At 35.3% G+C, this 65,246-nt stretch overlaps 3 protein-coding genes across 4 annotated transcripts; all 3 read left to right on the top strand.

Annotated features, from left to right (window-relative positions):
• The first annotated feature begins 7,822 nt into the window (after positions 1-7,822).
• On the top strand, positions 7,823-8,491 carry LOC146904561 (uncharacterized). Its single transcript, XM_085728315.1, has one exon. It carries the CDS (start codon positions 7,823-7,825, stop codon positions 8,489-8,491), a length of 669 nt encoding a protein of 222 aa, XP_085584441.1.
• A 24,944-nt stretch (positions 8,492-33,435) lies between these two features.
• On the top strand, positions 33,436-35,252 carry LOC146904560 (chalcone synthase 2-like). The gene is made up of 2 exons (XM_085723634.1): positions 33,436-33,712; positions 34,129-35,252. Exons 1-2 carry the CDS (start codon positions 33,535-33,537, stop codon positions 35,118-35,120), a joined length of 1,170 nt encoding a protein of 389 aa, XP_085579760.1. The 5' UTR covers positions 33,436-33,534; the 3' UTR covers positions 35,121-35,252.
• Positions 35,253-46,385: 11,133 nt separating this feature from the next.
• Positions 46,386-53,162, top strand: LOC146904559 (chalcone synthase 2). Of its 2 annotated transcripts, XM_085723633.1 has the most exons (4): positions 46,386-46,561; positions 46,665-50,661; positions 51,438-51,646; positions 51,983-53,162. In XM_085723633.1, exons 3-4 carry the CDS (start codon positions 51,469-51,471, stop codon positions 52,972-52,974), a joined length of 1,170 nt encoding a protein of 389 aa, XP_085579759.1. In that variant the 5' UTR covers positions 46,386-46,561; positions 46,665-50,661; positions 51,438-51,468; the 3' UTR covers positions 52,975-53,162. The 2 variants fall into 2 exon arrangements, with proteins under 2 accessions (XP_085579759.1, XP_085579758.1); XM_085723632.1 differs by lacking the exons at positions 46,386-46,561; positions 46,665-50,661 and having other exon boundaries at positions 50,701-51,646.
• The last annotated feature ends 12,084 nt before the right edge of the window (positions 53,163-65,246 follow it).

The raw sequence follows: 65,246 nt of genomic DNA, 5'->3' as shown, positions 1-65,246 counted from the left end.
AGATCCAAAATTTTTATAGAGTCGGGGCAAAATTTTAATTGCAAATTCACATGTGACATAATATATAAATAGTCATGTTGAAACATATGTGGAAATTGAGTAATTGACTAAACACAAATTCCCACAATGGGTAGAACTAGTGTAGTGTGAATTGAAAAAAGTGGAAGTAGTAATGTTTATATAGTGGGGGTGTACCATTAATAGGGGTACATAATTATGTGAACGAAGTAAGCACTAGAGAAAAATATATATTGATATATATTTTATTATTTGGAAATGATAAATTAAATAATTAATTTAATCATTATTAGAAAGTGTTTTCTTAGTCCCCATGTTTTGCTAAAAATATTTTGGAACACAATCTAGAATATTTCGGAACACAATCTGAAATATTTTGGTAGGCAATCTAATATATTTTAGTGCATGATTTGTACTCAATATGATATATTTTGAGACTCAATTTGAGATATTTTTGTACTAGATCTAATATGTGAATTACTTGCTCCCAAAGTTTATCACTTATTAGTTGTGAACTTTCTCTATAAATAGAGAGCTCAAACAGTGCATTTCACACACCGAAATTCACAGTTGATGCTTCCTGTGCTTTTCCTCTCTTTTCCCTCATTCGACTTGTGTTGACAAGTCCTTCTCCTTTTTCTACTCCTTTCTGTCCCTTCGAAATTAAGAGTGTTCTTAAGACCATAATCCATCTTTGGTTTATTATCCTTTCGGAAATAAGAATAGTCTTATGAGCATAGTCCCTTCAATTGTTTATGTCTCTTTAGAATAAATAATATTTTAAGATCATAGTCCTTTTTGGTACAATAAGAATGATCTTAAATATATATATTCTTCTTCTATTCATGGAGAAGTTTGATGTTAGAATGGTCGTAGCACCATATTTGAGTGGTTGAAGTACCATATTGATACTTGGAGAAGTTAAAATTAGAATGATGGTAACATCATATTTGAGTGGTCTCAACACCATAATAGAGTGGTAACAATACCATATTGGTTTTAGTATTAAAGAGTGGTCTTAGTACCATATTAGAGGGTGTTTTTTCTCGAACGATTATTTACGGTGCAATATTTAATCGAACAGGTGAACTGGGCTGTTTTATCCTGGACGCACACGGTTGTTAGCCTACCTTGCACAATTTCGAGTAGTGCCGTGATTTGTCTTAAAGAAAGCGACCTGGTCGTGACTCAACCCGGTAGGACTTCAAGAAGACTCAACATGGTAATATCTTCGGTGGTGATTTCAATTTTATTAAAAAGGTACGTTTCTGAACCCGAAATACAACAAGTCATAAATTGAAATAAAAGAGGCTCGCCATTTTGTCAATAAAAGTACAATTTGAAATAAGAGAGATGAAACATAACTTGTCAATAGTGTGCTAAATAAAATTAGGAGGTAAATGCACTTTCTGAGACCTCTTTGCAGTGAATGTTTGAATAATATCAACATCACCAAGTGATTTGAATATACCCCGCTCGGTTGAACATATCGTCAAGTCATTGAACCACACATCGTTAATCTTGTTGGTAACAATTCTTTCTCACGAGATTATAAGATTATTTTACTAGCATATTGACAGAACTTGACAACCGGTGGACTTTCAACTTTTGTTGATGTTGGTAATATTGGTGCACCCGCTATTATTGAAAATCCACAAATTAAAAGTTAAAATTTGATTTATTATGCGTTGTTGTAGATGTGATTGTAAGTTTTTTTAGGTATGAAGTGATTGTAAGTTGTAACTTGATATATAGTATGTCTTTTTGTCTAATAAGCTATTATGAATAGTGATTCAAATTTTTTTATCATAAATTAAATGAGCAATGAAGTATATATAGATTTTGATTTCTGTGAGTATTGAGTATTGGTTTGAGTGAATGATATAATAGTTCATAGTTAGGGAGAATTATTCTAGTTAAATCACATCAAGAATTATTTATTCTAAAAATTGATTATAGTAATCAATTTCAAATTCCAATGATATTGATTATAATATTTATTTTATTATATTGTTTAAACTAATTTTAGTGATAATTTTATGAATTATCAATTTTTAGAATTTATAATAGAATAGAAAATATAAGAAATAAAATAAATATAAGTTTTAGTGACAGCCGCAACCGTAGGTAGAGGTCCTTAATGTTTTTAAAATGGAATCCTTAGAATCTAGGGTTTTGTCCGTATGTAAAAGTGGAAAACATGCGGTGACTGTCATTTGGCAATGAACGGATTTAGCTACGGAAATTTTCCCTATAATGATGGATTTCGCCTGTCACTAAAAGTCAAATTTTTTGTAATGATACAAAGAAAGTATGGGTTGAGCCCGGACATGTGTCCACCTTCACTATCAAACAAACATATTTTGTTAGAGCAAATCAAACAATTGCTTTTTTATAGTGCACTTCAGCTATCATCACAAAATAATGGAATTTTACATGAATTTTGGCTGGAGTACTCCAGCATGTATTCACCGTCACTTGGTGAAGTAATGGTCACTTGATTAAAAAATGCTTAAACATGTTACCATTTTGTACGTTAAAAATATTATGTATAAAATCACATCTTCTTTTATTTCTTTACCATCGTTTTCTTTACTTATAAGTTGTGTTCATTCAAAAAATATCTCGCTCAATTTTTTTCTCACAATTTTATCTCTTATAATTTTATTATATAATGATTATTTTTAAATTAGGTTTGATTCAACTTCTAAATTTTGTCTTTTACCAATGTAGAAATTACGTTTTATTATAAATTTTAATGATTATTTAGTGTTGATATTGTAGATGAATATGTTCAAATTGGAGAAAGCACGTAAGCTTAGTGCTTAGACAGATTTGTAAAAGGCATTAATAATATATTTGGGGTTGAGTACCTACGAAGGCCAAACAACAATGATGTTGATCACTTATTACAAATAGGTTACTTACGCGGCTTTTTTGGTATGTTAGGTTCCATTGATTGTATGCATTGGGAATAAAAAAATTGTTTGGTTGCTTGGAAAGGCCAGTTTTGTCGAGGTGATCATGGTAAATCCACGATCATGCTTGAAGCAGTGGCATCACAGGACTTATGGATTTCACATGCATTTTTTGGCATTGCATGTTCAAATAATGACATTAATGTGTTAAACCAATCTAACATATTTAACGATATTTTGGAAGGACATGTACCCACAATACAATATACGGTCAATAGAACTCCAGGGGTACTATATATCTAGCAGATGGTATATATCCCGAGTGAGCTACATTTGTCAAGACCATTCCAATGCCACAGAGAGAAAAAAGAAAACTATTTGCTCAACATCAAGAATCGGCAAGAAAAGATGTACAACAGGCATTTGGTTTGCTCCAATCTCGAGTTGAAATTATTCATGGCCCAACATGTGCTTGGCATATGGAAACTCTCAGGCATATTATTTATGCATGTGATGACGGAGCATCATATGATATTTTAGGCTACGTTTTTAGTTATTTTCTTTACATTTGAAGGCAAATAATTTAGAGGAGTTGTCAATGGTTTGAGAATTAACTATTTGTATTATTTTCATTCAAGTCGTTGTAATTCACTTTTATCCAAAATCATACAACTTCATACGTGTTTTGAGTCTTTTTAGTGAGAAATCATGTAAATAGACAACAATAGACATCAAATGAAGGATCAATGATATGAAAATTGAAAATCAATGGTTATTATAAGGGTTTTGAAGATAATACAAGATCAAGAAAATTCATTTCAAATTCCAAGGCATTGCAAGACGAAAGAACGATCGAAAAAGGAACGAAAACTACAAAGTTCCCATTGGAGACACCGTCTCATGTGCCCATACGCATGGGCCATGCGCCCCTACACATGAGACAACATTCCTTGCTGTCCTATGTCCCCCCGCGCCTCACTTCATTCACCCCGCACGTGGGTGACGGCCAAGAGGTGCCTTTTGATTGTTTTCCAAGTTGATTTGAGTGGAAAACCCTCATTTTCATCTCTTAACCCTTAAGTAATGATGTACTATAACTTGCACAAACTTTTATTCATTCAGAAAAGCATTGAGCAAGCTAGTGGTACAAGGAAAGGGTCAAGCATGAGGAGTTTGACGACAACGGATCTCCATCCTCCTCTTATTCTCTCTAGGGTATGTTTTTCAATTGTTTTCTAATAATTCTGGTTGCCATGTGCAACTAAACTTCTTTAATTAGGATTCCACAACGAACTCCTTCTTATTTGTTGGATTCAATTAATAAAATTTTTCATTCAATTTATGTTTTGATTGTCAGATTTAATTTGTATATGTGTGGTCTCTAATGTTTTTTTAACTGAGAATCTGAAATGGTAATTTTGAAAACTGATCTATAGATGGATTATAGGATTGACAACCTTACTTTCATCCGATCTAGTAAATTGCTTATTTTTTTAATTAAATTCTTTTAATGTAATCCAATTATGAATTTAGGGTTTGGACTCATCTTAAGGGAACCCCACAATTATAACTGATTGAATTGTGGGGATATTAAAATAAATTCCCCTGATACATCACAAGGTCTTAACACTACTTTTTTTATTTAAACTATTTATTATCTTTATTTAAATTATCAATTATAAAATTAGATAAATCTTAATATATAATACGAAGGTTCACAATGCATGCCTAATATGAAAACCCTAAACCTAATTCAAATCTCACAATTACCTTTGTGTCCCCCACTTTAATTAACCCTAACCCTGCTTTTAGTGACTTCCCCTGATACATCACGAGGTCTTAACACTACTTTTTTTATTTAAACTATTTATTATCTTTATTTAAAATATCAATTATAAAATTAGATAAATCTTAATATATAATACGAAGGTTCACAATGCATGCCTAATATGAAAACCCTAAACCTAATTCAAATCTCACAATTACCTTTGTGTCCCCCACTTTAATTAACCCTAACCCTGCCTTTTTTGAGAGGTTTAAAAAATCTTCCTGAAAAATGTCTATGCAGGGAGGTCTCTGCAGGGAGTTGAACTCGCAACCCATTGCCTCCATTCAAGCACTTTGACGACTTGACCAGTAGCTGTTTTAGTGTTATAATATCGCTTCCACTAATGCATATCCTATACCAAACAGACATTTTAAACGGTAATTAATCTCTTTTCCTCTCCTTCCCGACTTTAACGTTATACGGTTCTGAAGTCATGTTCTTCCCTTATCCATGTGATTTCAACCCAGAAATCAGCCATTTCCATCTCTTTCTCCCCCCTTTTCCTTTGATTTCTCCGCAAAAATATGATTCTGATGCATATTTCGTCCATGATAACTTATTAATGGTATGATCACTGAACTAATTTTGATATCAATGCTATTTTATTATTTTATTCATTTTGATTTTCTGGATAGTGATTAGGGTTTCAAAATTTGGGGATTTTATGATTTTTCAATTCAATTAAGATTGTTTCTCAATCCTTGAATTTTCAAATATACAGTCTTCACGTTTTTTGATATAGGTTAGGATTGGCAATGGTTATAATTTCTAATAGTGATTTAGTCCTAAAAAATAGGGAAAATTGCCACCTCAACGTATTTTTGTTATTGTATCCTTAAACACTGCTTAGGTAGTTTTTTTTAGCCTGAACACACGTGCAAATGTTGTTCCTAGAAAATAGCCACGCCAAGTATGACTGATGTGAAGTGGCCTTTCATAAATCCTTGAAAATATAGTCTTGACCCTGAACACGTACAATGTTGTTGCTTGAAAACCCTTGAAAATAGCCACTCCAACTATGATTGATGTGTAGTGGGTTTAGATAAATCCTTGAAAATAGCCACGACTCCAAGCACCGTGGGTGGTTTTTCATGATAACTTTCAAATTCTCACTCTCTTCTTATAAATAGGTGTCTTTGTTGTTGCCCTTCATGTTTTGTTTTCCATAATATCATAAATCATTGAAAATAGGTAACGCTCCAAGCATAACTAATGTGTAGTGGGTGGTTTTACATAACTAACTCCCCCTTTATAATTCACTCATCTGATGAATCCTTGAAAATTGTCACCACTCCAAGCATAATAACTGATATGTAGTGATTCACAATTTATTTATTTGTACTCACTAATATGAAAACCCTAAACCTAATTCAAATCTCACAATTACCTTTGTGTCCCCCACTTTAATTTCTTTTTCATTTTTCAAAAACGTTACTTTATGTCATTTTTTTTTCCAACTTCAATACACCATTTTTTTTCATTGTTCCATCTCCCTCTCTCTCACTTCTCTGTTCACTATCACCATTCATTATCCACACCATCAGTGCAGTAACCAAACAATAAGTTATCACGCCGTATCCATCTATCATCACTAACCAACCGACAATATATTTAATGTCAGTTTCAACAAATGAAACACCTGTATCTGTTAGTATATGGTGGAGATGGTTCTCATATTTTAGATTGCGGCGAATTTTTGAATCATTCAAATCATCTTAAATACAATGTTGTTTACAAGGAAATTTTTCGTAATGTACCAACATGATTTGTTCCCTTTTTTAAGTTGTATTATTATTTTTAACATTGTTTTTGCACAAATAGATTATGAATTAACAGTATAATTGAATATTTTGTTTGCCATCAATATGACCCGTGCGGCAGCACGGGTGCAAGGTCTAGTTCTATTAAAATACCAACAATCAACAATAATAGGAGGGACAATTCGCAATAATTGGAATAATACTAGACACTATGAAAAACCTTATTATGGCCTTATACAACAAATGTGGTTGAAAGTTGCTTTTTTGACAAGGAATACTTCCAATTGACACATGGAAATGACATTAAAGCCCCTGGCGGTAGTTAACTACCGCTGGAAGATACGCCGGCTGTTAACAGCCGCTGGGACCCAGTGGTTGTTAACTACCGCTGGTCTCTTTCCCCCCAAAACCAGTAACCCCTACCTCACCTATTCAGTCACCAGCTTTCTCATTCCATTCCTATACCATACCCAAAAAAAATCCCATTTCAAATTTTTGTGTCAAAATCATGTCTCCAAATCATTGCTGATCGATTGCTAAGACGTTTCTACACACAAAATGCATCAAAGAACAGGTATTACAACGTTAAAATCCATTGCATTTGATTGATTTATGTGGTTTTTTTTTTGTTGCACTGACACGCGTTGTAGCGGCAGTTAACTACCGCTGGGAGTGAGCGGCTGTTAACTGCCGCTGGACACTTGAGAAAATTTTGAAAAATTTTCTAAGTGCAGTAGCTACTGCCCAGAAAAAAAAATTCCCATTTTTTTTCTTTTGTTTTTTTTGTTTGTTTATGTTAATATATGATATTAGATAGATGTTTATTAATTAGTTTAGTAATTGTATGTTGTTTATTTATAGATAATGTTGAGAAAAAGTAACTTTCTTATTCCTTGTCAAATAAGCAACTTTTATGTTGTTTATTTATAGATAATGTCGATTCCATTAAGGTTGAAGCTCCCGCTAAGGTCGAAGTTTCCGTTAAAGTTGAGGCTTCAAGCATCAATTCCGATGTGGACATGGCTCATTTCTTTTCAACCCAACACACATGGAAAGATAAAAACGAATTGCTCGGTTGAGAAGAAAACTTGTGGTTGTGTTCAAAGGACGTCGTATGGCCTACCTTGTGCATGCTTCATTGCTATGAAAATCCGTCACAACATGCCCATTCGATTGGATGAGATACACCCGCATTGCCATAAGTTGTACATGGGTGAAGAACAAAGTAATGAAGATTTGTTTTCGGTCGCGAAGGAGTGGCATGGTATCCAAAACGTCTCCAAAGAGTTCCGTTCCAAATGAAACTAGAAATCAAAGAGGCTTTGCGGTTGTTAGCGTTTCTGGAGACCACATTGTTGTCATCACCTCCAAGAAAGGTGGCAACTAAAAGAGCTCCCAAAAAAATCAAAACCACACGTGGTAGGATCCCATCTACGTGGGAGACTATTGATTCTCAACATCCGGAAAGTCAATCTTCACCACGGAAAAAATCTTCACAAACTAAAAGGAAAGGTGCTCACATTGGCATTTCTCCGGTTCCGGTTCCTAAGCCTAGCTTGGTTTCAATAAGTTATGATCCATCCAATCCTATGTATTACATGCCAAAATTCATGATACCATACATTGAGAGAGTTGTGGATGTTATTGGTGACGGGCATTGTGGGTTTAGGGCTATAGCGGAAGCCTTGGGTTTGATGCAAGAAAGTCATGTTATGGTGCGGAGAGCACTTATTCAAGAGTTGAAAGAGCATAGGAGCAAATACATTGAGGTGTATGCGAGCGAGAACCGTTACAACTACATCTTGGATGGATTGTATCCTCCCAAAAATCCTAGTAGCTTTGCACCTCCCGACAAATGGTTGACATTGCCGGATATGGGACACATCGTTGCATCATGTTACAATAGGCCAGTGTTAGAGATGACTACATGGAAAGACTACATCTCCGATACTTTTTTTCCCACTTAGAGGACGGCCTCCGGTTAACCCGAAAAGCAACATGATTTGCCTTGGTCTAATCCCTAATCATTTTGTCCTTCTTTCACTAAAAGATGGTTGCCCACTACCTCCAACATCGACAGAGTGGAGAAATCACAGGAGCGAAGAGGCGGCAACATGGGAGGATGAATTTTTGGATCAACACGATCGTTTTCAAACACTCATGGACATTGAGGTCAAAGAGAGACCGGTTCCACCAAAGGAGCCAACAAATGAAGACAATCCAATTATGTTTGATGACACTCCGGTTAAAGCAAACACCGAATTTGAAGATGTTCTGGAACATTTAGATGATTTGCTTTTATTAGATGAAATGTGACACTTTTTGGTCGGTGTTAATCCGTTTTTTGGTTGATACGCGCCGACGTATTTTTTTGGATATATAATGTAATGACCAATTTTTTGGGTGATATAATGTAACTAACCTTCAACTATTTATATGTATATCAATATATTTGAGTTTCGCATTTATTAGTAATTAATGTACATTACGTGTAATGTTTTGCATAATGTGGAAAATTTGATGAATTTCAAACAATTGTTAAACGTTAACGCATTATCGGTTTTGTGTAATGTAACCGAATAATTGATAAACTATTAAATGTTGATGTTTATGATTGCTGGATGTTGTTGTTTTGGTTTCATTTAATGCGGAATTGCCGTTTGAAATTACAAGTACAAACAGGCCAAAATGGCTGGAAAAACCAGTTACAGACAGCACTGGTTCTGTAACTAGTGTGAGCGGTGGTTAACAACTGCTGGGTACCAGCGGTAGTTGTTTTATCTTGGTTTTTCGGGTGTCAAACATTGATTACGTTTGAACCTTTTTAACCTTTGATATCTCATTTTTTCTTGGGAAGGGAAAAAATAAGCAAAACCCTTGAGAATCGAGGTCCGGGAGTTGTTTTCGCTACGGGAAGGTGTTAGGCACCCATAACGACTATAGTATCCTATAGGAACCGTCTTTACTTTCTACGCGCGCGCCTTATTTTTAAATGCTATTTGAAAGTATTATTTACACCTAAAAGTTTACTAAGTGAAGAATTGGAGGGAGAAGAAGATGTTTGAATTTTTTATTTTACTTGAATTGAAAGAATATTGGTTCCCTGCCTACGTACCCTTTTAAGGGATCAAATCCACCGTAGTTCTCTTCCAAAAAATGTTTTTTGTTTTTGTTGATTGATTTTAAGTTTGAAAAATGGAATTTTGAAGAATAAGAGAGAGAGGCCTCAAGGGCATAAGATTTTGGAAAAATGTGAGGTGGAATTAGTTACTTTGCAAAAGGAGTCCAAGTATGGTTAAAGTTCATTAAAACTTTTGTTTAAGAAAATAAAAGGAAAATCAATGGGATTTTGATCCCAAAGTTTATTTGGAGAATGATTTGAGTGATATTGTTCATATTTTTTTGAAAAGAGAATTTTTCTAAGTTTCAAGGTTCCTAAACATACATCTAAACATACATTCCCTAAGCATACATCTAAAGTAACCATGTGATGTGTGTGCATGTGTCGGTGCTCGTGTCGGTGTACATCATTAGAGTCCATTGTCCTTTACATCATTGACCTAGATACATGCTATGGTCTTGCAAGAATTTAAAAGCGTGAAGTAAAGTACAAAATCCCTAGGCTTTACATTCTAACTTTTGCATGAATTTTAAAGTGTAAGAAAATAAAGACCAAGAATATAAGATGGAGGATGAGATGCTTTATGGGATGCATGAAACATGAAGTAAAGTAGTTAGTAGCATAAGGCATCATAGAATGGAAATTAAAAGCACAAGAAACACTAAAACTTGACAAAAGATAGCAAGGCTCTTAACCTAAAAGTAGCAAAATATGCCTAAAGTTTATCATAACATCAAAGCAATTATATGACCTATAATCCTCCCATCATGACAATTTTCTAAAGGCTTTATTACAATCAATGATATGAGAATTATAAGAACACATGCAAGTCAAGAATCATGATATATTTAGACATATTTGGCATTTTATCTTCACAAACAAACATTAAGTTGCCTTGTAAAGCAAGTAATTAACCACACATATTCACATACAGCAAGAAGTATACCCAAACAGTGACAAATCAATCCCCAATCCCCACATCCCAACTCACAAGCATACACTAAAAAATTGGAATCAAGATTATGCATATTTTCACAAGTTCTTAACCCAAAATTCAAGAAACAAAGCAACAGACAACATATTATTTTATTTGTGTCCATTTTTTATATGTCAAAATATCTTAAGTAACAAGTTTTAAATGTCAAAAATTGATCACACAAAAATTCACACAAGTTTTAGAAACTTCTAACACAATTTTAACAAAAAAACTAACATTAATTGAATTAACAAAGCACAAAAATATTTCCACACAATCTAATCAAGATACAATATGCAAACAGCATCAAAATTCAATCAAAATAACAAGAAAGACACTCACAATTTTTTTTGGAATTTTTTCATACAATTTTAAGCCAACAGTGGTGTAAACATCAATTAACAGTGTTAACATAGTAAGAAAATAGGTAAAAACGAAATCCAGTACAGAAAACTGGCCCAAGCCCATACACATATGGATCCTGGATCACAAGGGAGCTTGTGGAACGTATGATTGATCCAGGAACGCTAACCCTAGATCTAACGGTGGAGATTCAAGGCCCAGGGGTGAACCAGACTGGTTCAAACGAACCTGTCTGGTTCATGCACCTATAAAAGTGCAACAGACCGGTCTAAGGTCATTTGCTTTCTTCGTTCTCTCTCTTCTCTCAAATCTAGTGAGAGAAGCTCTCACTTCTCTCTAGAACTTCATCTCTTTCCCTATGCTTTCTGGAAAAGACGAAGAACACCGATGAAGATTCCGGCGACGGTTAGGTTTCCGGTGACGGAACCACCGCGTCGGAATCCCAATCTTGACTATTTTTGAAAGCTTTTTACACTGGTGTGTTTGTCTTTTCTTCCTGAGTTTGAAAACCTAACTAGTTCTTCCTAATGTTCACTGGATTTGTATAGATCTACATCCAAACCTTACGATTTCAGAGTTTTCAAATCTTTTCGAAACCTCTTGAAACGAAACCCTAATCTGAACTATTTTCTACACTGATTATGAATATGAGCTTGGATTTACAAAATAAACGGTGAATCTTCGTAGATTTATGTTTTAGGGTTTCGGTTTCAAGCTTTTCGAATCTTTTTCAATCTTTTCAAACGAACAAGTCTCAGGACTTGTTAATCTACTTCGATTCACCGTTTATTCTCGTTTGTGGACCTTCGTTGAGCTTTTGCGATGAAAAACGAAGAAGTTTCTTGTGTTTACCTGAGTTTGATTTTGAGATTCGAACGAAAGGATCCGTGAAAGCTTCTGGTAAGTTGAACCGAAAATAAATCGGTGTTCTTCTCTCTTTCCTCTTCACTGGTTCAGGATTTGCTTCGATTCTCTTCTTCTTCTCACTTCTCTCACTGTGATCGTACGGATTCTTTGAATTCGTGCTTGAATTGCAGTTTTTAAAGTTCGATGATGATGATTCAGTAGTGAATCTCTGAGAACTACGAAGAAATTGCTTCAATTTAGCTTGATTTTTGGTTCTGGAAAATTAGGGTTTCGTTGAATTCTTCATTGTTCTTGATGAAACTGAAAACAATTATGATTTTGATCTTTTTTGAGATGAGAGAGGGTCAATTTGGTGTTTGTGATGATTTGGCACTTGATGATTGGAATTGTTGACACTGTGTCGTATTTATAGCTGACAAGTGTGATGCCTTAACCAGTGAGTTTGTGACACCTGTCCCTGGACTTGTTTTGATTCGAACTTGGACCAATTTGGACTTTAGGGACCTTTCTGCAATTTCTGGAAATTGAGGGGCTGACCTGCAAGATTGATAAAAGGACAAAAACAAACTTGATACAGAATAGGGACTATTCTGCAATTATTAAAATTTGAAGGACAAAAAAGAAAAATAACAAAAAGGACTAAAGTGCAATTATTAGAAATTGAAGGACTAAAAGGTAAAATAACAAAATGGACTAAAATAAAAATAAAAGAAAAATAGGGACTGGAATGAAAAGAATAAGTAAAATTAGGTAAAAAAATGTAAATTGGAAATAATGTAAAGTGAAACCAATAAAAGACACAAAAAGGACTAAAATGAACCAACTACATAAATGAGGTACTTCAAAGTAACCTCTCTCTGTCAAAATTTCGTGTGAAATGACCAAAATGCTCCTAGGGACTAAACTGACTCAAAATGACTCAGACGCAATTTTAAAATGGTTTTTTAACAGGGAGTTAAAGCAAGAGTTTGTACAAGCAAATTAAAAGACTCAGGGACAATTTTTTTTAGAGATTAAACAGAGTTTTAACACTGGAAATGACTAAAATGCCCTTTGAGGACTAAACTGACTCAAAGTGACTTCAAATGTAATTTTTGAAATGGATTTTAACATGGAATTGAAACAAGGACTTATACAAACCAATTGAAAAGACTCAAACAATTTTCAAGGACTAAAATGGGTTTGAATGCAAGAAATGACTAAAATACCCTTTTGTTATGAATCTTGCAAATAATATTGAAATAAAATGCAGAGAACTATGCAATTGATCGGAGACAAATTCAAATGACTTGGAATGCAAGAAAAATATTTCTGGATGACTTGAAATGCAAGAAAAGAAGAATTGAGTCAGTATTTTTAGGCCCAAAATTAGGGTATAACAGTTGCCCCTATTTAAGTTTCTTTGTCCGGAGAGTCAAGAGACAAAGTCTTTGATTTGACGGGACGAAGATACTTAAATATTAACATTTGCACTGTTTTTGGGCATAAAAATACGCTTCTCTCATTTTCAAAATATGAATGCCATGCAACAGTTCGATTATGAATGCAAGACAAACAACTGGAGTCTACAAAGCATGTCATATCACTGGGGATTTAGGTAGACATTGACAGGGTAGATGATCCAGGGGACAAAAGATAGGTACAAGTTGTTCTTTGGATCGAACTAGCCACTTGACCATGTAATACAAACAGAAGGTGAGTGCAAGCTGTTCTTTGGATCGAACTTGCTGCTTGACTGGGGAATAGAAACACAGGACAGGTTCAAGTTATTCTTTGGATCGAACTTGTCACTTGACCGGAGACATGGACATATAGGTAGATACAAGCTGTTCTTTGGATCGAACTTGCTACTTGATTGAAAACATAAACAGATAGGCAGGTACAAACTGTTCTTTGGATCGAACTTGCCGTTTGACCTAGAGACATAGACAAAAGGTTGATACAAGCTGTTCTTTGGGTCGAACTTGCGGCTTGATCAATATCACATCATGTAGATTGGTGCAAACTGTTCTTTGGATCGAACTTGTCGTTTGACCGATAACAAACATAAGCAGGGTACAAACTGTCCTTTGGATCGAACTTGTCGTTTGACCGGAAACATAGGCACGTAAGCAGGTACAAGCTGTTCTTTGGATCGAACTAGCCACTTGACCAATAACAAGACATATAGCAAGATACATTGAAGGTTTCATTTAACAAGATACAAATTGAGGGTAAGTTGACATTGACTTGATTTGAAGATAGACATGACCATTCTTGTTGGCCCAAAAGCAAATTGAGAGTGGATTAGCATTGATTGAGACATTGAATTGAATTGGAAGTTGATATTGAAAGAGACATTGGAAGTGGAAGGTAATCAGTGACACAAGTATAGACATTGGATGGAATTTGAGAGTTTATCAGAGACATAGACATCGAATTGAGAGCTGAAATTGAGTTGAATTGGAATTTGAAATTGTTTTGAATTGAAATTGAGATTGGGTTGAATTGAAATTGAGATTGAATTGAAAGTTGAGATTGAATTGAATCGAAAGTGGAGATTGGAGATGCAACATGTATGTATGGTTTAACAAGATCATTAAATGTATGAGCACATAAAATGCATGATTATGCATATATGAATGCTTGAAATGCATGATTGGTTTGTAGTTTGACAGAGAAGTTTCACAGGGACAGACGAAACATTGGAAGATTGGGCACGTAGTGGCTCGGGCTATAACATGTACACACAGGAATCCTCTTTGGAGAGACCGTCGTTGAAAGACGTATCGAAACCATGGCTGAGGGCAATATATCATATCACATACTAAACTTGTAGAAGAGGGAACCTTGGAAGATTCTTTGATACAGGTCGCCGTTGTTAGGCGTGTCAGTGCTGGGTAAACATTGGATGTTTGCATCTGTGGTCAATGCTTTTCATTCTTTCATTCTTTCATTTTTCAATCCCATTTTTGCCTGAACCGCCCTTTCGGGTTTTCGATTCATCGGGAATAGATTCTTTTCACTGCCCCATTTTTGCCTGAATTGCCTTCATAGGTTGTCAATCAGTGGGGTGCTCATTTTTGCCTAAGTCGCCCTTTTGGGTTTTCAACTTAGCGAGCTTTTCGTTTGTATTTTTTCCAGATTTCCATTCTGTTTTTCATTCTTGCCATTGACCACAGATCATCCTGGGGAACAACCTGCTTGTAACACGTATTGGAATAGACATTTGACACTCATTTATTCATGCATGTTTCACTGGACTGTACCCTATTGCTCAGGTTTGCTTTCAAAATTGACGGAAAAGACTTTTCGATTTTCAAAAATGTTTGTTTCAGACATTGACATTATCAAATAGAAAGAAAATACTTTGTATATAGCATTGAAAGTGGAAAGAAAGTAGAGTTTCAAACAACAGCACATGCTCAAATTGATGTAGAAGAGTGAGGGTCAGCCAAAGGCATAACTCCACGGATTTACAAAGCTTGGAAAATGGTAATTTTATTGGTTGGTGGTACATTGAACACGATGACCGCTACATTTCGTAGAAATTTTGAATTCACAAGTACAGAAGCTTCTGATGAAGACGATCATTGACAGCTGCAGATGCCCCAAGGGGTGATGGTGATTTGCCAGATATAGTTACTTGTCTTTTATCATCAATCCCATTTTTGCATGAACCGCCCTTTTGGGTTTTCGGCTCATCGAGACGCTCATTCTTGCCTGAGTTGCATACAATCTCAGCGAGCTTTTTCATATTCATTTTTTTGTCCCTAACTTTTGCCTGGATCGCCCTTTCGGGTTTTCGATCCACCAGGAAGCGCATTTTTGCCTAGGCCGCCCTTTTGGGTTTTCGACCTACCACGCTGTTCTTTTCTTTTTAGACAAAGTATTTCTTGACTATATCGGCATTTACAGGATTCGGAAGTTCAACACCATCCATGTGTGTAAGGATCAAAGCACCACCAGAGAAAGCCTTCTTGACAACATAAGGACCTTCATAGTTAGGTGTCCACTTGCCCCTTGGGTCGGGCTGCTGGCTTATCCTTCTTTTCCATACAAGTTCGCCCTCCTTGAATTCGCGAGGTCGGACTTTCTTGTCAAACGCATTCTTCATTCGCACTTGATACAACTGTCCGTGAGCCATAACATCCATACGTTTCTCTTCAATCAAATTCAACTGATCATACTGATAGGGCCAAACCGCAAGTGCACGGCCTATCGAAGTAATAGTAGTAAGTAAGAGTATCGTTCCGCTAGGGAGTTGTTCAACTTAATTAACTTTGTAAAGAATGATTAGAGGAGAGAAAGTTTAGTAAAAAGGAGTTTGATTGCTGAAGGTAAATAACAATATTAATAAAGAGCCTTAGGATTATTGGTTTGTCATAATAACAAACCCTTCACTAGACAAGACTTAAACATCTAATTTCATGGTTTACACACTAATTTCTAAAGACCGGTTTCCCTTAGCCCCTCACCTTTCCGATGAAAGTCCGGTGAGAGTTTACTTCTAGTAACCAAGCCTATTTCGCTGACTTGATTACTAGAAGATGCATAGAGGATTGAAACTACTTTTTGTCTCAATAATTGCAAAGACTATTTCACTGTTTTGTAATTATTGTCTAGATTCACTTGTTCCAACATCAAGACTCCGCTCTCGCTTTATGAATTGATGTTTGGGATGATGGATTAACGATTATCAAACCCTCCGCTTTCGCTTCCACAGTTTGATAATTGTTAATCCACGTTAAGACGGTGAATCTAGATTAGAAATTAGGGTTACATAGAAATTAGGGTTTAAGCTTGGTTTGTTTAGGATTACGTCATTAGACTCCCCAACAATCCTAAGACAAAGAAGTCTACTCACTAACGTTCATTGTAGACATGGGGGAAGAAGAGAGAAAGCAATAAATTAAAAGAACAATAATATAAAAGTGAAATTTTATTTCAAGAACAAAAGATGAATGTTTATGATGGAGTGCTACTCTATTTATAGCTTTACAATTGACTTAGAAACTAAGCAACTAAAAGGGTAAAACAGTAAAGCTGCAACAGGGTAACTTGGGCCCGAAGAAAAAGCAGCAAAAGAAGGTTCTAGATCGAGCACGGCCGTGCCACATGTTGGCACGGGCCGTGCCAAGCTTCTGCCTTGGTGGGAATATATTTTTGTCCCGTATCTTTGTATTTTCGCACTGTATTTGCTCCAGTCCTCTTTCTTTTGCTCCAAGACACCTTCCACCATATATTCGTTCCTAAAATATAATAAAAAGCAATTTAAAGTAAAACATTCTAAAAGGAAATAAAATGCAATAAAATCAAATCAAATCTTAAATAAAACTAAACTAAATAATGCAATTAAATAGACTAATTAATGACTCATCAAACTCCCCCACACTTGAATCTTTGCTTGTCCTCAAGCAAAAGGCAACAGACATAGCAGCAACAAAAGATTATTCATGGCAATATTAAGAACACATGTCTCAAAAGAAAGGTTTTGCTTCAAGTACACTAATTACAATTTCAAATACTTCTCATGAACCTATTCTACCCAACATCAAGTCTCAAGTGAGTGTGTGTGTGCAGTCCAACCCTTTTCTTGCTCCTGTATAAGACAGATATTATGAGGAACAGGTTCTATCCTTAATGCTAAAGTAACCGAGAAAAGTCCTTTCTTCATTTCATATAAGAGTGATGGGAATTTAAGTTAAAATTAGATTAGATTAACAATTAAGCACAAGGGGCTGCAGATGCTTAGGGGCTATCTATCCTCGTAGGAAGTCTTCTCGGATGTAATTGTCCTTTCCCCCTAGATTCAAAATCACCCTAAGCAGTGCTGCAAAATTTTATTTATTTCATCTCTGCGTAGAAAGTCTTTTTGGATGTAATTGTCCTTTCCCCCTAGCACTGATGAATTTGTTTCACTTTAAGTTCAAATTAGGGAGTCACCACCACAATTAGGAAGTTAGGGATTGTCCTTTCCCCCACATGTTGGTGCCATTCTCCCGCCCCATTATAACTTTAACAATTAAGCATATAACAATTAAGAACATTGATTATTTTCCCACACAAACTTATACTACTTTTACTCTGAAGACTTTAAAGGGTCTAAGTTAACACTAAAGATAGAACGTGCTCCTTAAAATACCTATTCATACATTTACTCAAAGATTGCAACTGGGTGCTTTTCTCATTGGAGATTTTTCACAATAAAACAAGATGTGGGTATAGCAAGAACACAAGAAACACAAGAAACCACTTTCATGTACAAGAAACAACCTTTAAAGAAGAGACAAAACAAAAAATTTATGCCATATTTTGCATTAAAAACAAGCTACTAATCATGCCTCTTGCTATAAAAATAAAACAAAAGAATAAAGTTCAAGGGAGTTTGGGAACACTACGACTCTAGACACTTTATTAGGCCCCCCCCCCATACTTAGGGGAAGCATTGTCCTCAATGATTCAAAGAAAAAGAAATTAAAAGAGAAGAAGTAGAAGAAGAGGAAAGAAGAAGGAGTAGAAGAGAGAGAGTAGTAGAAAGAGAGAAGAGATAAGGGAAGAGAGGAAGAGGAAAGCTCACATTTGTTCATTGAGGTCCATAAGGTGGACTTTGGAGGGTGAATGTGTTGCGTCATGTTTCGGAGCATGTGATTATTTTCTTTATTTATTCAATTGCTCCTTTGGACATTGTTCCTTTCAACACCTTGTCCTTGTTTCTCGGTGCTTATTCTTTGAACTTTGGTTTGCATCTATGCCCGCCGTTCATCATTATAGCTTCCACCGGCTTCTTGTTTATGATGTAAGTTTGCACCTACCTCCTCTTCATTACCACCATCATCTCCATCATTATGTACCTGTGGGTTAGTACCAACATAAAACAAATTTTCCACCACCTCCGGATTAGTTATTTCCGAATTAGATAGAATAGTCAAACAAATTCTCCATTCATATTGGTAATTGTGAGTAGGGCCATGGGTTCTAAGGAAGGACAAAATAGTATATAAGTCTAGATAATAGTTCCCTCTATCCACTTGATCCCTTGATTCACACTCACCCCAAACTTCCTAGCAAGAAAAGTGATGATTCCACCTACCATTATATCACCCTTATCATTCGGTTTCTTTTTAACAATTGAAACAAGATAATCAAGCAAATAATAGCAAATGTTAATATGATGGTTATAAAGCATAGTCCACAACATAAAAAACTCATTAATCCTTATCATTCCTACCTCTTTCCCACTCTATTATGCATCCATGCCCATCTTTGGTTTTCATTAAACTCACCGGCTTCATGGCCATGATATTCTTCCTCTTGGTGCAAGTTAGCACCTTCTCCCACATCATAGTGCAAGTTAGCATCGTCTCCCTCATCATCATCTTGCTCACTAAGAACCTGCACATCATCAACATACAACAAATTTGCTTCCACCTCGGTGGTAGTCCGAGATGGGTTAGGAAGTAAAAGCATAATAGGCACATTAAGCTTTGAGTTGGTGATGGAGTGGTGGACGAGGTTTGATGAAATTTATAGCAATGAGGGTGTCCATGTTAAGTCTATTGTTTCCCTCAATTTGTTTGATCCCCTCATCCTCACCAATTCCAAAATGCCTAGTTATGTATGTAATGATGCCACCCACTACTAAGTGTTGGCTGGGTGGTTGTAGAGCATTTCCTATAACATGAAATTATCGGTTCTAGTGTTTCCAAGCTCGGTTCTACCCCAAATAGTGCAAACCATTACCCTTTGAAGGTACCTAAGTACGGGGTTGTGAATGTTGCTAGCTTTGTTAGCTCTAGAGACAAATTGGGTTAGACCGGTGATGCGTTCCCAAAAGGCAGCTGGTTGGTAGTTATCCGGTTTTAGGCTAGGGTCCCAAGAATCATGAATATACCCCTCATTTGCAAAACCTATGGTATCACAAAAGTGCTGTAGAGACATATCATAATTATCATTCATTAACCGGAAAGAAACTCTATGATTAGGGTTATCAAAATCCAACTTATCTTTAGTAAAAAAAAATAAATGAGCTTAAAAATTCATAAGTGAAATTTTCATAACCCCGCATAGGTTTCAACAAATCAGTCCAACCTAGCCTTCCTATAAGCCTATAAACATCAGCACTAAGCTCTAGTATATTCAAAGTATGAGAATCAGGATATCGAGAAGGATGCAAGGAATTAGATATTAGAATTGTATACCTGTCCCGTTGCTTGTTGTCTCGGAATTGGATTCCATGATTCTTTGCTTGTGCTTGCTTCTTTGAGGGATGACCTCCGAAAGAGCTTGTTGGTTCCTTACCACTTCTTCTTGAAGCCATATGACCTTGGGTGTGGATTGGTTTTGAAGGTTTAGGGTTTGGGAAGATATTTGGTGGAAAGGATTGGTTAAGGGTTGGGGGTTAATGGAGTATGAATTTGGTGTTTGGTTGGATGAAGGTAGGTTTTGATCGGTGGTTAAGTTTGGAATGATGAATTGGGATAATTTGGTTAAGAATTTGTTGGATTTGGTGGAGTTATGGAGGTTTGGAGGTTGGGGGTAATGGAGTTTTTGGAGAGAAGTGAGTGAATGGGGAAGGAGAAGAAATTTTTTTGAAGGTATGTGGTGCAGAAGCTTGGCACGGGCAGTGCCAACATTGGCACGAGTAGTGCCAACATTCTGCCAGTTTTTTAGTTTTGGGTGGTTTTGGGTTGGCACGGCCGTGCCAACCTTAGCACGGGCCGTGCCAACATTCTGGTCACGGGGGCTTCAAAATTTTCAGTTTTTCTTGAATCATACTTGGACAATTACCTACAAAACAACTTAAAACAAAGAAAAACAAACAAAACGAAAGCAATTAAATGTGTGGGTTGCCTCCCACGAAGCGCTCGTTTAATGTCATTAGCTTGACGATCAAAAGGTTTCTCTATCCGATACCTAATCTCTCACTAAGGGACAATGGCATCAAACTAATATTCTCCGCCAAATCACATGTGGTTCTTTCTATAGTCTTGGATCCTATGACATATGGTATGGAAAAACTCTTTGGATCCTTAAGTTTAGATGACAATTTGCTTTGAATGATTGCAATGGATTTCCTAAACTGCTCATCTAACTTGGACTCATCAAACCCTTGTGGGAAATGAATTTTTGGATCATATGGTGGTGATATGTGAGGCTCTCCACTTTCTACTACAACTTTCTCACTTTGTGGCTTTTTACTCTCTACCTCAACCTCAATTTTCTTGGTTTCCACAACGGGGTCTTCTAATTGCTTACCATCCCTAGGTGTAATAGCATTTATTAGGCTTTTGGGGTTGGTTTCAGTTTGACTCGGGAAGACTCCGGAGGGTTGTGGGGAAGAGGTTACTTGTTGGGCTACTTGAGGGATTTGAGTCTCAAGCATTTTGTTGTGAGTAAAAAGAGAATCCACTTTTGCGGAAAGCCTATTGAGAGAGTCATTCAAAATTCCAGCTTTGACTTTAAACTCTTGGTTATGCCTAATGTTATCTAATTCAAAATTTTCTATCAAAAGTTCCAAGTCGGATTTTTGAGAGACTCTTTGGTTGTTTGCAAAATCGGGTGGTGATGTTTGTTGTCCAAAAAGATTTTGAGGGGTTTGAAAAAAAATTTGACTATTCCTAAACCCATAGTTTACCTGCTCGGGACTTCTAACAACACTACCTAGTTGACATTCAACACCACTGTGACCAAAAATTTCATAAGCTTTACAAGGTGGTGAAAGGGGGGAAAAGGTCCATTGATAAAGGTTTTGAGCCATGCCTGAAATCAAAACAGTTAGAGATAGAATGGAAAAAGAGAAAGAGAGAGAGAGAGAGAGAGAGAGAAAGATATTTTTTTACTTTTTATAAATATATATATATATATATATATATATATTTTTGAGACAAATATAAAACGAAAATAAAATAAAATAGAATAAAATTAAGATTTTTTTTTGGTCTAACCACTATTAAAAAGTTAATCAAATTACAACAACTCCCCGGCAACGGCGCCAAAAACTTGATAGGGCCAAACCGCAAGTGCACGGCCTATCGAAGTAATAGTAGTAAGTAAGAGTATCGTTCCGCTAGGGAGTTGTTCAACTTAATTAACTTTTTAAAGAATGATTAGATGAGAGAAAGTTTAGTAAAAAGGAGTTTGATTGCTGAAGGTAAATAACAATATTAATAAAGAGCCTTAGGATTATTGGTTTGTCATAATAACAAACCCTTCACTAGACAAGACTTAAACATCTAATTTCATGGTTTACACACTAATTTCTAAAGACCGGTTTCCCTTAGCCCCTCACCTTTCCGATGAAAGTCCGGTGAGAGTTTAGTTCTAGTAACCAAGCCTATTTCGCTGACTTGATTACTAGAAGATGCATAGAGGATTGAAACTACTTTTTGTCTCAATAATTGCAAAGACTATTTCACTGTTTTGCAATTATTGTCTAGATTCACTTGTTCCAACATCAAGACTCCGCTCTCGCTTTATGAATTGATGTTTGGGATGATGGATTAACGATTATCAAACCCTCCGCTTTCGCTTCCACAGTTTGATAATTGTTAATCCACGTTAAGACGGTGAATCTAGATTAGAAATTAGGGTTACATAGAAATTAGGGTTTAAGCTTGGTTTGTTTAGGATTACGTCATTAGACTCCCCAACAATCCTAAGACGTAGAAGTCTACTCACTAACGTTCATTGTAGACATGGGGGAAGAAGAGAGAAAGCAATAAATTAAAAGAACAATAATATAAAAGTGAACTTTTATTCCAAGAACAAAAGATGAATGTTTATGATGGAGTGCTACTCTATTTATAGCTTTACAATTGACTTAGAAACTAAGCAACTAAAAGGGTATAACAGTAAAGCTGCAACAGGGTAACTTGGGCCCGAAGAAAAAGCAGCAAAAGAGGGTTCTGGATCAAGCACGGCCGTGCCACATGTTGGCACGGGCCGTGCCAAGCTTCTGCCTTGGTGGGAATATATTTTTGTCCCGTATCTTCGTATTTTCACACTGTATTTGCTCCAGTCCTCTTTCTTTTGCTCCAAGACACCTTCCACCATATATTCGTTCCTAAAATATAATAAAAAGCAATTTAAAGTAAAACATTCTAAAAGGAAATAAAATGCAATAAAATCAAATCAAATCTTAAATAAAACTAAACTAAATAATGCAATAAAATAGACTAAGTAATGACTCATCACATACCGACTTTGACACCATTCAGCCTCAGTTAGTTTTGCTTTCATGATCACTCGGAGAGATGGAATCTCCACTTCCAGAGGAAGAACTGCTTCCATGCCATATACCAGAGAGAAAGGAGTTGCCTCGGTTGAACTGTGCACCGTAGTACGATAACCATGCAAGGCAAACGGTAACATCTCCTGCCAGTCTTTGTAAGTGGTGACCATCTTCTGAACAATCTTCTTGATATTCTTGTTAGCGACCTCAACTGCACCATTCATCTGAGGTCTGTAAGGAGAAGAGTTGTGATGTTCAATCTTGAATTCTTCACATAAAGCTTGCACCATGCTATTGTTCAGATTGGAACCATTGTCAGTGATGATCTTGTTAGGAACACCATATCGACAGATGATGTTATTCTTGATAAACTTCACGACCACTTGCTTGGTTACATTGGCATAGGAAGCAGCTTCAACCCACTTGGTGAAATAGTCAATTGCCACTAGAATGAAACGATGTCCGTTGGAAGCCTTTGGTTCAATTCTTCCGATCATGTCAATGCCCCACACAGAGAAAGGCCATGGGGAAGATATAACATTGAGAGCATGTGGAGGCACATGAATCTTGTCAGCATAGATTTGACATTTGTGGCATCTCTTGGCATGTCTGTGGCAGCCACGCTCCATAGTTATCCAATAATAGCCGGCTCTTAACAGTTTTCTTGACATAGTGTGACCTGTAGCATGGGTCCCAAAAGTACCGTCATGTACATCATGCATTAATTTCCCATCTTCTTGTTCATCAACACATCTCAACAGGACCATATCATAGTTCCTCTTGTATAGGATTTCTCCGTCCAGAAGGAATCTGCTAGCCCATCTCCTCAAGTCTTCTTATCCCTGTTGGAAGCACCAGGTGGATATTCATGATTCTGCAAGAACTATTTGATATTATAATACCAAGGTTTTCCATCGTTCAGATCTTCATTAGCCTGATCTGTCATATCTTCAATAGTAAACACATGAGCGGGTCTATCAAGACGCTGCACTTTGATTACGGGCACATCATTCCAGTGGTTCACACGAAACATGGAAGACAAAGTAGCAAGAGCATCAGCCATCTGGTTTTCATCCCGAGGGATATGGTGCAACTCAACCTTGGTGAAGTATGTCAACAGATGTCTTGCGTAGTCACGGTAAGGGATCAGCTTCTCATGATGAGTCTCCCATTCACCCTTTATCTGATTAATAATAAGTGCAGAATCTCCATAGACGTCAAGGTGCTTAATTCTCAGGTTAATGGCTTCTTCAATGCCCAAGATGCATGCTTCATATTCAGCCACGTTGTTTGTGCATTCAAAAGTTATTCGTGCAGTGAAGGGAATGTGGTGCCCCTGCGGAGTTACAATGATGGCCCCAATTCCTTTACCATAAGCATTGACAGCACCATCAAAGACTAATCCCCACTTGCTATTGGGATCTGGCCCTTCATCGATCAGTGGTTTTTCGCAGTCTTTTGCTTTTAAATACATAATCTCTTCATCAGGGAAATCAAACTTAATTGGCTGGTAATCATCAAGAGGTTGACAAGCAAGATGCTCAGCAAGGATACTTCCTTTGATTGCTTTCTGAGCTTTGTACACAATATCATATTCAGACAACAACATTTGCCAACGTGCAATTTTTCCAGTAACAGCAGGCTTCTCAAAGATGTACTTGATTGGATCCATACGGGATATCAACCAAGTTGTATGGTTCACCATATAATTGTGAAGAAGATTTCCTTCTTTGACTTGGCTGGGTTTTGATGATAACAAACACACATCACAAAAGAAGAAAAACTATGGAGGCACAAGATGATGATTAAGAATAAAGATTAGTGACTAGGCTTCTTGGTTATACTCTTTTGTAAGTATGGTCCTTATCTTTGATTTATCATTCTTAACTTATGGAACAACTTAGAATGCTTAGAAAATAATTCCAAACATTTTTTCTAAATCTTCATATGAAGCAATGCTAAAGCTCTCATGAAAATAAATCACACACTCTCAATAATTTTTTATTTAAATGTGATTTTGCATTATAAGATTTTTGCATAAAAATATTTTTTATTAGAAAAATCATTTTTGTTTTTGAAAAATCAAATACCTAATTATGCCAAAAATAATTTTGTTTCAGCACATTTATCTCTGTTACTTTGTAGGCATAATTATTTATTATACATGCTTTAATCAGATTTTTCAAATCAGCATTTTTTTAACGGCCGAATTAAATTGTTAACGGAAAGAGAATGAATTGTTTTTCATTTCTATGAAGTGCATTTCCGTTGGCATTGATTTGGAATACAATGGTTTTTGAAATTAAAAGGACCACTGGCTAGTTAAACTTGTTTATTTAGCAACGGCTATTTTTTTAAGGCATCCTGCTCTATTTTTTCATCCTATGAATAGGTGCCTTTTCAAACTTATTTCTATTCATTTTTGTGAACTTTTTTGAAAAGTAACATTGCTTCATAAACATCTTTTTAGCCTCTATAAATTCAATTGAGAATCAAAACAATTTACACACAACTACTTTCATTATCTCAATTGACATTTTCAATATCACTTGCTTTTAAACTTTCATTCAAATTGTTTGGAAAACTTTGCATACACTTTAACATTTAATAAAAAGTTTTCTGAGCACTAAGTCCATTTGTTAGAGTGATATTGATAAAGATATACAGCCATACATTTGTTATTCTTCAACTACTTTGTTGTAAAGTTTCTTACCATTGTTGGTGAGAATTATTGTTAAAGATAGTGGGGTGCTATCTTGTGATTGTTGTAAAAGATTCTTTGATTCGGGAAGATTCAAAGTCCACCAAAAGTGTTTGGTGTTTGTGTTGTAATCAAGAGAGAGGGTTTCTTTCTTGTGTTTATGTTAGAAAGATTGTTAGGGGGTCTTGGGGTGAGATTGCTTGTAACAAAGATTCTAACATAGTGAATTCCTTCGCGGGGTGTGAAGGGAGTGGACTGACCCTAAGGTTTAGAGGGGAACCACTATAAACTCTCTTGTGTCTTTTCTTCTTCCCTTGCTCTTTTATTTTTCCGCATTTATACCTTCATCATTATTTACCGGAAAAATTATCAAGAACGCTAAACTCTGAAAAATTAACCAGTATTCCTAGAAACCTAATTCACCCCCTCTTAGATTACAATCTGAACTTACAATTGGTATCAGAGCAAGAGTAAAGATAACTTGCTTCTTTGATCCAGAAAATGGCTTCCGCTAAACCGTTTCTAGCAGAAGGTCCTATTTCAAACCGACCACCATGTTTCACCGGAGATCATTATGATTTCTGGAAAATTAGGATGACAGCGTATCTAGAAGCCCAAGGTGAAGAAATTTGGGATGCTGTCAAGAATGGTCCTTATGTTCCCACTACAACTGTGAATGGTGTGACTGGTATCAAACCACAAACATCATGGGATGATGATGACAGAAAAAAAGTGTTATTTGACAAAAAGGCAAAGAACATTCTTCAATCCTCTCTTGGGATGGATGAGTTTTTCAGAATTTCTAAATGCAAAACGGCCAAAGAAATATGGGACACTTTGGAAACAACACATGAAGAAAATAAAGAATGTGCAAACATGACACTAATGGCGTCTCATCATTCTGATGATGAAGAAAATGAGGTTAGTGATTCTGAAATTAATGATAAACCTTCTTATGAAGAATTGCAAAATGCATTTAATGAATTGTATGAAGAATGCATTAATCTTTCTAAAACATGTGCAAAGCAAAAGAAACAAATTGTATCTCTTGAAAGAAAAGCTTTTGATGCACAAGTAGAATTAGAAAAGGTTAAAAGTTCTTCATGTAATAAATGTAAAGAAAATGAAACAAAAATTGTTGAATTAAATCAAGTGATCAAAAATTTTGAAAAATGTCACAATGGTTTGGAAGAAGTGCTTAGTAAACAAAGATATTCAAATAACAAAATCGGACTTGGTTTTTCAAATATTAATAAACCAAGCACAAATAAAATGGTCATTGTTAAAGCAAGCACAATTTCTAACAATATAGAAACAAAGAAAACGCATGTTGTTAATTCTTCCAAGAATGTGAATCAAAGAATTAATTCTAAAGGAAGAAATTATTCTAACAGTTCCTTTAAGAAAAATAATTCAAATATTAAGAATAATTTCTCCAGAGGAAATAATTTTGATTCACATCATGTTCATAATTTAACATGTTTCTATTGCAACATAAAAGGTCATACTCCAAATACTTGTTACATAAGAAACTTTGGTGTTCCTTATGGTGAATTTATTTGGGTAAAGAAAGGTATTAACCCACAAGGACCCAAATCACAACGGGTACCTAGAAAGTACTATTAATTGTTTTGTAGGTATTTGAAGACCATAGGCTAAAATTGTCATATTTAAATTGGGTTCTTCAAAATGCAAGACCATATGATATGATAGTATTAAGATGGTTTGAGAAAGATTGACGCTTTGATGATGCTTTGGAATTTTCGTGAACTCTATCATGTTCTTATTTATTCATGACTACGGTGTAAGGTACACGATTTATTTGCATAAAAATATGACATGCTTATGAAATGTGCTTCATATTTTCGTCATGATTAATGATCATGGTATAGTGACAATTTTTTATCAAACTTATTTTGTTGCATATTTCATGTGTTTGTTGATTTGAAATTGTGATTGTTTTTACTTAGTTTGGTAACGTGATTGCCTCTATGACATATTGCATCTAGTAAAGTTTCTGAAGATCAGAAAAAATTTCCAAATTAAATGTCATTATTAAAATTTTCAAACATAGAGAACCTATGTATTTATGTCATTTTTTGTTTGATGCATACCATGAATAAAAAGTTGAGAAATATTATGATTTTTTTTAGTGCATGATTAGATGAATTTGTTTTCTTTCATGGTTACCTTGTAAATCCACGTAATCCATGGTTGAAAATTTTCATTTAGAATTCCTATGTCTTGCTTATCTTTGTTGTTGTTCAATACAATGAAATTATAGTAGGAAAAATGCATTTACTTGTGATTAATTGGTTGAGGTTTTAGTAACCATGCATAGCAATTAATTGTATGAAAGATACTCAAATAAATAATCGTACTACTTGTGTGCAATTGTCAAAGTTTCAGTACGCTTCATGAATCCAATACTAACTGATTGCATATCATGAAAATCTGTGAACACTTACTATTATCGATTTCATATCATATATGCAAAATCTATGTTAAAGATTGAATGCTGATTGTGAAGAAGATAAGTTATTTGTACATAATTTTTTTCCTTATATTTCGACCCTGTGGATTTTACCCTTTTTCTTCTTTTTGGTGATGTCAAAAGGGGGAGAAAGTGTATGTTTGTGTTTTGTGTTTAAATTGTTTCAGGTTATCCAATTGCAAAACAAAGGGGGAGATATACAAGATAAGGGGAGTTTCATTGAGCAAACATTGTCAAAAGAATATGTTTTGTCATCATCAAAAAGGGGGAGATTGTGAAGAAGATTTCCTTCTTTGACTTGGCTGGGTTTTGATGATAACAAACACACATCACAAAAGAAGAAAAACTATGGAGGCACAAGATGATGATTAAGAATAAAGATTAGTGACTAGGCTTCTTGGTTATACTCTTTTGTAAGTATGGTCCTTATCTTTGATTTATCATTCTTAACTTATGGAACAACTTAGAATGCTTAGAAAATAATTCCAAACATTTTTTCTAAATCTTCATATGAAGCAATGCTAAAGCTCTCATGAAAATAAATCACACACTCTCAATAATTTTTTATTTAAATGTGATTTTGCATTATAAGATTTTTGCATAAAAATATTTTTTATTAGAAAAATCATTTTTGTTTTTGAAAAATCAAATACCTAATTATGCCAAAAATAATTTTGTTTCAGCACATTTATCTCTGTTACTTTGTAGGCATAATTATTTATTATACATGCTTTAATCAGATTTTTCAAATCAGCATTTTTTTAACGGCCGAATTAAATTGTTAACGGAAAGAGAATGAATTGTTTTTCATTTCTATGAAGTGCATTTCCGTTGGCATTGATTTGGAATACAATGGTTTTTGAAATTAAAAGGACCACTGGCTAGTTAAACTTGTTTATTTAGCAACGGCTATTTTTTTAAGGCATCCTGCTCTATTTTTTCATCCTATGAATAGGTGCCTTTTCAAACTTATTTCTATTCATTTTTGTGAACTTTTTTGAAAAGTAACATTGCTTCATAAACATCTTTTTAGCCTCTATAAATTCAATTGAGAATCAAAACAATTTACACACAACTACTTTCATTATCTCAATTGACATTTTCAATATCACTTGCTTTTAAACTTTCATTCAAATTGTTTGGAAAACTTTGCATACACTTTAACATTTAATAAAAAGTTTTCTGAGCACTAAGTCCATTTGTTAGAGTGATATTGATAAAGATATACAGCCATACATTTGTTATTCTTCAACTACTTTGTTGTAAAGTTTCTTACCATTGTTGGTGAGAATTATTGTTAAAGATAGTGGGGTGCTATCTTGTGATTGTTGTAAAAGATTCTTTGATTCGGGAAGATTCAAAGTCCACCAAAAGTGTTTGGTGTTTGTGTTGTAATCAAGAGAGAGGGTTTCTTTCTTGTGTTTATGTTAGAAAGATTGTTAGGGGGTCTTGGGGTGAGATTGCTTGTAACAAAGATTCTAACATAGTGAATTCCTTCGCGGGGTGTGAAGGGAGTGGACTGACCCTAAGGTTTAGAGGGGAACCACTATAAACTCTCTTGTGTCTTTTCTTCTTCCCTTGCTCTTTTATTTTTCCGCATTTATACCTTCATCATTATTTACCGGAAAAATTATCAAGAACGCTAAACTCTGAAAAATTAACCAGTATTCCTAGAAACCTAATTCACCCCCTCTTAGATTACAATCTGAACTTACAAGAATGACGCAGGCGTTTGGCGGCCCAAGCTAAAGCACAACAAGTCCTTTCAAGCACTGTATACCGAGTCTCACAGTCGGTGAACTTCTTGCTCAGATAGTAGATAGCATGTTCTTTCTTTCCAGTCTCGTATTATTGACCAAGAACACAACCCACGGAATCATCTAACACTGACAGGTACATAATCAAAGGCCTTCATTCCACTGGCGGGACAAGGACAGGTGGTTCCAACAAGTATTTTGTAATGCTATCAAAAGCTTCCTGGCACTCATTGTTCCATACAATAGGCTGATTCTTTCTGAGCAATTTGAAAATTGGCCCACAGGTAGCAGTCATGTGAGATATAAATCTTGAAATATAATTCAGGCGTTCGAGGAAACCTCTGACTTGCTTTTCAGTTTGAGGGGCAGGCATCTCTCTGATGGCTCGGACTTTGTCAGGATCAACTTCAATGCCTCTTTGACTGACAATGAAGCCTAACAACTTTCCAGATCTTACACCAAATGTGCACTTGTTGGGATTCAACCGCAGCTTGTACTTTCTCAATCTTTCAAACATCTTTTTCAAATACACAACATGATGCTCTTCATCACTTGATTTCACAATCATATCATCAACATATACCTCAATCTCCTTGTGAATCATATCATGAAACAGAGTAGTCATACCTCTTTGATAGGTTGCACCAACATTTATCAAGCCGAACGGCATCACTTTATAACAGAATGTTCCCCACGGAGTGATGAAGGACGTCTTTTCTCTATCTTCTGGTGACATCCGTATCTGGTTATAGCCAGAGAAACCATCCATAAAGGAGAACACTTTGGATTGGGCAGTACTGTTGACAAGCACATCAATATGAGGCAGTGGGAAGTTATCTTTCAGACTGGCTTTATTCAAATCTCTGTAATCAACACACATTCGAACTTTCCCATCTTTCTTTGGTACTGGTACAATGTTGGCAATCCACTCAGGATATTCAGCCGTCATGAGGAAACCCGCATCAATTTGCTTCTGCACCTCAGCCTTGATCTTAAGAGCCATGTCTGGACGAGACCTTCTCAATTTCTGTTTGACAGGAGGGCATTTAGGTCTTGTCGGTATCCGATGTTCCACAATCTTGGGATCTAGACCCGGCATATCTTCATAGGACCATGCAAAGACATTTGGATAATTACGGAGAAGCTGAGTAATCTTCTTTTTCACCTCTGGCTCAAGTGCAGCACCAATCTTGATCTCTCGCTTGCTCTCTTCAGTACCCAGGTTGATAAGCTCAATCTCTTCCTGGTGAGGCTGAATGGCTCTTCTTTCTTGCTCTAGCAGTCGAGTGATCTCATACGGTATCTCTTCATCATCCTCTTCATCTTCAGCTTCATATACAGGGAATTCAAAATTTGGAGGAACCATAGGGTCACTGTGTTCAACGGGTTTATTGTGGTTCAATCTGCATAATATGATTGGGATGATTTTAGAAAAAATGTTTTTCATGCAGATTTTTGAAATTAATAAGAACATACAGATGTTTTGGTTTTTTCTGGCATTACCATTATTTCCAAGAAAAAGGCACTAAAAAGTATAAAAACAAAGTCGTGGAAAAGACGACAACTTTCATTGATAACGGCAATGCCGAAACAAACATGCCCTTACAAGGATATCACTTTCGCCTTTGGGCAGAGCGAAAGGATTGTTATTTTGAAAACATATCAATTAAAGTAACATCACACATAAAATTGTACTTAAGTAATATTACATACCATGCATCATAAAAGAAGCAAATAGAAATTGTGTCGGGAAGCATAGAAACTTCCCAAATATTACAAACCATGAAAATAAAGACAATAATTAAAACACACAATAACAATCTTCATCATCAATCCTCCTCCTCAGTCTCAACATCCTCCTCCTTTTCACCGTACAAGAGTCATCATTATCATTGAGATTAATGGGCGCTCTTGCATTGGGAGCATTATCCTGCTGCTCTTATATACGCCAACCTGTGTTTGCCTGAATTATATCAACTGTTGCACAAGCTGTTCTTGGCTCGCCATTTGAAGCGCAAGCAGCTCTTGAGTCATTTTCTGGATCATTGCCCGCATTTCCACGAAAAAGCACTTTTGTGAGCTGCCTATCATACTCCTCCTACAATAAATAATAACAAAATAGTTAGAAACAAATAAAAATTACAAACCAAAAATTATCAAACAATTGAAAATAATTAAAATATACTTATGTAACAATTACCTGACATCTCCTAGAACGATCGTTCACATACTAGACCAATAAGTACTATATCCATCAATGGAAAGAAATATAGATTATTCATAGTTGATGATTATAGTAGATGAATTTGGGTCAAGTTCCTCGGAACTAAAGATTAGGCGTATGATGTGTTTAGTAACTTCTACACTTGGGTACAAAATGAAAAGGAATTGAAAATTCTAAAAGTCAAAAGTGATCATGGTGGAAAATTTGAAAATGAGTCATTTGATTTTTTTTGTGAAAAGCATGGAATTCTCCATGAATTCTCTCTCCAGGAACTCCACACAAAATAGAGTTATAAAGAGAAAGAATAGGTCTTTACAAAAAATAGTTAGAACCATGATTCATGAAACTGATATGGTTAAGTACTTTTGGGCAGAAGTTGTATATCATGTTATGTTAGAATAGAATCTATATCAAACCTATAATAAACAAAACACCATATGAACTCTCAAAGGAAGAAGACTAAGCATATCTTATTTTTATAAATTTGAATGTACATGTTACATCTTAAACAACAAAGTCTATCTAAAAAAAATTGATGTCATTTTAGCCTCTTAAAAAAAAAATTGATGTCAAAGCTCAGAAGGGTATCTTATTAGGATACTAGCGCTCAAAGACATACAAAATATATAATTTTGAAACTAATACAGTTGAAATTGGAAGGAGAACTACTAAACCACAATAGGTCAAAACATAATCGCCCAAAATAAAAGTAAGGAGCCAAATCGCACAATCTCGATATTTAAAGACTAAAAAGTGCAATACACTTCGGTTGGTCTGGTGGTGATCTAAGACTTTGGAGCATACTCCTTTCAATATCTTATATTCGATTTTTTCTGATGCTAATGTCGGTGGGCTAATTTGGGATCTTATAGAAGGGAAAAAAAACTAAAAAGTGCAATTAAAATAATTACATGAGATACTAGACGATTGGTTTATGAAAGAATTGAAAAAGGGTTGGCCAAAATAGGGTCTTCAAAGACATGCGGGGTGTTTCCTACCAAACTCCAACAAGGTCAAGTCACATGGACAAGCAGGCAGCCAGCAAGCCATTGTATGTATTATTGATACCCGACGTTTATATTGAATAAAAATTGCATGATGTTAAGAGTTTTAGTCAAACACGTGATTTTCAGCTACCCTCCAATATGCACTCTACTCTCTTCATATAAAAACCATCTCATCCCAAACATTTATGCACCACAACACACTTCAACCCTTTTCTTTTCTACAGCAAGTACTAAAACTCTGTGTTCAAATTTCAGTACTACATTTTATTTGCTACCAAAGATATCAAAATGGTGAGTGTGTCTGAAATTCGTAAAGCTCAAAGGGCAGAAGGCCCTGCAACTATCTTGGCCATTGGCACTGCAAATCCAGCAAATTGTGTTGAACAAAGCACTTATCCTGATTTTTACTTTAAAATTACAAATAGTGAGCACAAAACTGAACTTAAAGAGAAATTTCAGCGCATGTGTAAGTAATCTTCTCTTCTATTCATTATTTTGATATACTTGAGTAGAAAAATATTTTTAGATACTTTACGTTTACATTTATTTCTATTATTTTTTAAAGCGAATTGGACTAAATGACACTTTTTTGGGTTCGTTCCTTTTCAAATATATGTATTCTTAATATATGATCACCATAGTTAATTACTTAAAATACGGTACATATGTCATTATCTGTAGAAGTCATGATATTAATATTCCTACCAAATTCTTGTTCAAAAAAAAAAATAGTCCTACCAAATTGATAAACGTTATTTGCATTAAAAGATCTATTATTTTTTCGTCAAAAAATAAAGAGACCAGTCATTATGTGATTGGTTTTGTATGAATTACCCAAAAAAAAAAAAATGTGCTAATGTCATTTCATTATAACCACTTCAGGTGATAAATCTATGATCAAGAGGAGATACATGTATCTAACAGAGGAGATTTTGAAAGAAAATCCAAATGTTTGTGAATTCATGGCACCTTCATTGGATGCAAGGCAAGACATGGTGGTGGTAGAGGTACCTAGACTAGGGAAGGAGGCTGCAGTGAAGGCTATAAAAGAATGGGGTCAACCAAAGTCAAAGATTACTCACTTAATCGTTTGCACCACAAGTGGTGTAGACATGCCTGGAGCCGATTATCAACTCACCAAACTCTTAGGTCTTCGCCCATATGTGAAAAGGTACATGATGTACCAACAAGGGTGTTTTGCAGGTGGCACGGTGCTTCGTTTGGCTAAAGATTTGGCTGAGAACAACAAAGGTGCTCGTGTGTTGGTTGTTTGTTCTGAGGTCACCGCTGTCACATTTCGTGGGCCTAGTGATACTCACTTGGACAGCCTTGTTGGACAAGCACTATTTGGAGATGGAGCTGCTGCACTCATTGTTGGTTCTGATCCAGCACCAGAAATTGAGAAACCTATATTTGAGATGGTTTGGACTGCACAAACAATTGCTCCTGATAGTGAAGGAGCCATTGATGGTCACCTTCGTGAAGCTGGACTAACATTTCACCTTCTTAAAGATGTTCCTGGGATTGTTTCAAAGAACATCACTAAAGCATTGGTTGAGGCTTTCGAGCCATTGGGAATTTCTGATTACAACTCAATCTTTTGGATTGCACATCCTGGTGGACCTGCAATTCTAGATCAAGTAGAGCAAAAGTTAGCCTTAAAGCCTGAAAAGATGAATGCAACTAGAGAAGTGCTAAGTGAATATGGAAATATGTCAAGTGCATGTGTTTTGTTTATCTTAGATGAAATGAGAAAGAAGTCAACTCAAAACGGATTGAAGACAACGGGAGAAGGACTTGAATGGGGTGTATTGTTTGGTTTTGGACCAGGACTTACCATTGAAACAGTTGTTTTGCGTAGCGTGGCTATATGAGATGTTTAATGATTTTATTTGCATTTATTTCAAATTTGTTTAACTTTTATGTATGGATGTAATCTCATCTAGTATTTAACATGTACCATCATATTAAAATAATACAATTCTGATTACATTTTTATATTCTAACATTGGTTATATATATTTTACAAAACATCGTTTATAACAAAACAAATCTTGTTAACATACTAAAGATGTTGAAGGTGATGAAAAAAAAGTGAATAAAGCCAAAAACAACATGCACGACCAATAAGAGAAAGAAAAGGGAAAAGAATTTGGATTATAGTCACTGCTCGTTGAACTTCGCTCGATCTGGTCTTCGATTGATGGATAAGATCGGTCGGACATTAACATGTTTGTCTTTCTACTTTTATTGACAATGAATGATAAAATAGTAAAAGATAATTAGGTGAAGAGTGAAATTGGAAGAAAAATATGTCATAACAACATTGAAAATTGCTTTTTTGACATAGAATACTTCCAATTGACACATGGAAATGACCTTAATGCCCCTGGCGGTAGTTAACTACTGTTATACCCTAATTTTGGGCCTAAAAATACTGACTCAATTCTTCTTTTCTTGCATTTCAAGTCATCCAAAAATATTTTTCTTGCATTCCAAGTCATTTGAATTTGTCTCCGATCAATTGCATAGTTCTCTACATTTTATTTCAATATTATTTGCAAGATTCATAACAAAAGGGTATTTTAGTCATTTCCTGCATTCAAACCCATTTTAGTCCTTGAAAATTGTTTGAGTCTTTTCAATTGGTTTGTATAAGTCCTTATTTCAATTCCATGTTAAAATCCATTTCAAAAATTACATTTGAAGTCACTTTGAGTCAGTTTAGTCCTCAAAGGGCATTTTAGTCATTTCCAGTGTTAAAACTCTGTTTAATCTCTAAAAAAAATTGTCCCTGAGTCTTTTAATTTGCTTGTACAAACTCTTGCTTTAACTCCCTGTTAAAAAACCATTTTAAAATTGCATCTGAGTCATTTTGAGTCAGTTTAGTCCCTAGGGGCATTTTGGTCATTTCACACGAAATTTTGACAGAGAGAGGTTACTTTGAAGTACCTCATTTATGTAGTTGGTTCATTTTAGTCCTTTTTGTGTCTTTTATTGGTTTCACTTTACATTATTTCCAATTTACATTTTTTTACCTAATTTTACTTATTCTTTTCATTCCAGTCCCTATTTTTCTTTTATTTTTATTTTAGTCCATTTTGTTATTTTACCTTTTAGTCCTTCAATTTCTAATAATTGCACTTTAGTCCTTTTTGTTATTTTTCTTTTTAGTCCTTCAAATTTTAATAATTGCAGAATATTTCTGTATCAAGTTTGTTTTTGTCCTTTTATCAATCTTGCAGGTCAGCCCCTCAATTTCCAGAAATTGCAGAAAGGTCCCTAAAGTCCAAATTGGTCCAAGTTCGAATCAAAACAAGTCCAGGGACAGGTGTCACAAACTCACTGGTTAAGGCATCACACTTGTCAGCTATAAATACGACACAGTGTCAACAATTCCAATCATCAAGTGCCAAATCATCACAAACACCAAATTAACCCTCTCTCATCTCAAAAAAGATCAAAATCATAACTGTTTTCAGTTTCATCAAGAACAATGAAGAATTCAACGAAACCCTAATTTTCCAGAACCAAAAATCAAGCTAAATTGAAGCAATTTCTTCGTAGTTCTCAGAGATTCACTACTGAATCATCATCATCGAACTTTAAAAACTGCAATTCAAGCACGAATTCAAAGAATCCGTACGATCACAGTGAGAGAAGTGAGAAGAAGAAGAGAATCGAAGCAAATCCTGAACCAATGAAGAGGAAAGAGAGAAGAACACCGATTTATTTTCGGTTCAAATTACCAGAAGCTTTCACGGATCCTTTCGTTCGAATCTCAAAATCAAACTCAGGTAAACACAAGAAACTTCTTCGTTTTTCATCGCAAAAGCTCAACGAAGGTCCACAAACGAGAATAAACGGTGAATCGAAGTAGATTAACAAGTCCTGAGACTTGTCCGTTTGAAAAGATTGAAAAAGATTCGAAAAGCTTGAAACCAAAACCCTAAAACATAAATCTACGAAGATTCACCGTTTATTTTGTAAATCCAAGCTCATATTCATAATCAGTGTAGAAAATAGTTCAGATTAGGGTTTCGTTTCAAGAGGTTTCGAAAAGATTTGAAAACTCTGAAATCGTAAGGTTTGGATGTAGATCTATACAGATCCAGTGAACATTAGGAAGAACTAGTTAGGTTTTCAAACTCAGGAAGAAAAGACGAACACACCCGTGTAAAAAGCTTTCAAAAATAGTCAAGATTGGGATTTCGACGCGGAGGTTCCGTCACCGGAAACCTAACCGTCGCCGGAATCTTCATCGGTGTTCTTCGTCTTTTCCAGAAAGCATAGGGAAAGAGATGAAGTTCTAGAGAGAAGTGAGAGCTTCTCTCACTAGATTTGAGAGAAGAGAGAGAACGAAGAAAGCAAATGACCTTAGACCGGTCTGTTGCACTTTTATAGGTGCATGAACCAGACCGGTTCGTTTGAACCAGTCTGGTTCACCCCTGGGCCTTGAATCTCCACCGTTAGATCTAGGGTTAGCGTTCCTGGATCAATCCTACGTTCCACAAGCTCCCTTGTGATCCAGGATCCATATGTGTATGGGCTTGGGCCTGTTTTCTGTACTGGATTTCGTTTTTACCTATTTTCTTACTATGTTAACACTGTTAATTGATGTTTACACCACTGTTGGCTTAAAGTTGTATGAAAAAATTCCAAAAAAATTTGTGAGTGTCTTTCTTGTTATTTTGATTGAATTTTGATGCTGTTTGCATACTGTATCTTGATTAGATTGTGTGGAAATATTTTTGTGCTTTGTTAATTCAATTAATGTTAGTTTTTTTGTTAAAATTGTGTTAGAAGTTTCTAAAACTTGTGTGAATTTTTGTGTGATCAATTTTTGACATTTAAAACTTGTTACTTAGGATATTTTGACATATAAAAATGGACACAAAAAAAATAATATGTTGTGTGTTGCTTTGTTTCTTGAATTTTGGGTTAAGAACTTGTGAAAATATGCATAATCTTGATTCCAATTTTTTAGTGTATGCTTGTGAGTTGGGATGTGGGGATTGGGGATTGATTTGTCACTGTTTGTGTATACTTCTTGCTGTATGTGAATATGTGTGGTTAATTACTTGCTTTACAAGGCAACTTAATGTTTGTTTGTGAAGATAAAATGCCAAATATGTCTAAATATATCATGATTCTTGACTTGCATGTGTTCTTATAATTCTCATATCATTGATTGTAATAAAGCCTTTAGAAAATTGTCATGATGGGAGGATTATAGGTCATATAATTGCTTTGATGTTATGATAAACTTTAGGCATATTTTGCTACTTTTAGGTTAAGAGCCTTGCTATCTTTTGTCAAGTTTTAGTGTTTCTTGTGCTTTTAATTTCCATTCTATGATGCCTTATGCTACTAACCACTTTACTTCATGTTTCATGCATCCCATAAAGCATCTCATCCTCCATCTTATATTCTTGGTCTTTATTTTCTTACACTTTAAAATTCATGCAAAAGTTAGAATGTAAAGCCTAGGGATTTTGTACTTTACTTCACGCTTTTAAATTCTTGCAAGACCATAGCATGTATCTAGGCCAATGATGTAAAGGACAATGGACTCTAATGATTTACACCGACACGAGCACCGACACATGCACACACATCACATGGTTACTTTAGATGTATGCTTAGGGAATGTATGTTTAGATGTATGTTTAGGAACCTTGAAACTTAGAAAAATTCTCTTTTCAAAAAAATATGAACAATATCACTCAAATCATTCTCCAAATAAACTTTGGGATCAAAATCCCATTGATTTTCCTTTTATTTTCTTAAACAAAAGTTTTAATGAACTTTAACCATACTTGGACTCCTTTTGCAAAGTAACTAATTCCACCTCACATTTTTCCAAAATCTTATGCCCTTGAGGCCTCTCTCTCTCTTATTCTTCAAAATTCCATTTTTCAAACTTAAAATCAATCAACAAAAACAAAAAACATTTTTTGGAAGAGAACTACGGTGGATTTGATCCCTTAAAAGGGTACGTAGGCAGGGAACCAATATTCCTTCAATTCAAGTAAAATAAAAAATTCAAACATCTTCTTCTCCCTCCAATTCTTCACTTAGTAAACTTTTAGGTGTAAATAATACTTTCAAATAGCATTTAAAAATAAGGCGCGCGCGTAGAAAGTAAAGACGGTTCCTATAGGATACTATAGTCGTTATGGGTGCCTAACACCTTCCCGTAGCGAAAACAACTCCCGGACCTCGATTCTCAAGGGTTTTGCTTATTTTTTCCCTTCCCAAGAAAAAATGAGATATCAAAGGTTAAAAAGGTTCAAACGTAATCAATGTTTGACACCCGAAAAACCAAGATAAAACAGCTGGCGACTTCACTGGGGAGATTCGAGAGTTACGCCTAGTCTTTATTTCCACGCTCACGCTTTGTTTTTACTTGTTTCTTTTTGCTTTCTTATGTGAATAAATGTTTAAATTCTTGCTAACGTGTGGGGTGAGAATATCAAAAGTCCTACACCGGGCTGAGTGAACTTAGGATTTAGGGGGGATATAATCGACAATTCATTCTGAGGGTTGCCTCGTGTATTGGATTATGCGATCAATCCCACATAGCTGAGGCATTTTGGGGGTGATGTTGTCGGCGCGTGTTGTCGCGTTTAGGCACTTTACTTCTAATTGTTCTATGACGCTATGAACCGTAGATAACCAAACCCATCCATGGCCATTTGTTAGGATGTAGTGCGGAGGCTAAACCGAGTGTTGTCTCGAATTTTAGTCGTCACACGATACTACACTCAAGTTAGACCTTCTTACGGATAATCATGGAGTGAGTGTTTGTCTCGTGACACCATGATATACGTCGGAGAGGTTGCAACTTGGGAACTTTTTTAGAACCCGGTTACTATTATCCAAAGCTCTAGAATCACCGGACACCGTGTCCACCCATGACTCCTTGACTTTGAATTTCAACCCACCATGTTTTCTCCGTACTTGAACATAATCATGCATACATGCATAAACCTTTTTCCATGCATTTATCGAAGGGCTTAGACAAATTGAGTTTATAAACATTGTAGGAATGGGGAAGACTAAGTCTTACAAGTTCAAGGAAGCGGATTTGGCTAGTCTGAGAGATTTTGCACTCAAGATCAAGGATCCGATTGGTTTCCGACACCGTTATGGGGATTTACTTACCATTCTCCGGACTAATGTAGATGAGAGACTTGTGCACACTCTAGTGCAATTCTATGACCGGGACTATCGGTGCTTCACTTTTCCCGACTTTCAGTTGGTGCCCACACTTAAAGCTTATTCTTGCTTGATGGATCTATCTATTGCTCAGGGGGTACCCTTCGCGGGACTTGAGAATCCTCCTACTCCATTGGTTATTGCTAAAGATCTCTATCTCAAGACCACCGATGTCTCCAAGAATCTTGTCACTAAGGCTCACATCCGAGGGTTCACTTCGAAGTATCTACTTGAGAAAGCCAGCCTCAAGACCACTTGTCAGGATACTCTTGAGGCTATTCTTGCACTCCTCATCTATGGGCTTATTCTCTTTCCAAATCTTGATGACTTCGTGGATATGAATGCTATTATGGTCTTCCACTCCAAGAATCTGATTCCTACTTTGCTAGCTGACACATACCATGCTATTCACGATCAATCCGGCAAGGGTCGTGGATACATTCTTTGCTGTGTACCTCTCCTCTATAGGTGGTTTATTTCGCACCTTCCGAAGTCTTTCCATGATAATCCAGAGAATTGGACTATTTCACAGAGGATCATGGCTCTCACCCCTAATGAAGTGGTTTGGCTCACTCCCGCTGCTAGAGTCAAAGAAATCATCTTCGGCGGTGGGAAGTTTCTTAATGTACCTCTTCTTGGTACCCGGGGTGGAATCAACTATAACCCAGAGCTCGCCTTGCGACAATTTGGTTTCCCGATGAAAGAGAAACCTATCCATCTTGCTACATCTCCTTACTTCTTCCATTACTCTAATGCTCCCACGGGAATAAGAGAAGATTTCATAGAGGCATGGTCCAAGATTCGGAAGAAAGATGTGAAGCATATGGGTGTGAGATCCGGTATTGCTCATAAGGCCTATACTCAATGGGTAATAAACCAGGCCGAGAAGATTGGCATGCCTTACCCCGCCATGAGATATGTGTCTGCATCTATTCCAGCCATGCCTTTGCCTCTACTACCACCTACTCAGGAGATGTATCAGGAGCATCTAGCTATGGAGAGTCGAGAGAAGCATCAGTGGAAGACTAGATACTATGAGGCTGAGAACTTGATCATGACTTTGGATGGAAAAGATGAGCAGAAGACTCATGAGGTGTTGACACTGAAGAAAGAGTTGGCTAAAGCTAGGAGAGAAATTGAAGAAAAGGATAAGTTGCTTATGAGGGACTCCAAGAGGGCTAGGGGGCCCGTAACTTCTATGCCCGATACTGCAGTTATGAGTCTGAGTCTGAGTCTGAGGATGATGCATCCACTTCCTATGCTTGAGGATTTTTGTTTCCTGTTGTTATTTCCAGTTGTTATTGTTTTACATTTCAAAGTTTAACCCTTGGCTTAATACTTCAAAGGGAGTTATCTTGTGAGACCTCATGATGTTTGAATGTTTCAGTTTGTTTAGTAATGTTTACAAATTTCTAATTTGTCTAACACCCTTCGATGCATATGCATTAACACATCTCATGCATCATATGCATTCATTGGTCACAAAAGACTTCCCTCGTGCTCATTGCCTCCTGGTTTTTCCGCCGCAGCCTGAAAAGTGGCTCGTGCTCGCATGGTTTATAAACTTTTGAAGTTGACTTTGCTCTTTCCGGTAGAAAGTGTTGAACGTGTTTTTTCAGCTATGAAAATTGTGAATAGTAACCTATGCAACAAAATGGGTGATCAGTGGCTAAATGTCCGTCTTGTAACTTATATAGAAATAAAAGTTCTTTTAACAATTAACAATGATGTCATTTTAGCTAATTTTCAACGAATGGATAAGAGACGAGATTTTCATTGTAATGTATTGTATCAAACAATGTTATTTCTTATTTTTAATATAGTTTGCATTATTTTTTTCTTTGAAAATTTAGCCCCGCATGTATCAAAAGTTTGGATCCACCCCTGCATGTTGTTATACCCTAATTTTGGACCTAAAAATACTAGTCAATTTTTTCTTTTCTTGCATTATAAGTCATTTGAACTGTCTCTGATCAATTGCATCTTTCTCTGCATTTTATTTCAATATTGTTTGCAAAAATTCACATGCAAGGGTATTTTAGTCATTTCCTATGTCAAACTTCTCTCAGTCTTTCAAAATTTTGTTTGAGCCTTTTCATTTAGTTTGAATAAGTCTCTGTTTCATTCTATGTCAAAATCCATTTTAAAAATTGCATTTGAAGTCATTTTGAGTCAGTTATGCCCCTAGGGGCATTTTAGTCTTTTCATGTGTTAAAACCCTGTTTAAATTCTAAAAATTGTCTCTGAGTCTTTTAATTCGCCTGTATAAACTCTTGCTTTAATCCCTTATTGGAAAATCATTTTTTAAATTGCATTTGAGTCGTTTCAAGTCATTTTAGTCCCTAAGGGCGTTTTGGTCATTTCACATAATATTTCTGATCCGTTTTAATCTGCTTTGTTGTTTTTAATCGTCTCATTTTACGTTAATTTTCAATTTACTTTTTCAATTCAATTTTAGTTTTAATTTTCATTTTAGTCCGCGCACTTTTGTTATTTACGTTTTAATCCCTTTTAAGTTTGTTAGAGTCCAAGTGCCATGTGTCCAAATGATATTGGTTCTTAAGAGTTTGTTAGGGTCCAAGTCCATGTGGCATTTCCTCATTGGTCCAAGCATTCCTTTCATCCCCTATATAAGTCAAAGTCTTGGTCAATTTTTCACATTCAATCATTTTTCACAAAAAAAAATCACAAAAATTCATAACTTATTTTCTCTCAATTTTCTCTCTCCTCTAACTAACTCATCTTCAACCTCTCAATTTTCTCTTTCCACCATAACCACCCTCAACCACCACATCTCCACCATAACCACCTTCAACCACCACCTTCAACCTCCACAACCACCATAACAACCTCCAAAACCACCACAACAACCTCAAAACTCCACAAATTCATCCCCGTTTTCACAAACTAATCCAAAAACGAACAAAGAACAAACGACGCTCACGGATTCAGGTCTGAAATGCACGCATCATCATCATCATTCAATCGGCAACCTATTCACAAACCGAATCATACATCCTCACAAATCACAAACCTCAACACAGCACTATCACCGAATCGTCGATCGAAATCATCACATCACAACAACTACGAGCCTATCTACTACGAAGTTGTGAATTCGAATCACGCTATAATCAATCGAGTGAAATCAAGAATCAGTGGTACGGGTACAGAGCCGATTCAACCAAGGCAGTGGTTCTTCAAGACCAATCCTCTCAACAACAACAACACGTTTGAAACCGTTTTGAAGGCGAGTCGCAAAACTGAAGCAGGTTCCAGGTTGAAGGAGAGTCGAAAACAAAGAAGGAATGGCGTAGCAAGGAAATTCAGACGCCAGAAACTTCCTCATCTTCGCCGCGTGAATCGGTTGCCGCTGACCTTGACGGCACTCTTCTCAATTTCGAGAAGCTCTTTCCCTTACTTCATGCTCGTCGTCGTTGAAGCTGATACTTATCTTCATCTCCTTCGCCGGTCTCAAAGTTCGTGACATCGAACTCGCCTCACGAGCTGTTCTCCCAATGTTTTATGCTGCAGATGTACGGAGAGGGAGTTTGGAGGTGCTTGATAAGCGTAAACGGAAAGTAGTAGTGACAGCGAATTCGACGGTGGTGGCGGATGTGTTTGGGAAGGATTGAGCTTGCGGCGTTTTCGTCCTGATTAATGGCAATCTGCGGCGAGTCTTCTTGAAGCTGGTGTTGCTCCAACGTTTTCATTTCATGATGATGCTAGTGGTACCAAAAATTGGTGGATCCACCTTTGATTATCGTGGGCCTGGGCTTTGTTCACAATTATTGCTATTTCTTTGCTAGCTGCACACCACTTCTTACCAAGTAGACCTCTGTCTGCCTCAAATTGATTGGTAAAGTTTCTAAAATTCTTCTAATTGTTTTTCTTGATAGCTTTGTTAAATCTTGATGTGTTTTACGTGTTAGAATCGCTTAGGGAAATATATGTGTAAAGCGTAATTGATATTGTTACTTTTTTTTAATTCTTGATAAAAAATTTTGTTAAAATGTAGGTAAAATTTCCATATGTTTTGGTTCCTTTTGATTAGTCCTTGATCATTTTTTAGGATTAAAACTTGTTCTTGAAAATGTGAAAATGTGTATACTATCTTTTGTTAGTTTCAATTTTCTTTGCAAGTTGTTAATAATGATTCTTTTTTTTTTTTTTTACTTGCACGTTGTTTGATTTTCTTGCCTATAAAAACGCTCCAAAAAAATATATAGGTGCCATGCCTTGTAAATTTGTTCTATCTCTTACTTGTGATTTGGTTAATTTTTCTTGCACTTGAAAATGATTCTAAATGAATGTTATGATGGAATTCTTTCTACCCTATGTTTCGATACTTTCCTTGCCTTGAAAAATACCACAAAAATGTGCTCAATTGCAATTTTCTTGTCCTATGACTTGGCTGAAATTCTTGCTTCCAAGATGTGTGAAATGCCATATGTGAATTTGCCTCTTGTATGTTCCATGTTTCTATGCTTTTTACCATTTCATGTGCTTATAAAAATTCTCCAAAAAAACTCTATGTGATTGTATATACTTCTAGTGCATTTTGTTGGTTTTTTTTCCTACCATTTCTTTTATATAATATTTCCATCATTTCATACGTTTTGTTCACTAACCCCCTTGTTTCCATCTTGTGTCTTTAGCTTTATTTTCCTTGCCATTTAAATTTTCATGCAAAGGTTTAGAATGTAAAGACTTAGGAATTTTGTAATATTTTCCTTCATGCACTTTTAATTTCTTGGCAAAGAGGTCATAGAATGTATCTAGGGTATGATGTAAAGGACAATGGACTCTAATGATGTACACCGACACAAGCACCGACACATACACACACATCACTATAATATAGCTAGAATATGCATGTTTAGATGTATGTTTAGGATTGTATGTTTAGATGAATGCCTAGGATTTATACTTAGAAAAAACCAATTTTCCAAACAAATGTGAACAACTTCACTCAAGCATTTTTCATAATAAACCTTGGGGTCAAAACCCCATTGATTTTCCTTTTCATTTTCTTAATCAAATTTCAATAAACCTTAATCATACTTTGACTTGTTTTTGCAAATGACTAATTCAACCTCATGATTTCCTAATCTCATGCCCTTGAGGCCTCTTTCCATTCTTCAAAATCCAATTTTCAAACTTAAAATCAACCAACAAAAATAAAAACATTTTTGGAAGAGAACTACGGTGGATTTGATCCCTTAATCGGGTACGTAGGCAGGGAACAAAATTCCTTCAATTCAACTAAAATAAAAATTCGAACACATTCTTCTCCCTCCAATTCTTCACTTAGAAACTCTTAGGTGTAAATATCATTTTCAAAATAGCATTTAAAAATAAAGCGCGCGCGTAGAAATTAAAGACGGTTCCTATAGGATACTATAGTCGTTATGGGTGCCTAACACCTTCCCGTAGCGAAAACAACTCCCGGACCTCGATTCTCAAGGGTTTTGCTTACTTTTTCCCTTCCCAAGAAAAAATAAGATATCACCGGTTTAAAAGGTTCAAACGTAATCAATGTTTGACACCCGAAAACCAAGATAAAACACATGTATATAATAAATATTATATAATTTCAATTTTAGGTAAATTTGTACGAATTTATGATTCGAGTTTACATAGATAAAACTAGCTGAGGTAAACTTTCAAATTGTAAAACCTTTGGTCAAATGCATGGAAAAAGACTCCAAAATATAGCTACATCATATGATGAGGCCATCAACAACTAATATTGGTAATTTTTTATGACACTTCTCTACTAAGTGTGATAAAGGGACAAGTACAACACATTGGTGTGTTTAAAAGACATTTCATAAGAATTATAATATTAGGAAAGGTTTTTTTTTTACTTTTATTTTTTTAAATTCATAAGCGCTAGAAACTATATAATGGATGTAATAAAATGCTAAACTTATTTCTTACATATGCAAACATGGGAATATGATGGTTGAAATGGTCAAGTTTATTTGTGTTATGACTATATTTCTTTTTCTATTACTTTTTTTGGTGGTGGTCGGGGTTCGAACCCCGGACCTTGCATATATTATTCATTTTTCATACCAACTGAGCCACAGTAAGCCATTCTTTATCCTTTTTAAGTTACCTTTTTTATTTCGTAATTTTTTTTTTCAACCATTTCAGTTATGTTATTTTATTCTCTTTTTTCATTATAACAGAACACGCCTGTCATAAGGATTCCGATTGTCCAAAGAATATGTGCCCGCCTTATTTGATAGCGAGGTGTCATCAAAAAAAATGTAGATGTCTTAGACCTTATGTGACCCCAATCCAATGATTTTATATTTAGTGCGAGCACCAAGAGAGCACACAAACACCCTCCTAGAATAATCCATGTGTTGTCATGTAGCAGTATAAAAGTTCAATTTGATCTTTTAACTATAAAATAAAATAGATCAATTTGGTTTCTTAAATTATTTTAAATGTTCAGTTTGGTCATTTAACTGTTTTTTTTTTAAAGAAGTTTGGTCACTTAACTTAAAACCGGCCAATTTGCTCTCAAATCTTTCAAGAAAATTACTTTGCCCAAAACGCTTATCGAAATAACATTTGAGAGAAAACTCTAATCTATAATATATTTCCAAATAGCTAATAAATTGTTCTTAAAGTTTGATGGAGTAGTCCTAGAGTATATCTCACGAGGAGAAAACTTAAAGTAAAAAACTTTATTTTACACCATACTTGGTGACAAATGCAGGGGAGGGAAGTAAGGGCCTTGATCCCTCCCTCTCTTGAACAAATTAATGTCATCATATATTGTACATCTTATAGCTTACTTAAATGTTTTCTTCATCACTTCATTTTATTCGAATTAATATAAAATAAATGATAGCTCTTAATAGAATAATAAAATGTTTGTTCGATTCACGATTCTTGTGTATGATGAATTTTTGTTTGGAAGAGGAGAATTCACCTCGTGTTCTACAAATTCTACGATAGAGATTTGTCATTATTAAACAGATGCGAAAATTTTGTACATAGAACTTGTTAAAAGAGCAGTAGAAAAAGAGGAACAACACACTAATATTTTTTTATCCAGTTGGGTCCAACACTTACCTGCATATGGAAGAGAGAACATATATCCAATCTATTATTAATGAGTTCCTTACAAAGAGATACAAGAGTTACAAAAAACTATCCTTCAACTAGAAAACCCTGATTTCTACCACTTTTAGAAATCTCTTCCCGCGAGCAAGAGGCTCAATTCTTCATATGATTTTGGCCTTCTAAAATCGACAACATCACTATCTTTACATAGAACTTGTGTCCTGCACCTCTTCTGCATTATGTGTCAGATTTCAACCTTCCTAAAAAAATCAAATAGTTGTGCCTTGCACAACAGTCCTTGCGCTGAGGTGCACGATTCAGAAGCCAAACTCAAAATTTTGCACATTCAACATGAGATTTCAAGGCATATCTCAACATATATTTTTCTCTTTTGCACGATTTGTGCCCTTATTTATGTGTTTCTTTATGCATTTTACTTTCTAAGTTGTTTTTGCACCCTTACATAATGCTTGTATTGTTAAACCTATCAATTAAGAACCTCTTAAGGATCTAACTTGAGTCTTAAATTGATTTTTTGAGTTTGTTGGAAGAAATTTCCAAACCAACAAAAAGTATATAAATATCACTCATTCCATAAATAATTTTAAGGCTTAATACAACATTTGGTCCCTTAACTTAATTCTTTTTTTCAAATTGGTCCCTTAACTATTAAACGTTTCAATTTGGTCCCTTATCTTGTTTCCATGATTCAATTTGGTCCTATTATATTAATTTTAACACTCTAAAAAAGTAGACCGTTGGATAAATGAGGTCTATCAGATCTAACCGTGTATCAACAACATCTAATTTATTTTACTTTTCTTCATCTTCTTCCATCATCTTCATCTTTATACATCCTTCATCAATCTTCATCATCTTCAACTTTTTTTTTCTTTCAAAAATTCATCCAAAATCCACATAATCAAACCCTTAAATCTATAATTAACACCACCACCACCATCCAAAATTCATGAGTAATATTTCTCATAAACAAAACCTGTATTTGACACACATACATACATACCCCCGTGTCGCGTCATTTTTCGGAGATCAAGGCTATTTGATTAGCTTTTGACTCACTTTTTATTTCACGACTGAACATTTAATTTTTTTTAAGAAAAGGGGGAAAAAAGTTCAAACACCCCATTTTGAAAAGATTTTAGGTTCGGGGGTTAGTTACATAAAGGGAAGGTATTAGCACCCTTTATGTCCGTTGTATCCTACGGGAACCTCTTGATTTTATTTAACTTTTTGTGCTATAAACTTGCTTGCTTTTTTAAAAATGGAATTTTGAAATGATTAAAAAAAAGAAGACCTAATTATCTACATTTTATTGATTTGGAAGGACGAGTGTCCTCTGCCTACGTACCCGTGAGGGATCAAAACCTCGTAGTTCGGGGTTGAAGACGTTTGATTTGTTTTGGTGTTTTTTATTAATTTTTAAAAAAGGTTTTAAAATAAAAGCCAAGTGGCAAATGAGTATTTGTTTGTATTTTTTATATTGAAAGAAATATGACTCAAAGTATGATTAAAATTGATTTGATATTTGATTAAGAAAGAAAGTAAAAAGAACGATCACTTGATTGAAAATCAAGGTTTATTATGAAAATATTTTTGTGATTTTTTTTATTTGAATGTTTTTGTTGTTTTAGAATAATAAATGAAAATTAAACTAACGGAGCAATAAAAATAAAAGCGCGTGGATTTTTGTAGTGACGTTGGGTCACCACAAAATCCCTAATCTAATTTTTTTGTATTTTTTGATATATATATATATAAAGCGGTAAAGAAATAAAAGACACACACACACACACACTTACTTTTCTCATTTATATTTACATTGGACCTAAATACATTCTAATTGCTGGAAAATAAATGACAATAATTAAAATGCTAAATAAAAATAAAATAAAATGCTAAAAAGAAATAAAATGCAAGAAAATAAAAGAAAGGGACAACCGAAGGGACAAAAATTACCGGAGGGACAAAATTCCGAAGGGACTTATTCCGAAGGGACAGAAAAAAGAGGGAGAAGAAAAGAATAGCTCGTCAACACAAGCTAAATGAGGGAGAAGAGAGAAAAGTTCTTTGACAACTCAAGAGAACTTTTTGGTGTCCTTTGAAGTGTGGAATGAGGGCTCTATTTATAGGTGAGGAGGTTGATGAGAATGGAAAAGTGGTTTAATGGGTTTTGATGGTGATTTATTGAATGGAACGCGTTTTGGCTTGAAATGGAAAGAAAAGAGGATGACTTTGGTGATTGCCTACGATTGTGGCATGGGAAAGAAAAGAAAGAAAAATTGGACCCCGGACACTTTGGATTTTTTGACTCATTAAAAAAAGTTATATAATAAAAAATAAAAAAACTAATAGAAGTAATTAAACTAAAAATAAAAAAGGTAAAATGGAAAATAATAGGAAAGAAAGTTTCTGACTCTGAGATTGTGCCTTTGAAAGTGACGTGTAAACAAGACTTGAACTATGTTTTTTGGACATTCTTTTTTTTTGGACATTTAAAAAGGAAAAAAAGTGACTAAAATAAAAGAATAAAAATAACTAAAAATTAAAATTACAAGAAAATTAATAAAAGATGCAAATTTTAATAAAAAAAAAGAAAGGAGAGAAGAGGGTCTGACTTGAAACCAAACATGAGGTATTTTAAAATACCTCTCTGCCGAATTTTTAACTGAAAAGTCAAAGGCTAATCAGGGTCCGACGGCGTATGAATGTGGGATCTTAGGTCAAAAATTGGGGTATGACAGATGCCCCTATTTAAGTTTCTTCGTCCGGAGATTTGAAGATGGAATCTTTGATTAGACGGACCGAAGAGACTTAAATACAAAGTACACCAATTTTGGACCTAAGATGCTGTGAAATGCTCATGATGCAAGTATGAATGCAGGACGACAAAAATGATTTGACTAAGATGAGAAACAACAATGGGATACCCAAATTCGTTAAAGAAAAGGGATCCGACACCACTGGGGAATGTAGTTTCACTGGGGAAAAGATTGTCTACTACCGTATTGGTTTGGGACGATAGCTTAATGAAGACAAAACTTTTTAGCGACATCTCTTGAACAGCGAATTCTTTGTCCATTAAAAAGAGTTAGTTTTTCTATGTTTTATTCTATTTAATGATTTTATGTAATTTATATGTCTGACTTCTTGTTTTGCTTGAATATTGTGTTGATTGTTATGAGAATTTGATTATTAGATTTGACATGTTGATAACTATATATGATTTTAAGAAATAGCTTGTGGTTCATAAAATATTAGAGGTTGATGGGTTGCATTTCATGGTTTTATTTTTGGTTTTGTTGATGACATTGAGTCGCATAGCATATCATGAAGTATTTGGGCTCTTATCGCTAAGTGATAGGCCTTGCAAGGACCATTGAGTGGTCTAGTTTTCATTTTAGGCTAATGTCACTAGGTGACAGGCCTTGCAGAGACCATTTACCGGTCTAGTTGTAAGAAACTTCTATTACTCAATCACGTAAAAAAGGTATTTCTATTGCTCAATCACACACAAAAGAGACTTCTCCGATCTAACTTAATCAAATATAAGATTGTCGATAGTCTCCATCTTCAAAGAGGTATTTCCCACCAAACTCCAACAGGGTCAAGTCATGGACAAAGCAGTCATCCATCCAGCCAGCCAATGGTATAATTATTGGTACCCAACGTTTATTGAATATAAAATAAAATATGCATGATATTAAGAGTTTTAGTCAAACACGTGATTTTCAGCTACCCTCCAATATATGCACTATACTCTCTTCATATAAAACCATATCACCCCAAACATCTTTGCACCACAACACTCTTCAACCCTTTCTTATTCTACAAGAAGTACTAAAACGGTTGTGTTCAAATTTCAGTACTAGGTTTTTTGCTACCAAATATATCAAAATGGTGAGTGTGTCAGAAATTCGAAAAGCTCAAAGGGCAGAAGGCCCTGCAACTATCTTGGCCATTGGCACTGCAAATCCAGCAAATTGTGTTGAACAAAGCACATATCCTGATTTTTACTTTAAAATCACAAACAGTAAACACAAAACTGAACTTAAAGAGAAATTTCAGCGCATGTGTAAGTATTATTTTTCTCTATTTATTATTTTGACATAATTAAAAAAATATATTTAGATACTTTTCCTTTATAATTATTTCTCCTACTATTTTTTACTGTGAATTGAAATAAATGACACTTTTTTGGGTTCCCTTTTCAAATATATGATGACCGTATAAATTACATAAAAATAAGGTACAAAGGTCTTTATTTGTAGAAGTCGCTCATGATATTAGTATTGCATTAAGAGATCAATTTGTTATTTGTCGAAAAAAATAAAGAGACCACGCTGATTGGTTATGGTATATGTTACACAAAAATTTATGTGTTAATGTCATTTCATTATAACTATTTCAGGTGATAAATCTATGATCAAGAGAAGATACATGTATCTAACAGAGGAGATTTTGAAAGAAAATCCCAATGTTTGTGAGTACATGGCCCCTTCATTGGATGCAAGACAAGACATGGTGGTGGTAGAGGTACCTAGACTAGGGAAGGAGGCTGCAGTGAAGGCTATAAAAGAATGGGGTCAACCAAAGTCAAAGATTACTCACTTAATCGTTTGCACCACAAGTGGTGTAGACATGCCTGGAGCCGATTATCAACTCACCAAACTCTTGGGTCTTCGCCCATATGTGAAAAGATACATGATGTATCAACAAGGGTGCTTTGCAGGTGGCACGGTGCTTCGTTTGGCTAAAGATTTGGCTGAGAACAACAAAGGTGCTCGTGTGTTGGTTGTTTGTTCTGAAGTCACCGCTGTCACATTTCGTGGTCCCAGTGATACTCACTTGGACAGCCTTGTCGGACAAGCACTATTTGGAGATGGAGCTGCTGCACTCATTGTTGGTTCTGATCCAGTACCAGAAATTGAGAAACCTATATTTGAGATGGTTTGGACTGCACAAACAATTGCTCCTGATAGTGAAGGAGCCATTGATGGTCACCTTCGTGAAGCTGGACTAACATTTCACCTTCTTAAAGATGTTCCTGGGATTGTTTCAAAGAACATCACTAAAGCATTGGTTGAGGCTTTCGAACCATTGGGAATTTCTGATTACAACTCAATCTTTTGGATTGCACATCCCGGTGGACCTGCAATTCTAGATCAAGTGGAGCAAAAGTTAGCCTTAAAACCTGAAAAGATGAATGCAACTAGAGAAGTGCTCAGTGAATATGGAAATATGTCAAGTGCATGTGTTTTGTTTATCTTGGATGAAATGAGAAAGAAATCAACTCAAAACGGATTGAAGACAACTGGAGAAGGACTTGAATGGGGTGTACTATTTGGTTTTGGACCGGGACTTACCATTGAAACAGTTGTTTTACGTAGTGTGGCCATATGAGATGTTTAATTATTTTATTTTCATTTATCGATTTCAAATTTGTTTAACTTTTATGTAAGGATGAAGTAGAAATCTGCATAACAGATTCTGAATATAGCAGCAAACATGTTGATGTGCAAATACCATGTATAATCCTATATTTGTTGTGCCAATCATGTCTTTGAAACAAATTAAAGTCAATTTTGATATCTTGTGTCCTTTTTAAGTGTTTCATGTCATTCATTATATTTTGTCAAGGGAAATGTTTCGATTCATCTAGTATTTGTTCTTTTTATTAAAAAGAAGTTTGGTGTGATCATCTATCTATTTAATGTTCTTCCCAATAACAATTCCTGTTGGACCAAACCTTCAATTAACCGTTCTCGATGCTCTCATGTACTCAAAACTCGTCAATCGCAACCACCATTACCAATTTACCATTAATTAACTGTATTATGCTATGTTTTTAGGTTTGATTTTGTTGCACCCGGTACCTTATTGCAAGGTTAGTTAATGATCTTGTGTTTCTACTTGCAATGTTATTGATTTCGATTTTTGTTATAGTTTACTTTTTATGTGTTGGAACGTTGATGTCACTACAAGAAATGTTGCATTTTGCTGGTGGCAGAAGCCCTCGCAAAATGCAGAAAGCCTTGTCAAATGGACGTTTGTCAGGAATTTTGCCAAGAGCAGAATCCGAAGCAATTCAAGTCATCGCGAATGACCATATCAGGGCTTTAGCTCCTGGCAAACTGGGTGGGGCACATTCCCTGGCAACTTTTCTGACGCGTGCAGACTGCCCTGACCCACTTTTCAAACCGTCTTCCACAACTTTTCAGAGATCCAATCAAAAACTGACAAGAGATTTGCCAGGGGTAAACCCATGGCAAAATGCATACGATTTTTTTTTTTTAAAAAACGTTTTTAAATTGTTTAAAAAATCAAAATATTAAAATTTAATAATTAAAATAATTTTAAAAAACATTCTAATTTTTTTGTAAAATAATTAAATTTAATTATTAAAATAATTTTAATAAACGTTTTTAAATTCTTTTTTTATTTCTTTGTTTTCAAATTGTTTTAATAATAAAAATTATTTAAAATGATTTTAAAAAATGTTTTTAAATTTTTTTTTAATTTAATTGTTTTAGAAAAAGTAGTTAATAATGCAAATTAAAGTAATAGCACACATAAAATATTATGTCTAGCAGCATTGAAATTAAAATTGTAGACCATAAGTATCAAATAGGTAGAAATTGTACCGGGAAGTATAAGAAACTTCCCCAAATATTACTGACCAAGAAGTAGCAAAAGGGTAGAAATTGTACCAGGAAATATAAGAAACTTCCCCAAATATTACAGACCAAAAAATTAAATAGATAAAGGCACGAGAGAAGAGATCATAAAGGGCACACATCACAACGGGGTCCAACTTCAGTCCTCATCATCATCCACATCATCCTCCTCCTCTCCATCAACTGGATAAGGCTCAACATTGGGACTTAAAACCGGCGCTCTAGTCTGGGAGGGATCTTGAGCCTGTGCTTGCCTAAGATGAGCCAGATGCTCATAGTTTGTGTTGAAAGAAAAATTGGAAGATTAAACACCAAGTAATTATACTTTGATCTAATGTTATGTGAAGTGAAAAAATAGAGTGTGGAGGATCCACATAAAATAGAACACACATTAGTAGTGTTTAAATTGCGATATTTAATTTTAAATACTTGATAAAGATAAAAATAATAGTAATTATTATTTTAATTCGTGAATATCACTTCCCATAAATTTAGCTTATGGTGGTTGTGATAAGAATAAGAATAAGAATTTAATTGAATTTCTTATATTTACTTCATTCAAATCCAATGCGTTTGTTTCCTCCACTTTTGTGGATTTGTTTATTTTTGATCTTATCCACAAGTGTTGTTGAACTGATTAATGGATAAGTTCTCTTTTGTTATTATCCATTAGAATAACTTTTGCCGCAATTTTTGCTAAAACAATTACAAAATTTCTATATAAATAGAGGACTTCACTCAGTTCAAAAATCACGCCAAAGAGTTTCTATTGCGTTGTCGAGAACTCTTTCTCTCTTCTCGCTCCAGCTTGTGTTGACGAGCTATTCTTCTCCTCATCTCCTTTTTTTGGCCCTTTGGAAATAAGAGCGTTCTTAAGACCTTAGTCCATATTCGGTATAATGTCCCTTCGGAAGTAAGAAAGGTCTTAAAAGCATAGTCCCTTCGATAATGTATGTCCCTTCGGAATAAAGAATACTTTTAAGATCATAGTCCCTTTTGGAACAATAATGTCTCGTCGGAATTAAGAATGATCTTAACAATATATAAATATTATTTCAATATTTTTCTATTTGAGGAGAAATTAAAAAGATGAAATGGTGGTATCTCCATATTTGAGAGGTCATAGTACCATATTGATAGGTTGGAGAACTTAAAGTTAGAATGGTGGTAACACCATATTTGAGTGGTCTCAACACCATAACAGAGTGGTAACAATACCATATTAAAGTGGTTTCAGTATTAAAGAGTGGTCTTAGTACCATATTTGAGGGTGTAAATCTCGAACGGTTTTCTACAGTGCAGTAGTTAACCGCACAGTTGTAGCTGGGCTTCTATTATCCTGGATGCGGCGTGGTTGATAGTCTGCATTGCACAACTTTGAGCAGTGCCACGAAACGTCTTAAAGAGAGCGTCCTGGTCGTGACTCAACCTAATAATAACTTCGGTAGATATTCTTTTTCAAAACAAAACAAAAAAAATTGGAAATTTAAATACAACAGTTTGGAAATCTAAAATAATATCAATTTTAAGACGTTTCCTTCTGCCACATCTACCGAAGTTATTACTAAATCAAATTTATTGTCTCTAAATACAAGAAGGATAAAAAGTCTATAAAAATACATCTATATATTGAACATTATGAAGTGTTTGTTGTTATAACAACAACACTATGAAATTCACATATGCAGCTTTGTAATTTAATTTCAAAAATTCGAACCGCACTATGAATAAGTAACTCTAACGGCCAACAAAATAGGAACCCCAAAAGGATCTGTCGCGGTGATTTTCGGAGATCGAGCTATTGATTAGCATTGACTCACAATTTTAGGTTCACCACCGAGCTTTAATTTTTTCCAAGGGAAAAGGGGGAAAAAGTTCGAATAAACCCACATTTTAAAGAGATTTAAGGTTCGGGGGTTAGTTACGTAAAGGGAGGGTATTAGCACACTACACGCCTATAGTATCCAATAGGAATCTCTTGTTTTTTATTTATCTTATGTGTTGTGACTTCGATGAAAAATCACACCAATAATAAACTTGATGTGTGGAGCAAGTGATAGTCAAGCAGCCAAAACAAAGTGTATAGAAGTTATAATCACAAACAAAAGTAGAAAACAGCGAGCGAAAGAAAGAGAGAACACAAAAGAATCTGTTTACCCAATTCGGTCCAAATTGACCTAGTCTGGGTGAGAGAGCAGCCCTCCATTTCACTATAATGATAAGTAACTTTACAAAAGAGATATCAATGGTTTACAAGAATAAGTCTCCCGCCTAATTCTACCCAAAGTCTCAATCTCTTCCTTTGATCAAGAGACTCAATCCTAATAGTGTTTCCCAAGGTGAATCAACCCAACCCTAGTGTTTGTTGCCAAGAGCAAACTCTATACAAACCCTAGTTTGATTTCTAAATCCTTGTTTCAGCCCCTCTATCTCTAGATTCACTATGATACAAGGTCTATATTTATAGTAAAAGTATCACTTAAAATTTGGAACAAATCTGCACTGAAAAATATGTTTCTGTTTTTTGCCGCCAGCGCACCATCGTGCCACGTTGCGATCCCATCGTGCCACGATTTTTCCAGTGACTTGCTTCAGAACTGAAACATTCAATCGTGCCACATTGCCCTTCAATCGTGCCACGATTTCTCAAGAATCCTGATTTTAAGTTAACTCTCACAATTCTCCACCTTGACTTCAAATCAGTGACGATGCCAATTTAACATCAACTACCATTGCTGCTCCTTCCCCTTCTTCCCACTACACCATGTAGCTCCACAAATTTACACCCTAACCTCTTCAACCATCGGAATGCCATCCTCCCTTTTGAAGATCCTTGTGTCCAAACTACTTAAGGAATTTTAGGTAGTTCCACAAGTATACAGCTTAAACACTTCCGCCATCGGAATGTCTTCTGCCTTCTAGAAGGTCCTTGCAGTCCAACTACACCAAGAATTTTAGGTAGTTCCACAAGCATTCACCATAACCTCTTCAACACAGGACATCTCCCGCTTCCTTGAAGATCTCCTTGCATCCACTCACCCATGGCCTTTTTTTAGGGTAATCCCGCAAGTCGTGTTATACATTCTTCAACCTCCGGAATGTCTTCCGTCTTCATGAAGAAATCCCTTGCTCACCACTAGAGAATAGCACCCAAGGTCCTCCATAGTCGTACCATTTCCGGTGTGTTCAACTCCACCTCAAGTTGAGCTTCCAACCTCTCAACTATCAAAGTGTACATCCCACTATGGCTTCCACCTTGAAACTCCACCTCACAGGTCGATCACAAGTATTCTTACCACCGCCTCTCCAGGATGACCATGAGTATTCCTACCACCGCCTCTCCAGGATGATGTTGAGTGTTTAACGTCTTTCCAAACAACCACCGCTCCACTAAGCATCATTCCCAAGGTGAGAAACATCACCTTCTTCATCCTCCAAACAACACACCACCAGAGCACCCACATCCTCAAGATGCACCTCAATAATCTCCAAATCATCAAGGATTTTGTTGAACTCCGTAAGTTGCTCCATGATGGTCTTTGACTCTACCATCTTGAATGAGTAAAGTTGTTGCTTTAGGAATTGTCGATGAGCCATAGACTTTGTCATATACAAATATTCGAACTTTGACCACATCGATGCCGCGGTTGGTTCCTTCGCTACTTCTCTCAAAACTTTATCCCCGAGGCACAAGACAATGGCACTCTTGGCCTTTTCCACCATCTCGGTCTTCTCCGCTCGTGACATGGTGACCGGTAACGCACCTTCACCCTTCAAAGCTTTCTCACACTTTAGTTGTATTAACACCGCTTCCATCTTTACCTTCCATAACCCAAAATCATTACTACAATGAAAAGAGACGATAATTAAGGAACGAACACATAAAGGACTAGAGAGGTAGCTATTTTCAAAAGGAACAGTTAAAGTAGATCATGTACGTACTAATGAAGAATTAGTTGATCCTTTGACGGAAGGAATTACTAAAAAGAAAGTCATAAACACATCCAATAGGATGAGACTAATGCATAAAGATCACAAGTGATGGTAACCCGACCTACATGACTGAGATCCCAAGAAATAGGTTCAATGGGCAATAACAAGTCATGAGTGATAGAACATGCTATGTGAAAATTAAGAAAGCATGAATCCTGCAGCGACATGAGGATGAGATAATAGAAACTCTTAATGAGATGTATATTCTATGTGGACTGGAGTACACAGTTACATGAGTACTCTTGATAGAATCACCTATACGAATGTGGAACTGAGGCCGGTTCCTATGGAATTCGCGGCAGAATACCTAGAGCGTTCGTTAAAACTGGGATAGACGTGTAGGGCCATAAAAGCACATGCTTTTAGAATACACCTTCGGAAATGGTTTGTGTGCGGGTTCTATATATGAGATATAGTTCAATGCTGTAAGCAACTCTTGTTAAATCGGAATATTATCTGCTATGTAAAGGTTCAAGTTGTAAGCGACACCTTTGTTTATTAACAACCTTATAGAAACGTTTTGACGTTATTATTGAAACCATTTTTTAAATTCAAGAAATTCAAGTGGGGGATTGTTGGAACATTGGTGTGATGTTGGAAGAAAAATTGGAAGATTAAACACCAAGTAATTATACTTTGATTTAATATTGTGTGAATTGAAAAAATAGAGTGTGGGGATCCCACATAAAATAGAACACACACGTTAGTAGTGTTTAAATTGCGGTATTTAATTTTAAATACTTGATATAATGATAAAAATAATAGTAATTATTATTTTTATTCGTGAATATCACTTCCCATAAATTTAGCTTACGGTGGTTGTGATAAGAATAAGAATAAGAATTCAATTGAATTTCTTATCTTTCCTTCATTAAAATCCAATGAGTTTGTTTCCTCCACCTTTGTGGATTTGTTTCTTTTTTATCTTATCCACAAGTGTAGTTGAACTGATTAATGAATAAGTTCCCTTTTGATCTTATCCATTAGAGTAACTGTTGCTGCAATTTTTGCTAAAACAGTTACAAAATCTCTATATAAATAGAGGACTCCACTCAGTTTAAAAATTACACTAAAGAGTTTCTATTGAGTTGTGGAGAACAATTTCTCTCTTCTTTCTTCAGCTTGTGTTGACGAGCTATTCTTCTCCTCATCTCCTTTTTTCTGTCCCTTCGGAAATAAGAATGTTCTTAAAACCTTAGTCCATATTCAGTATAATGTCCTTTCGGAATTAAGAAAGGTCTTAAAAGCATAGTCCCTTCGATAATGTATGTCCCTTCGGAATAAGGAGTACTTTTAAGATCATAGTCCCTTTTGGAACAATAATGTCCCGTCACAATTAAGAATGATCTTAACAATATATAAATATTCTTTCAATATTCTTCTATTTGAGGAGAAATTAAAAAGTTGAAATGGTTGTATCACCATATTTGAGTGGTCGTAGTACCATATTGATAGTTTCGAGAACTTAAAGTTAGAATGGTGGTAACACCATATTTGAGTGGTCTCAACACCATACCAGAGTGGTAACAATACCATATTAAAGTGGTTTCAGTATTGAAGAGTGGTCTTAGTACCATATTTGAGGGTGTAAATCTCGAACGATTTTCTACAGTGCAGTAGTTAACCGCACACTTGTAGCTGAGCTTGTTATATTCTGGAGGCGCCGTGGTTGATAGTCTGCCTTGCACAACTTTGAGCAGTGCACGAAACGTCTTAAAGAGAGCAACCTGGTCATGACTCAATATAGTATCAACTTCGGTAGATATTCTTTTTTAAAATATAAAATTTGGAAATCCAAATACAACAATTTGGAAATCAAAAAAACATTTTGTCATAGAAATAAAACCTTGGATGAATAAACTGAAAGTTTTGAATAACATGTCATCTTCACGATCGTCTTCCACTAAGATTTTCAAAGCTATTGCTGATCCACCTACCACAAGTTTGCAGCGTTTGAAGGTATGTATATTTAAGTTATCACATCACCATTTATAATTAAGGGTCCTTTTTGATTGGCTTATTTGAGCTAATCTACTAGCATAAGCACTTGGGAGACTGTTCGGGATAACTTAAAAAAACAACTTATGATATGTTCATAACTTGTTTTCAACTTATTTTCGCAAACTTTCTAGGATAAATTATGAAAACAACTTATAGCATATATGAAAACAGTTATGGAAGAAGCTTATAATAAGCGCTTATGGTATAAGTCGTTTATCCAAACAGACCAAAGTTTGTAATCTTCTCTGTCACAAGATTATTATGACTTTGAGTTTTTAGCGGATAACATAGCTTATAAGTTCATATGAGCAAAATAGACTTGTTTGGAAACAATTCTTTCATACGGGCTTATAAGATTATTTTAATAGCTTATTGTTGGGGCTTGACAACTGGTGGACTTCTAACTTTTATTGATGTTGGTAATAGCTTTAGTGCACCCGCTATTGTTGAAGATAACTTCATTAATGAATAATGTTGGTTAACAACGAGTTGAGTGATTTAAGTTCATTTCTGCTTTTATATATATATATATATATATATATATATATATATATATATATATATATATATATATATATATATATATATATATGTTCATTATGTGTTGATTACAAATTTTGATGAAGTGAAGTGCATGTTATGCAGGATCATTCAGGATCATTGACAAGTGTAACTTCTCCAAGTTTGATTTCTAAATCCTTGTTTCAGCCCCTCTATCTCTAGATTCACTCTGATACAAGGTCTATATTTATAGTAAAAGTATCGCTTAAAATTTGGAACAAATCTGCACTGAAAAATATGTTTCTGTTTTTTGCCGCCAGCGCACCATCGTGCCACGTTGCGATCCCATCGTGCCACGATTTTTCCAGTGACTTGCTTCAGAACTGAAACATCCACTCGTGCCACATTGCCCTTCAATCGTGCCACGATTTCTCAAGAATCCTGATTTTAAGTTAACTCTCACAATTCTCCACCTTGACTTCAAATCAGTGACGATGCCAATTTAACATCAACTACCATTGCTGCTCCTTCCCCTTCTTCCCACTACACCATGTAGCTCCACAAATTTACACCCTAACCTCTTCAACCATCGGAATGCCATCCTCCCTTTTGAAGATCCTTGTGTCCAAACTACTTAAGGAATTTTAGGTAGTTCCACAAGTACACAGCTTAAACACTTCCGCCATCGGAATGTCTTCTGCCTTCTAGAAGGTCCTTGCAGTCCAACTACACCAAGAAATTTAGGTAGTTCCACAAGCATTCACTATAACCTCTTCAACACATGACATCTCCCGTTTCCTTGAAGATCTCCTTGCATCCACTCACTCATGGCCTTTTTTTAGGGTAATCCCGCAAGTCGTGTTATACATTCTTCAACCTCCGGAATGCCTTCCGTCTTCATGAAGAAATCCCTTGCTCACCACTAGAGAATAGCACCCAAGGTCCTCCATAGTCGTACCATTTCCGGTGTGTTCAACTCCACCTCAAGTTGAGCTTCCAACCTCTCAACTATCAAAGTGTACATCCCACTATGTCTTCCACCTTGAAACTCCACCTCACAGGTCGATCACAAGTATTCTTACCACCGCCTCTCCAGGATGACCATGAGTATTCCTACCACCGCCTCTCCAGGCTGATGTTGAGTGTTTAACGTCTTTCTAAACAACCACCGCTCCACTAAGCATCATTCACAAGGTGAGAAACATCACCTACTTCATCCTCCAAACAACACACCACCAGAGCACCCACATCCTCAAGATGCACCTCAATAATCTCCAAATCATCAAGGATTTTGTTGAACTCCGTAAGTTTCTCCATGATGGTCTTTGACTCTACCATCTTGAATGAGTAAAGTTGTTGCTTTAGGAATTGTCGATGAGCCAGAGACTGTCATATACAAATATTCGAACTTTGACCACATCGATGTCGCGGTTGGTTCCTTCGCTACTTCTCTCAAAACTTTATCCCTGAGGCACAAGACAATGGCACTCTTGGCCTTTTCCACCATCTCGGTCTTCTCCGCTCGTGACATGGTGACCGGTAACGCACCTTCATCCTTCAAAGCTTTCTCACACTTTAGTTGTATTAACACCGCTTCCATCTTTACCTTCCATAACCCAAAATCATTACTACAATGAAAAGAGATGATAATTAAGGAACGAACACATAAAGGACTAGAGAGGTAGCTATTCTCAAAAGGAACAGTTAAAGTAGATCATGTACGTACTTATGAAGAATTAGTTGATCCTTTGACGGAAGGAATTACTAAAAAGAAAGTCATAAACACATCCAATAGGATGAGACTAATGCATAAAGATCACAATTGATGGTAACCCGACCTACATGACTGAGATCCCAAGAAATAGGTTCAATGGGCAATAACAAGTCATGAGTGATAGAACATGCTATGTGAAAATTAAGAAAGCATGAATCCTGCAGCGATATGAGGATGAGATAATAGAAACTCTTAATGAGATTTATATTCTATGTGGACTGGAGTACACAGTTACATGAGTACTCTTGATAGAATCACCTATACGAATGTGGAACTGAGGCCGGTTCCTATGGAATTCGCGGCAGAATACCTAGAGCGTTCGTTAAAACTGGGATAGACGTGTAGGGCCATAAAAGCACATGCTTTTAGAATACACCTTCGGAAATGGTTTGTGTGCGGGTTCTATATATGAGATATAGTTCAATGCTGTAAGCAACTCTTGTTAAATCGGAATATTATCTGCTATGTAAAGGTTCAAGTTGTAAGCGACACCTTTGTTTATTAACAACCTTATAGAAACGTTTTGACGTTATTATTGAAACCATTTTTTAAATTCAAGTGGGGGGATTGTTGGAACATTGGTGTGATGTTGGAAGAAAAATTGGAAGATTAAACACCAAGTAATTATACTTTGATTTAATATTGTGTGAATTGAAAAAATAGTGTGTGGGGATCCCACATAAAATAGAACACACACGTTAGTAGTGTTTAAATTGCGGTATTTAATTTTAAATACTTGATATAATGATAAAAATAATAGTAATTATTATTTTTATTCGTGAATATCACTTCCCATAAATTTAGCTTACGGTGGTTGCGATAAGAATAGGAATAAGAATTCAATTGAATTTCTTATCTTTCCTTCATTAAAATCCAATGAGTTTGTTTCCTCCACCTTTGTGGATTTGTTTCTTTTTTAAAATATAAAATTTGGAAATCCAAATACAACAATTTGGAAATCAAAAAAACATTTTGTCATAGAAATAAAACCTTGGATGAATAAACTGAAAGTTTTGAATAACATGTCATCTTCACGATCGTCTTCCACTAAGATTTTCAAAGCTATTGCTGATCCACCTACCACAAGTTTGCAGCGTTTGAAGGTATGTATATTTAAGTTATCACATCACCATTTATAATTAAGGGTCCTTTTTGATTGGCTTATTTGAGCTAATCTACTAGCATAAGCACTTGGGAGACTGTTCGGGATAACTTAAAAAAACAACTTATGATATGTTCATAACTTGTTTTCAACTTATTTTCGTAAACTTTCTAGGATAAATTATGAAAACAACTTATAGCATATATGAAAATAGTTATGGAAGTAGCTTATAATAAGCGCTTATGGTATAAGTCGTTTATCCAAACAGACCAAAGTTTGTAATCTTCTCTGTCACAAGATTATTATGACTTTGAGTTTTTAGCGGATAACATAGCTTATAAGTTCATATGAGCAAAATAGACTTGTTTGGCAACAATTCTTTCATACGGGCTTATAAGATTATTTTAATAGCTTATAGTTGGGGCTTGACAACTGGTGGACTTCTAACTTTTATTGATGTTGGTAATAGCTTTAGTGCACCCGCTATTGTTGAAGATAACTTCATTAATGAATAATGTTGGTTAACAACGAGTTGAGTGATTTAAGTTCATTTCTGCTTTTATATATATATATATATATAGAGGATGTTTACTATGAGAATGACTATTTTATATGAGAATGATGAGAATGATCATCAACCATTGGATCAAAAATAATTGGTTGAGATTAAAAAGTCACATATATATCTCACCTTAGCACATCAATTCTCATAAACTCATTTCCTTTTTTATCTTCTTCTCCCCACAATCATAGCTAAACAAAATTAAATTAATATTCCAATCTAATTAAATGAATTTGATTGCAAAAAAAGATAATTTGTGCTAGAGGTTGATGACGTGATTGAAATCATCGTACATAGTAAATATGGACATGGTGCATTTCATTGTTAGAATCACTTTTAAACAATGATTCAAAGATTAAACTGAATTTAAAAATATAAGGATTTGCATATAGTGAATTCAAAAGCATATAAGGATTTGTATGAATAGGATTGGGATATGAATCAGTTAAACATATTTTAAAAATTGGAAATATTCACGAGGGTGAGATCTAAGACATGAAGAAATGTTATAATAAATGAATCGAAGGAGATAAGAGAGTAAGTAGAATTTGATTTGTTTAAAGGCGGAGAAGAAAGAAGAATTAATCTTCACCGGAAATTGAACGATAACCATCCGAAAGAGAGGTGGTTGTCGGAAGAGAGATGGTAGCAGAAATCTTGATTGTGGTGAGAAGAAGATGAAAAAGGAAATGATGAGTATATGAGAATTGATATAATAAGGTGAGGTATATATGTGACTTTTTAATCTCAACCAATTAATTTTGATCTAATGGTTAATGATCATTCTCATGATTCTCATATAAGATAGTCATTCTCATAGTAAACATCCTCTATATATATATATATATATATATATATATATATATATATATATATATATATATATATATATATATATATATATATATATATATATATATATTGTTCATTATGTGTTGATTACAAATTTTGATGAAGTGAAGTGCATGTTATGCAGGATCATTCAGGATCATTGACAAGTGTAACTTCTCCAAATTTGATTGCTGAAGATCCACATATTAGAAGTTAAAATTTGATTTATTATGC

This window comes from Medicago sativa, chromosome 7 (assembly GCF_051527215.1).
Source record: "Medicago sativa cultivar Bolivia chromosome 7, Bolivia_mono, whole genome shotgun sequence".
NCBI lineage: Eukaryota > Viridiplantae > Streptophyta > Magnoliopsida > Fabales > Fabaceae > Medicago > Medicago sativa.
Note: the sequence above shows the minus strand (reverse complement) of the source record. Positions and strands in the feature narration are given on the sequence as shown.

Coding starts and splice junctions, on each gene's coding strand:
- LOC146904561 (XM_085728315.1), top strand. CDS start 7,823: ATGAAACTAGAAATCAAAGAGGCTTTGCGGTTGTTAGCGTTTCTGGAG.
- LOC146904560 (XM_085723634.1), top strand. CDS start 33,535: ATGGTGAGTGTGTCTGAAATTCGTAAAGCTCAAAGGGCAGAAGGCCCT. Junction 33,713..34,128: donor AGAGAAATTTCAGCGCATGT/GTAAGTAATCTT, acceptor TAACCACTTCAG/GTGATAAATCTATGATCAAG.
- LOC146904559 (XM_085723632.1), top strand. CDS start 51,265: ATGCATGATATTAAGAGTTTTAGTCAAACACGTGATTTTCAGCTACCC. Junction 51,647..51,982: donor AGAGAAATTTCAGCGCATGT/GTAAGTATTATT, acceptor TAACTATTTCAG/GTGATAAATCTATGATCAAG.